Source organism: Homarus americanus, unplaced genomic scaffold (genome assembly GCF_018991925.1).
Source record: "Homarus americanus isolate GMGI-L3 unplaced genomic scaffold, GMGI_Hamer_2.0 scaffold19318, whole genome shotgun sequence".
Taxonomy (NCBI): Eukaryota; Metazoa; Arthropoda; class Malacostraca; order Decapoda; family Nephropidae; genus Homarus; species Homarus americanus.
The window spans coordinates 4,609,501-4,681,589 of NW_024732238.1; the positions used below are offsets into that span (position 1 = coordinate 4,609,501).

At 36.7% G+C, this 72,089-nt stretch overlaps 5 protein-coding genes across 9 annotated transcripts in view; 3 read left to right on the plus strand and 2 right to left on the minus strand.

Moving 5' to 3' along the window:
- Nucleotides 1-4,698: 4,698 nt before the first annotated feature.
- Nucleotides 4,699-12,844, minus strand: LOC121868195. Of its 2 annotated transcripts, XM_042368504.1 has the most exons (15): nt 12,800-12,844; nt 12,378-12,531; nt 9,969-10,066; nt 9,395-9,570; nt 9,037-9,136; nt 8,874-8,950; nt 8,301-8,539; nt 7,911-8,038; nt 7,437-7,555; nt 6,863-7,089; nt 6,555-6,700; nt 6,065-6,154; nt 5,614-5,780; nt 5,290-5,428; nt 4,699-5,147 (listed from the first exon to the last, which is right to left on the minus strand). In XM_042368504.1, exons 10-15 carry the CDS (start codon nt 6,963-6,965, stop codon nt 5,028-5,030), a joined length of 765 nt encoding a protein of 254 aa, XP_042224438.1. In that variant the 5' UTR covers nt 6,966-7,089; nt 7,437-7,555; nt 7,911-8,038; nt 8,301-8,539; nt 8,874-8,950; nt 9,037-9,136; nt 9,395-9,570; nt 9,969-10,066; nt 12,378-12,531; nt 12,800-12,844; the 3' UTR covers nt 4,699-5,027. The 2 variants fall into 2 exon arrangements, with proteins under 2 accessions (XP_042224438.1, XP_042224437.1); XM_042368503.1 differs by lacking the exon at nt 12,800-12,844 and having other exon boundaries at nt 12,378-12,696.
- A 7,604-nt stretch (nt 12,845-20,448) lies between these two features.
- Nucleotides 20,449-29,141, minus strand: LOC121868345 (calcipressin-1-like). The gene is given in 5 exon segments (XM_042368852.1): nt 20,449-26,040; nt 26,042-26,093; nt 26,612-26,786; nt 27,149-27,322; nt 28,811-29,141. Coding segments are annotated over 5 exon segments (690 nt in total). The 5' UTR covers nt 29,018-29,141; the 3' UTR covers nt 20,449-25,958.
- A 3,020-nt stretch (nt 29,142-32,161) lies between these two features.
- LOC121868219 (hexosaminidase D-like) lies at nt 32,162-53,153 on the plus strand. Its single transcript, XM_042368530.1, has 12 exons — nt 32,162-32,325; nt 34,916-34,981; nt 35,634-35,688; nt 36,184-36,381; nt 36,840-36,989; nt 37,740-37,923; nt 38,173-38,244; nt 38,501-38,696; nt 40,871-41,035; nt 42,208-42,318; nt 42,621-42,707; nt 44,035-53,153. The coding sequence occupies exons 2-12, from the start codon at nt 34,953-34,955 to the stop codon at nt 44,231-44,233; spliced, it is 1,446 nt and encodes a 481-aa protein (XP_042224464.1). The 5' UTR covers nt 32,162-32,325; nt 34,916-34,952; the 3' UTR covers nt 44,234-53,153.
- Nucleotides 53,154-56,874: 3,721 nt separating this feature from the next.
- LOC121868347 (probable RNA-binding protein CG14230) lies at nt 56,875-65,059 on the plus strand. The gene is made up of 8 exons (XM_042368855.1): nt 56,875-56,916; nt 59,815-60,017; nt 60,250-60,911; nt 61,108-61,268; nt 61,608-61,716; nt 62,796-62,925; nt 63,533-63,661; nt 64,685-65,059. Coding segments are annotated over exons 1-8 (1,623 nt in total). The 5' UTR covers nt 56,875-56,914; the 3' UTR covers nt 64,912-65,059.
- Nucleotides 65,060-65,182: 123 nt separating this feature from the next.
- Nucleotides 65,183-72,089, plus strand: part of LOC121868348 — a 10,585-nt gene continuing 3,678 nt past the window's right edge. The window contains exons 1-7 of one of the 4 annotated variants that reach the window (XM_042368856.1): nt 65,183-66,105; nt 67,342-67,436; nt 68,648-68,749; nt 69,272-69,348; nt 70,308-70,429; nt 70,980-71,175; nt 72,069-72,089. The exon at nt 72,069-72,089 is cut by the window's right edge and continues 105 nt beyond it. In XM_042368856.1, the coding sequence (XP_042224790.1) occupies nt 67,361-67,436; nt 68,648-68,749; nt 69,272-69,348; nt 70,308-70,429; nt 70,980-71,175; nt 72,069-72,089 (594 nt within the window). In that variant the 5' untranslated portion in view covers nt 65,183-66,105; nt 67,342-67,360. Of the gene's footprint in view, nt 66,106-67,341; nt 67,437-68,647; nt 68,750-69,271; nt 69,349-70,307; nt 70,430-70,820 lie in introns of those variants that run through there. The other 3 variants (XM_042368857.1, XM_042368858.1, XM_042368860.1) reach the window with 3 other exon arrangements.

A 72,089-nucleotide genomic window follows, 5' to 3' on the forward strand; every position in this document is an offset into this window, starting at 1 on the left:
ATACTGTAATATCATATCTATATAATTGGAAGAACAAAAATTGGAAGTTGTAATACCTCAATGAAAATTTTTTTAAACCCATGTAAAGAAAATTAACGATACTATTACTTTTGATGTTGAAAAAGTATTGGAAAAGTATGAGTGACTAATGTTAAACTCATAGTACTAGTATTTCTTTAATTGGAAAAGTATTAAGAGTGAATAATATATACTTTATAGAACCAGTTTATCTGTGACCGAAGAAGTAGTTTAAATGTATATAATGAATGATGTTAATTTTTAGTTCTATGTTTATCTTTAATCAGAAAAATATTAGAGGGAAATCACTTTATTATTATCCTTCATTTAACTGGAAAAGTTTGCCAATATTTGAAAAGTCACCAGTCGTTTGTGTGTGTGTGTGTGTGTGGGTGTGGGTGTGTGACTCAGGTGTTGATAAAAAACCTGTTTGGCTCAGGTCTAGACCCCTTTAACTGGGGAGAGGGAGGGTAGTAGTTGGTTGTTGGGGGATGAGAGGTGGGGGGTGGGAGGGTGAATGTTGTGGTGTGGAAAGGAAGGAAGAGGTCCTGAACGTGATATGCGAGGGTTTTTTTTTACTTTTTGGCTGGTAGAAACTAGAGGTTGCAGGAGGCCTGGAGGTGGAGGGAGAGTGGGGAAAGAGTGTGAGAGAGGAGTGTATAAGAGTAACTGTGAGTGAGAGCAGGGAGTGGGTGAGAGGGAGTGGGTGTGGGAGCAGGAGTGCAGGTGGGTGTGAGTGAGGGAGGGGTGTGAGAGAGAGGAGGAGGTGGGTGAGAGCAGGGGAGTGGGTGTGGAGGTGGGTGAGGTGGGTGTGGAGAGCAGGGAGTGGGTGTGGAGAGCAGGGAGTGGGTGTGGGAGGGAGAGAGGTGGGTGTGGAGAGGGGTGAGAGAGCAGGAGTGGGTGTGAGGTAGGGGTGGGTGTGGAGGGGGAGGGAGAGGAGAGAGGGAGGGTGTGAGAAGGGGTGGGTGTGAGAGGTGTGAGGGGGGTGGGTGTGGGGGGGGTGGTGTGAGTGTGGGGAGCAGGGTGGGTGTGGAGTGAGGGGGGTGGGGAGAGGAGGGAGGGAGGTGGGTGTGTGAGAGTGGGTGGGTGTGAGGGTGTGAGGGAGGGGTGAGGGGGTGAGAGGGGTGGGTGTGAGAGGGGAGGGTGGGTGAGGGCAGGGGAGTGGGGGTGTGTGGGTGTGAGAGGACAGGGTGTGAGGGAGCAGGGGTGGGTGTGGAGAGGGAGGGTGTGAGAGTGGAGTGTAGAGGAGTGGGGAGGGGTGGAGAGCAGGGAGTGGGTGAGCCAGGGAGGGGTGGAGGGAGTGAGAGGAGTAGAAGAGGATGGTGGGTCCTCTGGGTGTGAGAGCCTCTCAAGGAGTCTCTCAGTGATGAACAATCTTTAAGTACCTGAGGTGCCTAAGTGCTCCATATAAACTACCTGCCTAGTGCCACCACCTTGCACACTCAAACAACCTACAAGGACATCTTGAAGGGCCAGTGTCTTTTCTGATGATATGCCATTATAAAAAAAATGCCCGTGAGCTTTCTTTCGTCACATAACCTTCATCAGTTCAAAACAGCTCCTTCAAATAACTTCAATCACTGGCTAAGGGAACATCTCGGTGAATATATACGACGACACGCGTCTGATTTCTCCCTACACTTTAATTGATTTTTAAGGAATGAAGAAACCGCAAGTATGTGAATGAAAAAGTTACCCCTCAAAATATTATATTTTCTATAAATGTTTTTACAGTAGAAAATATTAAATGATTAACTCAAGCATTAGTCTATTAGAGAGTAATACCATACAGTAGGTGCTCATTCTTTATGAAGTAAGGTATTTGTCTATTAATAACGATTAACCTTAATATTTTAAAGCTAAATTGACACCTTTTTTACCAAAAATTTACCTTAATTAACCAATTGAGAAGCATAACGTTAACCTGTGTGCATGGTTTTATTGGTGACCAGGCGTGTTTACTTTTGTATGTGATTGACAAGATCAGGTTATAACGTTGATAGATTTTAAGTTCACCAAAGACACTTTCGTGGGATATAATATATTCAGTTTTCATTCACGTGAGTTTCACATGATCAAGACTGACCAATCGGAGGACAGTATATTTTTTCTCTTGAGAGAATTGCGCGTGCCAAACATTTCACTTTTTTTTTATTGGGCACTCCCCTACATCCTGTATAAGGTGAAGCGCAGAAGCGTTTACAGCGCCCAACAGAGAAGCATGCTAAGTTCATGCTTGCCTTTATGTCTCATGAGTTAAGGGCGTAGAAGCTTGAAGAGTCAAGGGCATAGAAGCCTGAAGAGTCAATGGTTTATGTCATCAAGTTATTGGAAGCTCCAATAACTTTCCCTAAATACGAATTCGCAACTTTCGATTTACAACAGGTACCTACATTACTGCTAGGTGAATAGGGACCAATAAGGGCTAGGAAGTATGTCCAAACAACCTTTCCACCGGCCCGGGAATCTAACCCGTGACATCTCGCTTGCGAGGCAAGCGTGGTACCGTTCTACCCAAACATTTCATCTTGAAGTATCATTCGTGTTATGGCTTCCTCGTCACGAAAACACCGAAAACACCCAAAACCAAGACAAGAATCATTGACGGAATCATGTTAATATAAGAGAATCACTTAATACTTCTCCATCGCTTAAATGTGGCAATTTTTTTTTGTAGTATTAGGGCTTTTTTTTAAGTTAGGAAGGGTTAGTGTTTTAACCCACATCAAGGGTGGATCCAGGAGGGGTCCTGGGGTCCGGACCCCCCTTTTCATCAGAAAATTACAATACTTTTTTCTTTAATGCAGTATTTTATTCAGGCATTTTTGTATAATAAAAAAGTATTTACTATTGACTTCAGAATATCTCCTAATATCAAGTGCCCGTGGCTAAATGCCCATATTGGTTAGATTTAAAAAAATTCTTTGGGGGGGCCAGCGTGTCCCCCCAGATGGGTGGGGTCGCTATGCTCGCCATGATCCCCCACCCGCAACTTCTTGGACCCCACCTTTCGATATTCCTGGATCCGCCCCTGCACATTTTCCCACATCACTTAAGCCCGACCCACTTTCTGCAAATCATTGTCATATCTCCATAAATATACAAGTGACGAAAACAAGAGTCATATTTTTTAAAGTCATCAAAAAAAATAAGAAAAATCTATTTAGGTTTTCAATTTCCTATTATGGTTACCAACGAATATCTACAGTAACCTAACTTTGGTAATGTATGAGAACAGCTCTACCACCAGATGATGTTCGATTTCGTACATTTTTTACCACATGTTCTGATTATAATAACTTTTTTTTAATTATAAATGTCTTTTTTTAGTTTTTCGTTTTCGTATATAAACGATCATAAATCACCTATAGTGGGCAGGGCAGGAAAGATGGGGGAAATTGCGGGGTAAAACATGGTGAAAAACTGGTCGTATGACACTAAAGTGATGTCTCTAGCTGCTTTGTACGTTAAGAAATTAATTATTTACCATAAATACTGTACTCCCCCGAAAAATCTGCAGTGAAGCTGCAGTCACCAGTCACCGAGTATTGTCTTTTTACTACCAACCCACTCGGTCCCAGCGTCTCTCACGTCCACAAAAAAATTAAAATTACGCCATGACACTTCAACAAAGTTGCTTTCATTGGTACCAGATATTAAAATAAGAATTTATTATTAGTATGGTGGGGGGGGGGGGGCAGAGTACCCTGGTTAGGAAGTTAGGTAGGTTTCTTTGGTTCGTTAAGTTCTATTAGGTTCTAGAAAATGTCGCCTCTTAAAATACTTACTATAATGATAAGAACTGTGGAAAGAATGAACGAAATTGAACAACAACTTTTGGTAGTAGTGCTGTTCTGAGACATTACCCTTACTTAACCTAACCTAACCTTACCTTACCTGGTTTAGTTTTGTGGATGAAATCAATTGCACCAAGGGTGCAGCACCGTCAGGCACTGGTATCACGATTTTCCATTTGAATACAGTTTCTATGCCCACACTCCTGTCACATCACGGTCACAATTGTATTTAGATTTTCCAAACTTAATTTCGTTCACTTCCACTGGCCGGATACCAAAAGTAAGACTCTCTTGTAACACTGTACCTTCGGAGCGCTTGCGGTGGAATACACCCCGGAAATAGTTTTATATTTCCTTATTGCATAAACAATAAATTCCCTTTATCTATGATAATATTCATTAAATCTGTTTAATCAGATAATACTGCAGAAAATATGTTTCACATATTATTTAAATGCAAAATTAAATAAAATATAAAACCTACTCATTGTAAAACAGCAACTGCTTGTTTATCCTTTATCAGGGGAGATGGAGTTAATTGCTGTATAATTATTTAAGCGATCCAGTTGGCGACGTGAAATGAAGTACAGAGACCTTTGACCTTCACATAAGTGATGAACAACTGTTGAGCTACTACATATTTCTTCGCTGTACTGACTCACCCTACATTTGTACTTTTCGTATCATTTTATTTTACTTTAGCCTCTACACCACTGATCGGTTCCATTTTGGGAAACTGCGCTACCAATGTTTTGAATCGTTAAGTAGCAAATAATAAAGCTTTATATTATAAATTGTACATTTTCAGCTTATATGAGGAAGGATAAGGAAATTCCTGATTTCAGTTTTTAACTTATTCATTAAAATCAATTTGAATGCCACAAGTGATCCTGTGTTGTAATTCTTATCATTAACCAGAAAACTCCTTAATATGCACACAAATAAGCTATATAATTATTAATTGTACGTATTAGCACGTGTAGCTGTAAAATAAGTTATGGTGAAACAATCAATATGTAAATAATGAGTTCCTGAACCTGTGTATTTATGAGCTGTGGGGGAGCATAGTAGCAGGTCGGAAAAAGATGAGTCAGTAAACTAGTCAGTGAGTGTCTTCAGCAGCAGAGATTCGGCAAACTAGCGAAGGGGATGTATCAGTTGAATGAATCAAATATTGAGTAACATCAACAGGAAGCAGCTGAGATTGGGTTATCACTGAGCAGCAGGAAAGAAGTCTGGAAGCTCGGCAGACTGGCGTAAGGCGAGGAGGACCTCTACCAGGAATGCTGCAGAGGAGGTTGCACCACCCAACGCCAGCAGAAAGAACGCCGCCTGTAGAGGGCCAGAAAAAAATGGTGTTAAATTCAGCAGGATGTCTACCTCACCACGGTCACCAACTGTTTTTGGCTCCAACTGGTAGAGGGACAAGTAATTCTTCGCTCTGACAAACACATACTTCTCAAGCTGACTGTACCTGTAGATGCTGCACGGTGAGGGAGCTTGGCCCGCCATCCTCTGTCTCGTCGCCGTCAGTGTCGACCTTACCAGACAGCTTCTGGATCTCCCCCTCCGCCCAGTGGTTGATCAGCCCAGCCTCAATGATCCCCGACAACCTGCAGGGAGTCAGAGATTGGTCCTGTGATACCTTAAGACCAGGACTATAAAGTGAGCAGTTGTAAACGCATCAACAGCGCTTTGTGTTCCCGTCCACCCCACAATAACACGTTTATGGAAACTATGAAAATGCATCATATTTCCTGGGATCAAGACTAAAATATATTTGACAGAGCCTACTTACATCCTCTCGAAATTGGGCCTGAAGGGGGCGCCGGTAGTACAAGCGATGGAGTAGCCGTGAGGGTAGAAGGTCTCCCGGCTAAAGTGGTATTTGTCGCGGCTCTTCACTGTCGCCCTGATCTCCGCGTTTAGCTGTGAGTTGATCAGGACGAACTTCTCCCCCAGCACCTGATGGAGATAGAATGACGGAGCTGAGACGTGTGCGTATAGTGTGTGTGTGTGTGTGTGTGTGTGTGTGTGTGTTTCCGCTATTCATAACATAAAGAACAGAAACAGAATTAAAAACAGTAGACTAGTATAAATAACAGCAAAATCATTATCATCACAATCATCAATACCACCATCCTCAACCTCTATCATCTCACTGCTAGATGAAGATTTTTCTCCCCGCATTTTCGTCCACTTAGCCCTCTCTCCCTAACATCCAGGTGTCATCGAGAAGAGAGACTCACCTTATCGAAGCCCAACTCTGGGTCGGGCAGGAGGCTGTCGACGGGATGGAAGAGCTGCCACACCTGATAGTAGATGCCCGACTCTGCTTGCTGACTCGTGGAAGACAACAGCAATGAAAACAATACAATCAGCGACTTGATATTAAGTAGAAGAGGCATTCATAAAGTATAATTTACATTAATAGAGACGAATTTGCTTTTATCATCATCGTTATCATCATCATCATCGTCATTATCATCATCATCAAGTCACTGTTAACTGTCCTAGCCGTCAGTTAATTGTTTTTTTTTAAGGTTAACGGCTAGAGAAACAATGGTTATATAAAAGAACTGTAACGTCGATGAGAGTTGGTGCGTGTTGTGTACAAGAGCGTGTGTGTAAATGCGTGTATGGAGTGGTGGATATTATATATGTCAGTGTGAGTGCGTGGACCTAAGTTTAAACACGAGTATGAGCGAGGGTGTAACCGTGCACATAAATTTCACTAACCCTAAAGAGCGTCTCGGTGCTGGAATCCTTGAGGGTACCAATAGCGAAGCCCTCCCCAGCAGCTAGTGGTAAGTCCGCCAGGCTATCCACAGGCTTCTCAAACACTGGGACAGTTAGAACGGCTGTCAGAATCCCCGCGTAGAAGGCTGTCAACAGGTCATAAGTGTCTCATAACTTTTATTGGTAGATAATAGACGTCTACCCTTGTATGAATTTTTTTTAATTACCATGGTTAAAATAATTCTGAAGAATTTTTTTTAACTTTCACAGCAGTACATAATATAGAGGGGAAGTAATGGTTCCCTCACCATAGATGTTGTAGCAGAATAAGTACCAGGTGATGAAAACAAGGCGGGTGGGCCAGTTGTTTACAGGGAGTGGATTACCCTGCAGCACCAGACTTCTGAACATGTTGAATGAAAGCTGATGTAGTTTGTGTCGCCTCTGTCCGCTCCACCAGCCACCCTCTGAACCAGTACAACACACTCATCACCGGTCCCATCACCAGCGTGGCTACAGCGATGTACACCCACACCTGTACAATACACCTCAAGATATATCTACACATGTAAAGTACAGTTACAAGGTGGACCTGCCAGGTACATTTGTGATAAATGCGTCGTTCTGGGTCTTACACCAGCTCCAGGAGGGAAACTATCTTGGGGATCTTGAGACAATATTGGCTTCCCGGGACTGAGACGAAAATATACTTCGCTAAATACAGGTGGAGGTCTACTGAACAGAAATGTATGTGACTGTGGTGATTTTGAAGTGCTATCTTAACTTGAATGTCCATTTCTTAGAAGGTCCTTGCCATGGGGAGTAAAATTTATGGAGCTGTTTCCTCCCTCTCCCTCTCACTCAACAACACACTCCACTCACCATGGTGGTGAAGGGCCAGAAGATGGCCATGGAGCTGTCCCTCTCCTTGGGTGCGCGGATTAAGGTAAGGGACTCGAGCCAGTAGGGCGCCGTGAAGTCCACCACCGTCTCCCTCAAGTCTGTCATAGAGATAAGCATCACAAAGATTATCTGACCTGCTTTCTGCTATTGACGTTGAACCTATATACGTTATTAGATTACGGAGTTTATCGCTATACGTCTTCTGCTGTTGGTGACGTTACCTCTGTGTTTGTTGTTACTGTCGTCGCTTCATCGAGGTATTGTGTCATCTAATATGTTTACAAGTTTATAAATATTCTGTTCATATGTTGACTACCAAGATGTGTCTATTGTTGCGTTGCAGACTGCACGTTAAGTCCTGTTGCAGTGATTACTGCCCTCTGACCTCAGCTGACTCAACATGCCCCTAACCTGTCATACTTCTAAGCTAGACCTGTGGGTGAGGTGCAGTACCTGTGATGGTGATCTCACAGATGGCCAGGTTGGCCCTTTGCCTGGCCACCATACCGATGAGTCCAGTCACTGTACCGTCCTTCTGAGGGCCGCCCCACGCCCGGTCCTCCGGTACCACCAGCTCATACCTGCACCAGAATGATTGCCTTATGGTGTACCTTCAGCGCTGCGAGTCTAGTAAACAGTGTTTTGACTTTATACTATACAGTATATCCTCGGTACTATAAACTAACTCCACGGTATACCTCCAGTATTAAGAGTTTACTTTACGATATACCTTCAGTATTTTGAGCTAACTCTACAGTACACCTTCAGTAGTGTAAGTTTACTTTAATCTTTACCGTCAGTCTTCAGAACTTAAAATCTAGGGTAACTTTAGTGATTCCTTACGTGAAATTCAACTTGCTGCCCAGAGTGTCCAAGATATTTATGTCGATTCCTGAGTCAGGGACGACGCTGCCATCCTCCTGGTGAATTATACCGAGGAAGGGCCAGTTATTGTTCACGGAGACCACCAGCTGACGCCCATGAAATTGAGTACAGCTGGAGTAGGTCGGGTACCAGCTGCAGCGAGGGAGGTGGTGGGTGTGCCATCTGCCCCTATCTTCCACCACCCCGCTGCCTCAAGCCTGTAGTTTAGGAGAGCGTGTTGAGGAATGGTTGATGGTGAGATAGAGAGAGATAGATACAGAATGAGATAACGACAGAAGGAGGGAGTTAAAGTGATACAGAGAGAAGGAGGGAGTGATACAGAGAGGAGAGATATAGATAGATACAGGGAGTGGAAGAATGATAATATTAGTGTATGTTAAAAATGGTTAGTAGGAAGGGAATACGGCGAAAAGAGAGAAAGATAGATAGATAGAGAGAGATACAAAGAGAAAGAGAGAGAAGGAAAATAGACACATGCATATACTACTGAAAGATAAATAAGGCTTGAATAAATCATACCGTGACACTGACCTGACATGACCTTGAGTGTTGACCCTGGCGACTAGAAGCTTGTATTTGGTCACTGTGTCCCTTATGAAGATCGACACCTGAAGTGAGTGAAGATGTTTTTATTGTTATTATTTTGTTTAACGTACTACCTGTGCGCTCTCTCTCTCTCTCTCTCTCGACCTACCTGGGCTCCCTCTGAGTGAGTGTTGGAGGATGAAGGTGAGGTCTTCCATCACCACCACGAACCACTGAACGGTCGTCGACTCCAACACCTTCTCCCGTACCTACAGACAGAGAGCACCTTGGTGAATTCTACTACTGTGTGTGCTGATAGGAGTGTATATCTCGCTTAGTATCCCTCCTACAGGCAGCAGAGAATCACCATACTATGAGCTCAAATCTTAAATTGATAATTAAGACGAAATGATAAATAGTAGATGGAAAAGCACAGGGAAGTCATTTGGTTTGCCCACGATGAGTTTTAACTAGGATATGTTGTGGTGTAGAGGTGTATGGTAGTTGCCTGTTTGGTTCAGCTTTACCTGTTGAAAGAGATACAGTGTGTGTTGGGTGGAGCAGAGGACGATCACGTTCCTCGCGCTAACTACGTGATTAGGTGACTTGAGGGACGACTCCAGCTCCGTCAGCTTTGGGTCGTACTTCAAGAGGGTCGTGTCGGCCCATTCCTGATAGCATGACTTCATCACGACCGTCATATCTAAAGAAATAAGTACGCGTTTGTATATAGAACCTATCTGACCTCTCAGATGGGTATCCACGATCACTACTAACAATGCCTCACTAATCCCCTAACCAAAAGCCACACCAGATCCAAACCTAAAAACACCTAATCTAACCTAACCAAACCTAACCTATAACTCGGTTCTGTTCCCAGCCTAGAAATTAATTTAGAATTTTGGATCACCTGAAGAGTTTACCTGATGATTAAACACACTAACGCTACCTAGTCTGGGTGAGATTACGTTAAAATAGGTTAGGTTAGGTTACGTTAGGTTAGCGTTCGGGTGGTTAATCTTAAGGCGAAATAAACTGGGGTGTCTAATTTTCAGGTGAGCCATTAGTTATGCCTCAATAAACGAGCATTTTACCTCATACCTGGCCACGAATCGTCGGAAATAACATATATCTGACGTCCACTTGACAGACCTAAGATAAACGTCATCAGCTGAGACAGGACGGAGCTGTCAGTCAATCTGTAATGAGACAACACCGTCAGCTTAGACAATAGACAGGTAGACACAGACAGATAGATCATTTATTCAGTAAAATCATCATATAATTGCACATTAATTCAGTACGTATATAGAGAGCACAGGTATAAAATGTACATAGACAGTGAGAAAATATAAATAATGATAAACAATAAGATAATCTGACTAAGGACAGCCCATTAAAACTCATAGGTTACAAAAATCATTTCAAAACAGTACGAAAGAAAATGGATCTTTTACATAAATTTGAGTGAGTTATGTGAGATTGGGACGTTCAAGAAGAGGATGATAGCGTATATAAACAAGATAAGGCATGATAGGAGGACATAAGCATCGTGTGTCCCATGTATTGGCTATTAAATCCATGTTACGTGGGAGTGAAAGTGAGAATAGATTCCAGGTTACGTAGAAGTGAAAATAAAGACAATTTATTCACCTGACAATAACAGGGACAGGAGATAAAGATGTCTGGATAAAAGCTATAAAAAATAAATGTTGCGAAAAATGAAAACTTAATAAGATACAAAATAAAAAATAAATAAAAAAACTCAAAATTTAAATATAAAAATTTTATATCCTCGTCGCCTTCAAGTTTTTGATCACCTGAAGATTAGCCCCCAGCTTACGTCACCTTATAATTAAACACCTTCACACTAACCTAACCTTATCTAACCTAACCAAATCTAACGAACCGAGATAGTTAAAGCGTTTAATCAAGTGATATAAGCTAGGATGCCTAATCTTCAGGTGATCCAAAGTTTGTACCGTACCGTAATATGACCTACACAATCTTACACCCCCATGTTTATATTCTATTTGGCGGCTCGTAAATGAAAAGTCGTTAGCTATAATAATAAAACATGCAAGGAGAGCAAACAATACCAGCGATCGACCACCACCACGACCGGAACTAAGAACGCAGACTAAAATCAATACTCATTTCTACGACCCCCTTGACACGGACAGCGGATTACTATTTATTTTTATTTTTACATGCGATGATCTTAACATTATAGATACGCAATTTATGAAAGTTCCCTCGACCAGTTGCCATGGCTCCTTGAGCTGTGACCCTAATCATATGAACTAGTGAGGATTAAGGGACTCATAACGATCTATCCAATAATGTAAGACTGATTATGTCAACTGCTAATCTTTCGTGTATCTTTTTAGCTCATAGAGTCCAGCTCTGAGCAGTTTAGAGCATCTGTTATAATCAGTCACCGTGTTCATAACCACAGATGAAGGATCCCGTTGCCTATGAATATTTAATTTACTTTTACTTAAACTCAAGTTCTATGATTTTATTTTCTCAATATTTTGAAGCTTCAATTACTTTGATTATTTTCAGTTTCCAATCCTACTTTAACTCTGTTATAATAGTTTTCACAACTTTGGTCATTTGTGTCAGGTAAAGCGGAAATTTATGACACGAAAGAAAAATAGCAAACTGAAAAGTGTCGATAACTGGTAGTGTTCCCGGGGCCAACATATTGACATTCACTTAAAGACGAAACATTAGGAGTAAAATTTGTCACAGTATGTAGCCATCTGACAATAAATAATGCTGCACCACGAGGCTGTCAATAAGGCTTCACCATTATGACGCCAACGCCCTTAAACAAATACGGAGAATGTTTCTTGGTGGGACCTTTACCATGTGAGAATTGAGTCGCCCATTTAGAAATTTTTCATGAAAGGCCCCGACCTCTTTAATATTGACACGATCATATATACCTAGCACGGAGAGCGGGATAATAAGTGTTATTGTTGAGAATGTTCTTTTTAATATATCTGGTTCAAAAGAGCCTCAGGAGCCCCTCCGATTTCCCCTTTTCTTAGGTGTGGTGCCAGGCGAGTCGATGTTTTAAGTGTTTGTACGCGCCATAGTACTAAGGATATTATTCAAGATCGTCGGTAATGGATTTAGCCCTCGCTTCACCGTGGCCTAAACGAGGTGAGTGAAGGTCATAAAGTAGAAAGGGCGGTGAGGGATGATGACCATATTCGTACGACAGAATTAGACATATTTCCTTTGCCGAGGGATTTCAAGCATTACAGCCACCGGACAAACAAATTCAACTACTGGAGTAAACGCCACTACTTTTTAAATACCCGAACTATTTTTATATGTTAGGCAATAAAAGTTTGCTACCTATTTTCCCCTTCCCTCAAAAAAAAATCCTTGATCTGCCATGGTCATAAAGAAAGGTGTAGCTTACTGTTTGTACATTAACTATAACTAATTCATTTAGCTTAGGAATACAATCAGCTGGTAAACAAATTCGCTAACCTGGTGGATTCAGTTGTACTGGTGAAATAAGAAGAGTTAATGGAGCCAAGAACACGGTCAGAGAACTTCCCGAGGCGTGGAGTTGACGGCACCAGATGAGAGTGTAGTGTTGACGTGGCGATGGTCATTTTGAAGGACTTTTGTAACACCATGACTGTGTGTTCAGAATATCTGCTGAACAGGGTTCTACGTCATGTAGGTCATTGAGGTGTTTCAGAGATCATGCAACTAAACATTAGGGCTGTGAATTTTTTTTAGTTAATTTCGTTGACAGTGTTTTAGTGTCTTTCAGGGCTTTATTGGTTAAAGTGCGGATACAACACACTGTAGACTTAGCTTTTGTAGATGACAAAATATAGCCGTTCTAAACTGATAATACAGTACTTGCCTTATAGCATAAAGAGTGGGTAAAGATTACTGACCAAACACAACATGTCGCATCAGTCGCATGAAGCGTTTCGCCGGGGAGAACCCTGTACGTTATTGTCCATCGCTCTGCCGGGGTACATATGTCGCGGTGTCTGGTGATGCGTGCTCCTGCGCTATTCCTGCATTTGGATAGATAGTTAGATATGTATGTAGATAAATAGTTAGAAATGTATATATATATATATATATATATATATATATATATATATATATATATATATATATATATATATATATATATATATATATATATATATATATATATATATATATATATATATATAATTATATAGATAGTTAGATGTAGTTGTTTACTTCTCAAGTTTGTTTTTTATTCGCCGGGGCCAGTGACCACGCCGCTCTGAGCTTCACGCCCTACCCAATTGATTACCTGTCAACACTGCCCCTGCCTTAGTACATTATTACCACCAATGATAAGTTGTGTACATTGTTACCATCAACAACATAATATGGTTGTAAATTATATAATAGCGGCTCTACAAACTTTAATTAATGAGCGGTGTCACTAATTCCCACAGAGTTCATTTTTTTAATTATGGTGGAATAGCGTATTGTTAATTCCTGTTACGCGCTTAAAGACCTTCGTTGTTAAAGCGCAGTAATAATAATTTTAATGTAAACAGAAGTGTGACTGTGTGACTACTATCACTCCTACTTGTACTCGCTACCCCGGTAACACTAGACACAGGGATAGTCTTTGCAATGCCTATTCTATTTGGGTGAGAATTGGTATACCTTCATATTCTTGTATATATCATCATCCTGAATAACGGTAAAAAAATATAAACTACCAAGTTCTGTGAGCTTGTTGTTCCAGCTACATCTGAACGCCTGATACGGCATATAAATATTTCAGTCCACCTACCTTCAGTATTCCCCCACACACTCATTGTCACTTTAAGTAACTTGCTGACAAAAACCCATGACACTTCAGGCTTTTACGCGCTTAATGCATGAGTCATAAAGGCATGCATGAACTCCCCTTGCTTCCCAGATGGGCGCTGTAAACAGGGCCGGATTCAGGAGTGGGCAAAAGGGGCAGCTGCCCAGGGGCCTCCACATATTACAATATTTTATTTATTTGTTTATTAATTTGGATTATTTTTATTTTCATTCTTTAAAATTCATGTTTATCTATTCCATCACGTAAAACTATGTTCAGCAAGAAGCGTGATAGAAATTAGGCTAGCTATTCCTTGAAATTCATGAATACCTGGTTTTCCTATGAACCGTATATTTTTAATGAATGCTATTGTTTGTGTTGCTAATGATATATTTAGAATTCCACAAATTTCTGACATGTGCGGTAGTAGCTATATCAGGGCTGGTCGACTTGAAACCACGTGAATGACTCCAGTTATGTCTCACTTTTGTGTGTGTGTGTGTGTTGGGAATTTGTACACTATCAATAAATATACAGTTAATTAAAAATTTCTCAATGTTCTAATTTCCTCAATATGACTGCATATGGCTTCAAAATTCTCCAAAGAAGTGTTCAAATTTCTAAATTTTCCCGGGGGGCTTACACGCCCCCGGATCTCCCAGATGTTTAGGCTCGCTTTACTCGCCACCCCATCCTCTTGGGTAGTTATAATGAGGGGGGCCCCCACAAAGAGGCTGCCCATGGGCCTCCACAGGTCTAAATCCGACACTGACTGTAAACGCTTCTGCGCTTCACTTTGCACAGGAGGGTAAGGGGGTGCCCAACAAACTAGCCCACCTCCGGCACAATCTAAAAAAATCTAATCTACCTCCGGCACAATCTAAAAAAATCTAATCTACCTTCAGTATTTTCTAATGTCGTTCCTTGTTTGCTACGATAAGTGATTCATAGTACAGTAATCTAAATCAAAAATTCCTCTTATTAGCAATAAAGCCATCACTAACACGGAATGTTTAACGATAATCTGAAACGCTCTTCGTGGTGTGAAGTTACTGCATTAACCTGTACAGTACAATGTTTTCAGGTTTTTGTATCTTGACACGCGTGTATTCCGCCCTTCCGTTCGTATTATCATTCAAGGATTCCCACGACACCTAGGTAATATCATAGCCATAACTTAACTGAATCTCATACCACGAAACGCACACTGCTAGTGGTATTCGTGTTTTTTGGTGTTCGCTCTGCTTGTGCCAATGAAAGTATTATGCTCGTATTTAATAGAGGAACCAAAACAAAACAACAAAATGTGTGGCAGAAGTTGTGGTAAAATTATCGTTTCGGTCTAACCTAACCGGTAAAATTCGGTTACAGCACTGCTTCTTAAATGCAACCTAACCTACAAAAATTCGCTTTATGACCGAAACGATAATAATACCGAAGTTGTTACTCGAAGTTTCAGCAACTTGGTGAAGAGATGCGCTATGCAGTAGAGGAGACTGGGAGGGTTTGTTTAGATATGCAAAAACAGGAATCAAATGACAGTTTATTAATCTTCAAATAAATAATAATTAAACCGATAATATTCGCAAAAGTCCTAATTGCTTACCAATTATACCAGGTTACAGACAAAAGTTATCAAGTATTTTATCTAAAATCAAAATTAGTAAAGTTTCATACGTCCAGCGAATGCACCATGGCGCAATTTGGAGGCAATCATAATTCTTGTTCAATTCGCACTGGCTTGTATTTCCATCATTTGTGTGATATTTTGGCGCGTCATTCCTGTAGCCCTCTTCTCGTGGTAATGAATGAATGAATAAATACTAGTGACAGGGGGGAAGGAGGTTCAGTGGAAGTTTAAAGGGGATGATGGAATGGAATTTTAGTGAGAGAAAAAAGGTGCCGTGGCGCCTTAACACAACTTGCGTGTGAGCGATGAGGCAGTGCCGTGATTGGTGACTTAGTAATCCATCTCCAAGTAGCTACATGGCAAGTGTCCATCGAGCGACATCATGAAGACGTAAAGTGTTTATAAAGTGTTTGGTTAATATTTTACGGTATTTCTTATTGAAACTTGTAACAGCATGTGTTAATTTACAATATTGCTCCTCTGTGCATATGATAAACGTCACATCCATCTGTAAAAGTGATGCAAAGTGTTGTCAAGTGTTTTTAGTGTTTATTTCACGATGTTTCACTTATTCAAATGTGTAGAGACTGCTTCGTCATATACCTTCCCGATTGCAACTCCGTCAATCATCTACCATTACACAGAAAGGTAAGTTTGTCTTATAATATCGTTTTATTATATCGGTATGATACTCCGATGATGTATTATGATATTTTATGTTACATTTCAGTATGCTGTATAATACTTGGTGGAGATGGATTTTTTCTAAAATCGCGTATAGCCAAACCGTATATGGTAAAAAATTTGAAACCAATAAAACATACCTAGACATTTATACTAACAAATAGAATAACATAAAAAGAAAAAGAAATACAAATAATGGCGAAAAGTAGAGAGCGAAATTTTTGGAAAAACTCGATATTCTGTTTTTGTTTTTATTATCAGCCATATTATTACGCATATCGATTTTGTTATATCACCAATGTAAGGAGTAAAAAGGTCATTTTTTTTATCGAACACCTATTGTGCTTACTTGGTTGTGTGGTGACTAAAATACAAATTGATTGTATTAACTAATGCATGACCACATAAAAAAATAAATAAAAATCCTGGTTTTATGTGAAAGGGTAACCGATTGTACGTAGAATATAGTTGGTTTCATACAAACAAAACCGGTTACCGAAAAATATATAAAATAATACAGAAAGTCACTACTAACACCATGGGAGGAGGGTGGTGTACTGGTGTTAAAGTGTACAGTGCGAAGAAAATTCCCTGAACACTTGGCAATATCTAACATCTACTTGTGGGTCATATATATCATAAGTCTTTATCTAATAAAGCCGCTTTTCATAACCTATTATGTCGGAGCCACAAAATGAAGAAAGAAAAAAATCCTTATACAAAGAAAAATCTGACAAATACGTTAAAATTCCAATTCTCCTCACCTAATGATCCCCAAGTAGTAAGAAGTCCAAACACTGTAAAGTGAAAGGGGAATTTTGGATATGCTCTGATGTACTGAGACTGAGAATTTTCTGAAATATTGGAAATCACGTAATTTTATTATTTTTAGACACAAAGACTGGTGCGAACAGCGATGAGTTTTACCTTACCTGAGAGCTAACTGAGAATTACTACTGTGCATGTCAGGTTGACTCCCTCTTATATGCCGTTACCTGACGGCCTGTCCTAGCCAATCGCATAGTCGTTCTCTTGTGACGTCACAGTTCACTAGTGCTAATACGCTGCCGGTCCCGTATCGGGCTCTTTAGTCACCTCAAAACTCATTAACCTAAGTGACATCCCTAATAACCCATATCATTTTACCATAGCTAGATGATCGTCATACTCGATTCCGAGTGACAGCAAAGTAGTAAGTAGTACGTGTTTTCTGTGACTTGTGGTAATATAATAAGAATCAATAGGGGGAGGAGACTAACTGATATGTCTTCACGCAACCATTTGTTTTTGTTTTGTTCCTGTCTGTAATTAGATATGAAGACGTAATACAGTATGATTTTTTGAAAGCTTTGTGACTAAATTAGAGGACATTTTGATGAATATTTTTCCTGAATGACTACAGAAATATCCGCCTATAACTGGATGACCTAAAATAAGGATTGCCAACACGGTTTTTGCCGGGGCGCTCCTGCTTAACACAATTGCTCAAGGTATTGATATTTGGACCCATATTCTGGAACGGGGTGGTAATATCGACAATATTTACCTAGATTTTGCCAAGGCTTTCGACAGTGTACCCCACGAAAGGCTGAAAAATCAAACTGGAAGAGTGCGGAATTCGGAGAAATGTCCAAGCGTGGATAGAAGACTTTCTACATTACCGCAAGCAGTGTGTGGTGATTAATGGCACAAAATCATCGTCCGTACCTGTCACAAGCGTGGTACCACAGGGTAGTGTATTGGGCCCGCTGTTGTTTGTTTGTTTCATAAATGACATGCCTGACGTTGTACACTCCTCCATACAAATGTTTGCCGTTGACGCCAAGTTATTTCGGGAAATCAAGAACCATGCGGACTGTGAAGAGCTGCAGAAGGATCTCTGTGAACTCCAAGAATGGTCGAAGAAATGGCTGCTAAGATTCAATGTCACGAAGTGTAAGAGGATGCACCTGGGGCGTACCAACGGTAAGGAGGCGTATTATATGTCCCAACGGGATGAGGAAACTGCACTACAGTATTTGAGACTGAATGTGAGAAGGACCTACTTGTGTATGTTGACAATGAGCTGAAGTTCTCGGGCCATTGCGAGAAGAAGGTAAATCAGGCAAATAAATTATTGGGTCTTATAAGAAGGTCGTTCAGATATCTAGACGGTCCCTCGTAACGATCTTCAAGAGTGAAGTGCTTCCCCATCTGGAGTACTGTCACCCCGTCTGGTACCCGAGATATGCTAGGAACTGTCAGTTGGTTGAAAATGCTCAGAGGAGGGCCACCAGACTGGTGCCTGCATTTCGGCACCTCAGCTACCCTGAGAGATTGAAGCGCCTGAACTTGCCTAGCTTATACTACAGATGGGCAAGGGCAAACCTAATTGAGGTGTATAAGCATCTCAGGGGCACTACTCAGTCGAGTGTCCTTACTTGGAGCTGGCGGACGCTCGCCCCACACGGGGTCACAGCTCAAGATTGAAGAAGCCGCAGGTCCAGAAAACTGTGAGGGCAAACTTTTCGGGTGAGAATTGTGAACTCTTAAAACAATCTACCAGAAAGTTTTGTGTCCGCACCGGGTGTGAGCTCTTTCAAGACCAGATTTGCCCAACACTGGAGCAGGTTCAGGTACATTCAGGAGCCAGTACATGCCCAGTATTTGCCAACAGTGCGTAACAGAGACGTGACCGATCGCCCAAGCGGCTAACGAGCCAATCAATGGTGAAGAAGATAAAAGATAACACCAACACCATAATAATTATACCTCTCTCTCAGCCATCGTCCACAAGGGGTTAAAGAATTGCACCTATAAAAAATTAAACTACAGTATACAACATTTCAGACGTCCACAAATTGTCCTTCTCCCTTAATGAAACTTTTTTATGGAACAGTTACAGTATATCTGATGAATTGTATATACAAGTATGTCTCTAACCCAGGTCAAAAACATGTCGAATTGCTTAGGTAAAACTAGATGTTCATATACTATCATGGTTAAATTTATGAACACTTTAGATCTTCAAAATTTCTTCATAAATAACCATTAAACAAACTGCTTTTTCGTTCTTCACTCCGGTCCTCTTTTTTTTTCAACCCGATTCATTTCCTTCCTCGGATCAAGCATTTTTTTACTTTATCTTTATGCAATGAAGTTTATTTCCTTCTCGTCATCTGTGAACATGTATTTTCAGTGGCAAGGCACCAAAATACGATAGTGGGTTTAAATGGCACTTAACTAATTAAAAAAATAATAAGTTTCCATCCCAAAATAGCCCCAGTATGACAAACTCGACTTTAACCAAACTTATTGGAAAAGATACTGACTGGACCTGTACCTTAATTTGGTCTATAGTGACACAGAGTAAATGCATCTAGTTAAGCTTTAGTTTCAAGGTAATTTTTTGTTTTGTATTATCTCTCTACATAAGTCAACCAGACTCAGGTGCATTTTCAGTTACAAGGAATATTTAACAATGATCCTTTGAGAATGATGACCCCGGATGTACCATGTCAGCCATGCATGATGTGAACCTTCCCACAGTGAGAGAAAGGACATGGGTAAAGTATGACCTTCACCACCTCAGTGTGTTATGAGCACAACTTCGTGCATCTGTAAACACTGTTACACTGGTTCATGTGTCAGGCAGTTTTATTTTTTTTAATGAAAATAAGTTTTGTATATTTCAAACCCAACTATGGAGATTAGCTGCTCTCTGGCCACTAATTTTGATTGAGCTGCAAAACAGTCAGAACAAAGAGAAGTCAGGATTTTTTAAAAAAACAATGTTCCCTGCCCCCATCCTTACCTCTCCAGACAATGGAATAGGAACAAATGTGTTCCAATCCTCTCTCTCTCTCTGTCTACACTCTTCATTTCTCCCTTGTGTCAAAGAATCTGATGTAACATTGTAATTCTACTAGAAATCTTCTGTAACTAAATTCACTCTTTTTATCCCTAGTTATAAGCTGGAAACAAAATTGACATATAAATATTTGATATTTGTAGTACAGGATCCAGATTCACAATGATTCTGTTCTTTAGTTATGTCACTAGTTGGTGGACAATGCATTTACACCATGTAGAGTTTCAGTGTAAAAATTTTGATCTTGTTATGGAGTTCCTATTGTGCATTACCATATCTTACATCTACAGTTCTTTGAAATACAATATTCAACACACGAACCTTTAAGAATCCAGGTACTGACTTCAATGTTGCCTAGCCCATAGTGGAATCATGCAAAGCAAATTATTAAATTTTTTTTTTATTAGATGTTCACTCAGAAAGTATACCCGGTACTCATACTAGTCACAGAAAATTATGTTTAGCGAGATGAAAAGAACAAGTGTGTGTGTGTGTGTGTATGTGTGTGATGGGCTACACATTATTGAAATTTTGACATAGGCATTAGAAGGAAATTAATTTAAATACAGTTATGTACCAAAACATGCATTTTATTTGTTGCTTACTGTTCCCTCATGTAAAACTTGCAGTATCCCCGCTTAGAACATAGTAACCCTTTAAAACATAGTAAAATACAAAATAGCATTACATTAATGTAACTTTTGCAAAATCAAAGCCAAATATCATAAAACTCCTTGAAAACAAACATTCACAAACGTTAGTTAACATGATAAATAAGTAAGGCAGTTAGTTTTTTCACTGCAGTAAGTATATTTTACCATAATGTAAGCGGTGCACAATGTGGTCCATTTGAAGATGGAACTCTAATCCATCTGAAGAAGGGCACACACTAAAATTTGGAATTAATGTCTGCTTTAAATTACTAAATCGCTAAACTTAATCAAATCTTAAATCTTGTGTTATTTATCTTAGAGGAGACTAAATTAAATCAGGTTGGACAGGTTCTGACCTCACTGAGATGGGTCTAACAACAGTTTCATGATCGCTAAGATCTGTTTGGGTTGGCTTAAATTGGATTAAGTTTAGTAACACAGCTCATTTTAAAAGCATCTGAATGATTAAAAGTCATATCCCATATATTCTCTGGACCAAAGTTAACCAAATTTTAACTAAATTAGCCTCAAGTAGGGTATGTTAAGTTGGAGTAATTTGGTTATACTGTACAGTATTTATAAAAGTAATTTTCAAATAACATGCCACTCCCTATATACATACAGATGAACCCATGTTACCTTTATATTCAATTTTACATCTCTACAGGAAAGTTAATGAACAACAGTCTCACATGTAAAGACAGGCAATATGTTATTTACATACTGTCTGTAGCTATATCTATTGTCTCATAGAGGCTTGTTCTCAAAGGTTGTCAAGTCATTTATGGCAGACACACTTCATCAAAGCTAACACACACACACACACTATCATGTTGTCTTTTTGAACAAGAACTTGAAGGTATACACAGTTTACTTATACTACCGTAGTGAAGAATTGGAGAGAATTTTTATTGATTTATCACAATTCACATGAACATGAGTAATATACTTGTGTTAGAGCTATTGATGTTGAAATGTCTATAGAAATTAAACTTGTGATTTTTCATTGTCAACAACCCTGGTTCAGTACACAATGGTCTGCTTATATCAATCAGTTGAGATCTTATGAGACTTTACATATAGAATCTAAAGATACATTTCTGACTCTTCTTGTTTAAAGTTTAACCCTCTCAGTGCTGGAAGTTTTCTCTAAGCTGACTACTGTCTAACCATGTGACAGTAGCCAGAATAAAACCTTTGTGTAAAGAGCACTGAATGGGTTAATTTTGAAAAGAGTTACATCATCTTACTAAACTCTTTACATACCATTACCCCTTCATTAAACTCAAACTACTGTAGTTGGTTTTTAATTCATGAATTTTGTTGTTGCAAACACTCTTCTGTTACACTAACAGAACTATGCAGATTTGAAAGCAATAGAGAAATGCTGTTTATAAAGTACATGCACATAACTTCATATTGTTCCAGTTCTGTAAAATTTACAAATTCAAATTAAATCTATGGTTATATAACTCTAATTCTTCATGTAATATGTCTACTGTATCTATAAACTGGGAACCTTTGCCTTCAATTTTGTTTTGTGACAAAAAAACCTTGTTTGGGTTATGTAAGACTCTTGAAAGCTTTGTAAATACTGTGCTGGCATCCCTGAGTTATGGAAAGGTTATGTTCCCATAAAGTTATCCATAACTCAAAATTCTGTGACTCAAAATAATGTAACTAAAAATTCTGTCTATAAATTCCTTAATTCAAAAATCCATTACTCAAAGGATACAAGTACAGTATATACTGTAGAAGTAACTACTGTACTGTATGTACAACAGCTCAACCAGTTACCAGTTTTGGCAGATTCATTCATTTACAAAGTGAACTATGGTAACCTTCCTTGCTCTGACAGTGTACTGTATCTTCATTTTATGTGATATATAATTTTGGTAATGATTTTGCATCCAGTTTTATACATGTCCTAAAAAATTTCACTTAATACAGTACAGTATAAAGGTTTGCTGCATTCAAGGACAAACGCAAGGTCATTTGTTATACAATAGTAATAAAAGCAATATACTGTGCATTATAGTACAGTAAATATGTCATATTTTAGACAAATTATCAAGATGCTGTATGTATCACAACACACAACTACTGGTAATAAAGTGTGTGTGTGTGTGTGTGTGTGTGTTAGGTCATATAAGTGTATATATGAGCATGCATGTTGATGTGCACATGTAATGATGTACAGTGTGAGCAAAATACAAGTGATTTAATGAGTAATAGAATAAAAAGTCTTGGGAAAGATTAAAAATACTCTTTATGACAAATTAAACAAATAATAATAATAATAATGGCACATTTTAAAATAATGCATAAGCTAATAGTAACCATAAGCAAGCTAAAAACAAAAAGGTTTTCAACTGAGTGTGCTATTGCAAGTCTCTGTCATATGATAATGATTGCAGAATATACATCACTCAATGGTCAGTACTGTAAACTGTGCATTCAAGTCTCTTATAGCACAAGTAAACATACAGTATCAGCTTCTCACACTATAAACAGTACAGTTGATGTAAAATATGCCCACAAATATTTCCCTTCTAATACAAATATGAAACAGCACACCCATTTCAAATAACTGTACTTACAGAAGCTCACCACACTTATAATAAACCCCATATTGAAAGGCATATACGTAAATCCTTTGGGAAAAAACTAATGTTCTGTACTATCCATGGAATCTGCTCACCCAATTCTCCATAAGCCTGTTTACATTAATATTTCTTGAAGGTAAAATACATACAAGAACAACCATCTGAATAACAAACAAATGTATTAAGCAACACCCCCCTGCAAATTCCGCTACAAGACACTTATACTGGCTACAAGTAGAGCAGAGCATAATGTGAAAGTCAAAAACTAAGGCTCATGATTCCTGAAACACAAACAGTTCACTATATGAATGTACAGTAGCTCAAAACATATGGTGTAATATTAACAACTTGAAGTTTATCTCTCTCTCCTTCTGTACTCAACATTTTACAACAACCTTATATGTACAGTACTGTAATAAATACGGCAACTGCCTCTACCTTTAAATTATGCAACTTAATGCTCTCAAGCCAATTACCTGTATAGTGTAATTTCAATCCACAACAAATTTTTATCAACAAAAAATTAAATTTCCACATACAGTATAAGCCACTACAATGAAACATTATTTACTGAGTGACAAATATAGTGTAAATGACAAATTCTGATTAACATTAAGATAGCAAATAATATATATCTCCTCTGAAACACTTACTGAAGACACTTAGAATTTGTAAACTGTGCATTGATATAATTACAAATGTTATCTGTCAGTATCATTTTTATTGAAGTTAATTTTAAATTTAATCAATTCATCTCATATTTCCTACAGTAAAGATTATCTCTTGCCACTTTTCTACAAGATATGTTTTACCAATACTGTATATAAATTAGGAAACAAAGAGAATTAAGGAGTGGGTTCATTTTGATCAATGGCTGAAGTGTAGTAAATAAATTACAAACTAAAGATTATGTCTGTCTATGATTATTACCTGTAAAATTATGAAAGATTGATCCTGATATCCCATTTTACGACTGAGGCTAGAAAACGAGTGAAACAGTAAATCTTTTCACCTAGACTCAGGAAACTATACATTACGTCCCCTACAGGAACCATCACCCTGAAATAGAGAGCAAAATCAAAGGTTTTCCCTCACACAAACACAGAAGTGGTTCCCCAACTAGGGGGTAGGAGGTTGGTGTAGGAGGGGAGTGAGGCCAAGTGAAGAAAAAATCTAATTCAACATTGCCCAGCTACCTCAATCCTTCCATCTTCTCCATCCCATCTCGCCAGTCACCACATGACTGGCCCCTTTTTACCTTTGAAAACATATTTTCTTTTCTGCTTCCTTTTGTTCACATTGTGATAAGAATAACATGAATAGATAGGGTGTAAAATTGATTAAAGGTTTATTAAATTATATTTAGAAAATGGGGGGGGGGGATCGTGTGTAAAAGTATGGGAACCACTGCACTAGATGGAGGGTATGGAACAACACATCAGCTAGTACACACCTGACATCACTGTCAGGTCTCGTGGGTCTAGACCAGAGACTCAGTGCTGCTCTTATACTCAAGCTGCCCAGTGAAAGATGGCTGGCAAGAAATGGAGTCAGCTAGTTTAATAAAATTACCCACATACAGTATAACAACTTTCATGAATGTGGCATCTTGCAGGTGACAATACTGTTACTGTATATTATTTTTATTTGTTTTCTATGATTCTGTGCATTAGCTACCATATGAAATGCCTAAATACCTTTAAAAAGACCATTAACTTTTATAAGGTTTACTTTAACTATTTAAACTCTACAGTATAAGGTAACCAGAAACAGACATATTTCTTTCCTTGGACTAAACTTAATTTGAGTAATATACTAAAAAGTTTAGAAATAATAATCACCAATTACGAGAACCATAATAACCTGAGACACATTGAAACAGAGGTACTGTATGATGCCGGGACTCTTGTGTATTACATTCAGAGAATACAATAAACCTCCGTGTCATGTTCTAAATATTGTATATAGCTATACGATAAACTTCAGGACTCATAAATATATTATTTATATTTACAACTTTATCTTAAGGACTAGCACATAATACATTTGTTTACAATCATGCTTACACTTCACATAAAAAGGAACTGAATAGACCTCTAGATAAATATATTGCACTATTTGAATAATTTTAATTTGACTTATAATTAACTAATTCAAACATAATTTTTAAGTATTCATAATAATACATATCTGTATTATGATTAATTAATTATCATTGAACTTGAACCATTTTATATGTGTGAAGGATTAGAGAAATAGCTTATTCTTGAAGACTTCAACCGAAGTCTACACAGGCACTGATATTGTCAGACTCATTTGATTAAAATATTCATCTATACAGTGCAGCAATATAGGTAATCAACATTCATAAAATCCTGAATGTTGATACTTCTACTTGGAGTTAACTAATACCTACTCAAGCTACAGAATATTTATTCAATTTTTTTAGTGGGAAAATACTTGGAAAAAGCTTGACAGTTCATATATGCTGCGAGAAGCTTTGAGGAATTCATAACACTGACAGCCCCAACAGCCACAGAAATAAGTATAAAATGAAACACTACACAACCAACAAATAATGGAACAGTCAAGAGCTCAATGTGATTAAAGTAAGTGAATACTTAACAAAATAACAGCCACTCAACAGCCACAAGATGACACTCAACCCTTTACAGCCCTAACGGAATTTGGGATTCTACAACAATGCCACCCAAACATCCAGAAAGTTACCCACTGGATGTAATTGTTCTTATGGATCCAAATAGGCTGAAATGGGATCCAGGTGCACCTACATTTCAAAGGAATCACTATTCTCATGAGGCACATTAAGTAGGTCGACGAGTCTGCATAATACGGGGTTTTGCTCCTCCGTGATCCTCATTAGGAGCTTCCTTTTCCTCACACACGCACAATAATTCCAGGCTTGTCTTCCGTTGGTGGATGCAGTTCGTGGGCCTCCCCTGAAAACCAAACAATTATTTTCACATCACCCTCGCATATGCTGGCCTCACATGAACTGGGTTTGCACATGCACAGTTTATATTCTTTTTATACCCTAACTTTGTCTATGCTAGGCTAAGATAAACACATTCAGTAATTTGTTCACAGCATTTACATTACATTCTAGACCACAGATAAAGAGTAAACAGAAAATAAAAGTCAAAGGGAGACTCTGGCTGTTGCTGGGAATGTAATCCCCCTTTTATGATGGAAACCTGCATTCTTTAATAAATTTTTGCTTTTAATAGCCTTTTCTAGGAGTAAAATCCCAGCTTAATCAAGAGCACATCTCACATATATACTGTATAGAAATAAGTATAATAAATAAGTAGTGACAGTATACAGTACTGGTATACTGTATATAAAATGTGTAGAAACTGATATTATATCGGAATAAAGAAATTCTTCTCTGATATAAAATGTTTATACCGTATTCAAATTCAAATCATTCATTAAAAAATTTATTAAAAAAAATTACCTGGGGCGAGGTTAGCTACAGCTGCAATGAGATCATAGTTGACAAGAGGTTCAGCCTCCTCAATGGGTTCCCAACCCACTGGCGGAGATGCAGGAGGGGATATCAGGAACTGCTTCTCACGTTTTGGTGGCTGTAAGTGGGGCCCTCCTTCTCGATTACTCCCAAGAATAATTGGCTGGTGAAAGGAGAGAATATTTTGTATTTCATTCTGACATACTCTACTGTAATGTATGAATTTGGAAAAATAGAAATGAAGTACAGTATGTGCAGCAAATACTCACTCTCTCCAAAAAATAAATACCTATGGTAACAAATAAACCACTACAGTAAAATAAGCATTCCCCATTTTCTAATTTGATACATTAAATTTTATATAATTACACCCTGTACTACATGGTGACTGTACACTCTACTATCATTACTGTTAAGTCCTATTGATATACAGTACAACAAAGCATGGTGTTGAAATATAGTGTCTTTTCCAATAATTCAATCAATTTTAACTTTCTTTGAATACCATTGATGTGTTTGTCTTACCTGAGTGAAGTAGCATTTGATGATCTCACCCCTAAACTCTGTCAGGTGGAGTTTATTACGAGCTGCGGCTGCTTGGGCTGCTGAAGCAAAGTTTACTCGTACTCTCTTGAAGCTCTTGAAATACTGGAATGTTGCTGTTTCATCTACATCATGAAACAATGACTGAAATATTGCCTGTGGAAAGTAAAACAATGCAGTAGTGAATGTTATCTACCAAGAAAGTGAGCATATTTTATAACTAGTGAGCTTAGCCATATATTTTCTCTCTTTATCGAGGTCCTGCTCATCTAGGTACAGTATTTGGGTAATCATATATAGTAATGAGAAATATATACAGTGCAATAATATTTCACCAAGTTAGAATTAGTAAGGAGTTACAAAACCGGGCATGTATTTAACTCACTATTCAGCTCAAAATGGTTAAAGGCCCCTTGATATATAACTCATTGTACAATCAAGTTACAGTCATTAGGTCAGGATTTTAAACAGTTAAAACTCAAAAGTAGGTAAGAGGGTGAAGTAGACAATATATATCAGGGAAACTATATGGTAAACTCAAAATCTTTAAAAAATTAATAACTTAAATCAACTGTTGCCAATAATGTGAAAAATAATAGTAATTACAGATTGTTTCTGAACTCTCATTTTCTAATAGAGCTCATAACTCAGTAGCTCTCATTAACCTGTCTGTCTTTTATAGTCATTTGACCTACTATGCCCTATCAATGGTGGTGAGGTCAATCTACAGGTACTACCGGGTAGTCCATGTAAAGTTTAATATCAATAGGTAAAATATTTGGTAATATATACTGTATAGTATTTTAGGATCAACCAATTTAATAATCATTTAATTGATTTAACCCCATTAAAAGGTTAACTGTTGCATCATCTTTTACCGTCATATTCCATGTTGATTTTAGAAGCAATAAACTACTTAAGCGTATCCTTACTACAGTATTATCAAACATAGTTTAGTGATTATTAGTGTCAAGTTTTTTTTTAATATCTGAAGTAAACTGGTTAATGTCTTGTTTCAGGGGCATCTTTTCCTCGCTCCAGGACCAGAATTGCAGTCTATGTAAAAACAGTTCCAGTGAATAAAGCCAAGGCATCCCTGAACTCTATCCTTCCACCATGCCTCTGCTTATGCATCGTTGTCACACCAGCGAATAAAAAATAAAAATGTTGAAATATTTCTGATCTAAACAGGGATATAACAATTAGGACTTTAGTGGTCAATTGATTTCAATCACTGCCAGCATTTGAGAACAAGCCACCCATTGTGCCCATCACATAAACACCTACGGGTCAAATGGAATTTATTTTCTTGAATCTTTTTTTTTCCCAGATTCAAAGGTCAGAAACACTTTTTTCCTACAATTTCTAAGAAAATGTTTAGTTTCCTGCACGGGCCAGTTTCCTCAGACACTCAAACCACTATCAAGGTGACAACCTTTAAATGCTATATTACCAAATATTAGGTCTGCATTGACAAAGTAAAACATTACCTTATCTTGTTTCATGCTATATTAAGAGTGTCCTGATAAACTGCAACATTAACCTTTTTTCCTACCTAAGTAGTTAGTGCCTTGTCAACATCTCCTACACCACAGTATGTAGAAGAGAACAACTAGTGCCATCAGGATATTGTTTAAAACTCACTCGTTCCTCTGGCTCGTCAAATGTCTGAGCAAGGAGGTTGGTGACGATGATGGAGGTGGGTGGTTCTTGGTTCACTGCAGCCTCCCCGTCAACTTCCTCTCCTGTACTCGTCTGCATATCTGGATCTTGGCTGTAACCAGCAGCCTCTACTTCCTCCTCACCATTGGTCGTTCCCATGCCTATGTCCTCGATAAGCATGTCGTCCATACACCAGTACAACTTGACTTATGAAAGGGGTCTTCCACTTCAAAGTCGTCTAACAACAACAATTGCCTCAGAAGAGTCGTCTTGTTGACAACACCAAGACCACCACTGAATAACACCTCAGTAACGCCTCATAGAAAACTAATGTAGGGGGACCTATCTTAATTGTCTCTATTGTCTATACTTTATACTTTATTGTGAGAAAGATACAGTAAATATCTTATAATCTGTGAGTCAAGACGATAATCGTATCACACATACTGCCCTATATAGGAATACGCCTTTGTATGTTTTTTTTTCTATGAGGTGTGTTACGTTTATTCAAACGTTCCTGGTAACCATCAAAAATTAAATCATTGAAATATGACGTAGGCGCTCGACCATCCCCTTCAGCCTGGCGCCCGATATAGATAAGGATACCAGATAACTTGATAAACTAGATGAATTTACGTCTTGCAAGCCATCCCAGAGATATCATGGTGAGGGGATGTGAGTCGTGTTGATATCCCTACACGTTGTTGCAGATACCTTTACATTCAGTGTGGATAGGCAAAATCACAGGAATGAATGATGAGAATCAGCGATAAAAAATACTCGTAATAATTATAAGGAAACCTGCCACACACCCCAATAATATAAGGGCATTTCCCTAATTGAAATTTTAATACGAAAAATATCTCGGTGTTTTTTAAGACGACGAAATGGAGTTCTCAGATCTTTGTGAGAAGTTTTCCAATGACTGAATTTCTGTCACAAAATTACCTTATGTGGATGAGAAGGTAATTTAGTGACAGAACCTCAGTCACTGGTCATTGATACGCATTATCCGCCCCAGTTACCACGGCCTTCACTAGCGGGTGTAGGAAGTAGCTCAATATACATGGCTTCCCTCTTGTATTCATCTGACAACTAAGATTATGTTAGTGGCTCGGGCTATTGAGTTTTGACAAAGGCGACGTAGCTGAATTTCTTGACAAAATTGGAGTTAACACATGAAGGAATATGAAATGAGTTGGTTTTAGATAACTCCCTATTGTTTTGAAATGTATAGTACAAACTGCACTTCTGAAATCGCATTTTCCGGTTTTACAGGGATATGTAATGAAACAAACTGTTCATGCTGTTTGTAAATATTTGTAATGTTAGCTCTTTATGTAACCATGGGCCGGACCCAGACCCTTAAATTTGACCGATACACTCTAATTTGTTGTAGATTTCCGAAAAGTCTATGGAATGTATACACCCTATTCCGCAACTTTTATCTTCTTACCACTGATTGGCCTGTTCGCCGCTTGGGCGGTCGGTCACGTTTCTGTTACGCACTCTTGGCAATTACTGGGGATGTACTGGCTCCAGAATATATCTATACCTGCGCCATTGTTGGTCAAGTCTGGTATTGAAAAAGCTCGCACTCGGTGCTGTCACAAGTCACAACACTTTCAGGCAGATTATTCCAAAAGTTTACTCTCAATCCCCAAAAATTGCCCTCACAATTTTCTGGACTTGTGGCTTCAACCTTGAGCTGTGACCTCTAGTGGGTCGGGCGTCCGCCAACTCCAGATATGGACATTCGACTCAGGGGCGGATCTAGGAATATAAAAAAGGGGTGTCCAATAAGATGTGGGTGGGGAAAATGGCGAGCACAGTGAGTCCACCCAGCTGTGTTTTTGGGGAGGACTGTAAGCCCCGATTATTTTTAATTTGACCAATATCATGGACATTTCGAGGTCATTTTGCAGCCATGTGCACTTGATATTTGGAGATATTCTGAGGTCAATTGTAATTATTTTTTACTATACAAAACGTCCTAGTCCAACTTGCCTACCTTATATTACAGACGGGCAAGGGGTGACCTAGTTGAGGTGTATAAGCATCTCAGGGGGCACTACTCAGTCGAGTGTCCTTACTTGGAGCTGGCGGACGCTCGCCCCCAGGGGTCACAGCTCAAGATTGAAGAAGCCGCAGGTCCAGAAAACTGTGAGGGCAAACTTTTTCGAGTGAGGGTTGTAAACTCTGGAACAATCTACCAGAGAGTGTGACGGCACCGAGTGTGAGCTCTTTCAAGCCAAGACTTGACCAACACTGGAGGAGGTTCAGGTACATTCAGGAGCCGGTGCATGCCCTGTATTTGCCAACAGTGCGTGACAGAGACGTGACCGATCGCCCGGGCGGCTAGCGAGCCGATCTTTTGGTGAAGAGGATAAATGAAAAGGAAAAGTATTCAGAGACGTGACCGATCGCCCAAGCGGCTAACGAGCCGATCAGTGGCGAAGAGGATAAAAGTAAAAGTAAGTAACGGCAGCCTGAATTCACTTACCCTAACCTAAAATCTAATTCTTAACTAAATTCAAGGTAAAATAAAACTAAATTCAATATTTACCAACTAATCCTTGCTATACAACCTAAATTCCATCTAATGAAAGTTATGATACGAGTATATTACACTTTAGGTGCATTTTACCCATAACCGAGATATTGGGAGTTGAAAATCAGAAAACCTGCCACTCAGGTACAGAAAGTGACAGTTACGGCCAGAAGCTGGTGGTGGGCTATGCAGGTCAACACGGTATCGATAGGTCAATTATTTGACATATGTATAATGATACCTTTGCATCGGTCAGAATATTTTGACCGATGCAAGTAAATCTGTTGCATCGGCATGGATCCGACGGCACTAATGTTATAATATATAATACAGTATTCGTGCTTTATTGAACGTGCACCATTAGTGATGTAATAAATACTTTTGTATTTGTTTTGCAATAAACATGTAATAACTGTCGTGATTTGTTAATATTTGTAGTGCACGCATGCATGGACACATACCGTCCATGATTATGTTGTACAGAATTGTCTCTGTTGAACTGTTCACGTTTATTTAGTAGATGTCATGTCCATTTCGAAATATAATTTTAAATTTCCTTAATAACGTGTAATACCCTTTGCAAATTCCTAATTTCTTTTTCGTATGACAATATATTGAAAAATAGCACTGTACTTAAAATTCCCTTTCCTTTACCACCATCATCGGTAAAAGATGTTTCACCAAAAAATGGGATTTTATTTATTTTAGTATTTTTTAAGAAGTAAGATATAAGACAATTAAATGGCAAACGCAATAATTATGATAGCCAGGCACGATAATTATGTTTGGAAGGACCACAGGCCACAGCCAGTCTGTGTTCGGGGATCGCGATAATAAAACATTGGTTGGTGTTCGGAAAGTTACGCAAATGTGAATTAAATCTACGTCCACACAGCGTTATTTCTGTTCTGACCTTTCATAGCGGGGTGTCTGTGGTATACTTAAGGTTAGTAAAATTTTGATAATCTATTAGATTGAAGTTTGGTATTTGACAAAAGCTTTAAATAGAGCATTGGCATAATACAGACTCTTTCATGGTGAAGGCAGAGGTCCATAGAGCCATCACCCCTCGGCCTTTATCTTGCATACAGTACAGCATTATCTATATTGTTGATATTGAATTATAAAGAAGTGAGAAATTTTGGGTGCAAGCAATGTAATATTGAGGTCAGGTTTATTGTAATGTAATCTTTTTAAGTATTGTCTCATGCTGAGAAAGGTTAACTTGTTTATTTACAAATACTGTATAAATGTGCTAGTGAGAGAAACGTAAACAATTAGACTTCTTGAGATTCATTTATTCAATGGCTCATACTTTTGTTTGGTGATGCTGGGGTACAGTAAATGTGTAGTTTTGGTAAAGCTGTCAATTGGGGATGCAGCCTTAATCAAGGTCTGATTTCCTTAGCATTTTCACTTCACCTTTGTTGTAATGTATAGAATGCAAGTCCATTGGGTGATCAAGGAAAACCTGGTGGGAAATTTACCTAAGAAGTGAGAGGGAGGCTGTGGCCACCATTAAAAAAAAAATATCTGTGACTTATGTCTGATTTTATCTGGAAAGAACTGTTCAATCCCGACAAATTTATGTATATACGTACTGTTCAGTGGTTCATTTCTGTAAATATCGGACCTAGCTTAGTGACTGTTTTTGTCAATTCACTTGACACATTAAGAGTGTGAAGGTTTGGTTTGGTTAGGCTAGGCTAGGCTAGGCTGCAAACAAAGGACATTACAAAGGTACTCATACTATCCAACCAGGAGCGATCTCGTAACAATGGTTTTAAATTAGACAAATTTAGATTTAGGCGCAAAATAGGTAAACACTGGTTTGGAAATAGAGTAGTGGATGAGTGGAACAAGTTACCATATATCATCATTAACTCGAATACGCTGGATAGCTTCAAACATAGGTTGGATGCTTATGTGAGCAATAGGGGTTGGGTAATGGGATTGCCCAGTATGGGCCAATAGGCCCGCTGCAGTTTCCTCCATTCTTCTGTTCTTATGTTCTTTTTTAAAGCTCTTACATTGGCTCAGCTTATCTCAGTTAACCTTAGGTAAGGTAAGGTCAGCATTAGATTGTTTAATCATCTGATGAAATAACATGGGTGCCTAATCTTAAGGGGATCAGTTTAATGGTGTCTCTGTTCTGTACTATTATATGGTCATTATGTTGGGATCCTTTTTTATCTGAAACTTTTGTACTTTACTTGTGCTGGCACCAGTTGGCACAATGAATATAAATTCAACCTAAGAATTTGCTATTTTGATGTAAGTTATGTTTTTAGATCAAGATTATAGGGTAATGGCGGAGGAGATGGTTATCACCAGAATGATCTTATGGAATTGCACCAGATTGTCAGGAGCTGTTTGGATGATACTAAGTAAGAAAATCGAAATCACAATGAACAGAAACTGACCTAACGTTACTTAACTTCATCTAACTTCCTAACCTGTGCATTGTCATTTCGATTTTCTCACTATCATCCAAACAACATCTCAAGAAAAAATTAATAAATTCGGTGCAATATAAATCATGCTAAACATGCCCGATGAGATTGTCGTATATTTCTTAGCATGTAAAGAAAGACTGCGGACACTCCTATATAGCAGATGATGCGAACCAAAACATGGTCACCACAGGAGATCCAACGGTGCCATAATTACAGTACTGTAGTTAATTTATTTCTTTGCCGACAAAACACGTTGAAATGTGAAATTACTACCATGTGATCAGTGTTCTCGGTGTTTTTACCCCGTTTCTTCCCTATTTTTTTATGCCCTGCCCACTAGCAAGCAATTTAAGTTGAAGGCTAAAAAGGAAAAAGCAAATGAATAAATACTACAATGTTGTCATTTTGACTTTGTTACTCATTACCATCCAAACAACATCTGAAAATTTGGTTCAGTTCCATAAAGTCCTTTTGGTGTTATCCGTCTCCTACACCATTACCGATTTAAGGTTTTCGTGTTAGGATTTATGTTATTGTAGGTTACATATTAGGGTTTGGGTCTTTGGTCAAGATTTAAGTTAGGGCAAGAGAGGTTAGGTTGGTATGGTTAGGTTTTCTTATTATAAAAATTTAGGTGGGAACAGGGCTGTAGCTACAATTAGGATATGTTCTAAGGGTAAATTGGCATTTAGTCTCTCAGTTTTGAGAAGTAAAGGGAAAATAATTGTCAGAGGAGAGGGAGTGATCTTTGTATTACCTCCAGTCATATTTGTGTCATCTCACAGGGACAATTCCTATCTGAACTCCTGTATCATCTTTAATGCAATTTTTAATCGTCAAATGTCTATTTGTGAAATACATTAAGGGGTACGGTATGTAATTGTCACACCTGCTTTGGGTATCCCGGGAAAGCCCTGTAGCTAAATAAGCTTCAGCTCGCTTGTTCCATATTCGGGTTCATTCCACACTGTTTCTATAATAAAATAGATTTTCCGGCTCTAACACTTAATGCTTTTTGTGTACTGTATTGATTTGAGCCAAATTTATATATATATATATATATATATATTTTTTTTCCAGATACTGTACTGTACCAGTACCTGTCTATCTTTGAAAAATGGACGACACTGTTGAAGGAGCTCATAGGTGAGACATCATATCCAGCTGAGACTGAGATCAGATTTTTATTTCTCTTTTTGTATTCAGTTTTAGACAAATGTGTCCTTTGTTAATATGCAAATTAGACTGCTTCAAATGAGGTTTGGATGACTTGTGAAATGGTCTTAAAAGTCAATAAACCAGGTTATAGGTACAGTACTGTTTTCTGGGATGTTCTTTGGTTTAAAAACACTCAGTCCACTACAGTAGCATTAATTGTGACTTGATAATGTAAAATTTTTTGTTTTTGTATTTTTAGAAATACTCAATGTTAATTTGTCAAACCAGTTTAATTGTTGGAAAATAATCTTGTTATAGTTAGCATCCTTATTAAGTTGTGATACTTAAGGATAAGGGGAGTGTGGTGGCCCCTCCTCAGTAGAGACACAAGGAGCACAAACTTAAGAGTTGAAAATTTTTGTATACCGGTACTTTTAGAATATAGTCACAAGCACAGAAAAAAAAAGAATATTTGTTTCCAAGTACAGTAGCTGGTAAAATATATGGCTCAGCTAAAAATGATAAGTGGTTCCTCAGTTCTTGGCACTTCAAAGAGAATGAGGGTAACTTAGATGATTAGATAGTGCATGGTGAATAGAAATTACTTACAAAACACTGAATATAATGTTTTGTTTTGCAGATTGGTTCACCTTGATCTGAAGGGAGCACCACCAAGAATTAGCTACTATGAACAGGTAAGACTAAGGAAACTTTTTTCTCACCTGGTGTTTCTTTTCTGAAGTGATTGGGAGTTCATTTTCCTTTTAAGTACATGAGAGTTTGTGTGATATTGAGGTGAAATGTGTTGAGATGTGACAAGAATGTGATTTAGTGCGAGTGTGTGATCCCACTTAACATCACAGGTTTTCTACTCTGGTTTCCTCTTCTACTGCACTATCACTGGACAATGAAGATCATTCCAAAGAACAGACTGACTGCCCAAATGGCTATTATGCTGACGCGCGGGTGGAAATAAAAACATAAGCAGAAGTTGATTAGCATATTCACATATTTTTTCAACCTTGGTATATGGACGTGAACGTTCTGTATATGTTGTTGGGTGCATGTATTTGTATCTTAGGTACATTGTATATACTGAATATGGATTTACTTGTTACTGTAGTTTTTCTTATAAATTAAAAGGTCTTTATTATGTTACAAACTCTGAAGATGTTATCCTGTGCTTTCAGTTGTTTCCACTTGTATCATCATTTGGTGCTACAGGCTTACTGGTGGAGTATGAAGACATGTTCCCTTACCATGGTAAAGTAGCGCACTTAAGAGCACCACATGCATACTCACCTGAGGATATTGAAAAGTTACACATCCTTGCAGCAAAAAACAACCTCATCATCATCCCCTTGGTTCAGACATTTGGGCATTTTGAGGTGAGTGCTATGGTTAACCCCCTGATCCTGTAAACACGAATCAAGTATTGAAATGCGCATACTCGATCCCTTTTCTTCTTTTTTCTACTTTTCTTTCTTTTCTTTCTTTTCTTTCTCACTGGATGGCATTTTACTCCCCTCACCAGCACAATGAGGGGGGCTGAGGTATGCAGTACAGTATATCAGAGAGTTATGTCCCTTTTGTTGTCTCTATCACTTTAGTGTTTATGCAGTAACTGTATTAACTGTAATCATATTTTAGCCAGATATTCTACAAAGCAAAGTACAGTATCCTTAGGGCTGTGGTCAATTTCATCCTCGAACAAATTGTAATCATATTTACAGTCGCAACCCTTCGAACACTTCGAAGTTTTTATGATCATGATTTATACAGAGGTTCATTCATACATCTTCATACACTAACCATGTTTATATGTAGTATGATTGGTATTTTGCAGTTTATCTTAAAACATGATGAAAACCGAGCTGTGCGAGAAATAGAGCGCTACCCTAATGCTCTCTGCCCGACTCACCCCGATGCTTTCCCACTGGTGGCCAAGATTTTGTCACAAGTGATTGATCTACATCCTAATGACAAGTTCTTCCACATATAGAGCTGATGAGGTTTGTATCTTTTATATCTCAGGTTGTGGCAGCATCCCCATTAAGCTATAAAAACATTTTGTGTTTATATTTTTTACTGTATGTTATTGTCTTCAGTCATTAATCTTGGCTTAACAGACCTCCTTTTGTGCTGTAATTTTTCCTCCTTTGTTTATATTTAAGGTCTGGTCCCTCATGTAGTGAACACCTCTCAAGGCTTTTAAGTCAGTGAAATGTAGTGTTAACAGAATTACTGTGTATTGATTAGTTTTTGAAGTACGTATTATAGTATACTGTACAGTACAATACAGTACAGCACTAGTACATTAATGGTAGGGTAAGTGGACAAGTACTCAATCGCCTTAGTTATATATGTAATGTAAAAATTCCTGGTGGCTTATTGCTAATGAAAACCATTTTATTATGATTTTGTGTGTAAATTATTGTTGTTTATGCCACAATTTGTAATACTGTTTTACAGATCTAATAATTTCTTTGCACATAAGGGAGGTCTATAGAGTGGAATTTATTATATGGATTTCGAGGAAAAATAATTCCTCATAAGGCAACAGTTAAAGCAGGCCATTAAGGACAACAGTGTAATGCCTTTGAGACATAGACATTGTCATAACTTACACCTTTTTTGACTTTAGATGCACTGGTAAAATATTGTAGTTAAAAAAAGATTCAAAGGTCTCCTGTAATGTATGCTGTTTGTATGTAAACTGTGTGATAACTCCATTTTTGCTACACAGGTGTGGCATATTGGTAAATGTCCAAGGTGCCAGGATGAGATGGATGCCAAAAAAATGTCCACCAATGACTTATTCTTGGCCTGGGTGTTCAAGGTGGCTTGGTGGATCAAAAAAGAATACCCCCACCTCACTATAGTCATGTGGGATGACATGATGCGAAACATTTCTTTAGAGAGACTTAAAAGTTGGTATAAATATATATACATATTTTAAGTTTTGCTGTACAGTATTTAGAAATAATATGTGTTGACTTTCTTGTTGATCTTGTGTGTTTTTATGATACATATACAGTACTGTATTACAGTAATACCTGAAGATAGAACTTGAGCTTAATTCAGAAAATGAATATACAAATATATTTTTATTACAGTACAGTAGTAATTTTACAGTCAATATTAGTTGAATAATTTGTATCTACCCTGTACTTTGTTAGGTAGTGGAATTGGTGAGCTTGTTGAGCCCATGGTGTGGCAGTACCAAGCCAAAAAGTTTGATCTTCCCCCAGGTAGGTGTGTCGGTCACATTGGTTGTAAAAAGTTTCTCACAAGTACTGTACTGTACAGAGTCTTACTTCTCCAAGTAACATCTTAAGTCTTCTCCATATCTTTGTGTGGTATTTAAGCAAATATTACTCTTGTAACCTTTTCAGCTTTAATATTGTAACAGCTTAGGTTGCGGTTTAAGATTTTTTTTTCAACAATTTCAATATACTAGTACAGTAATTTGATAGACATATATTTTATTTATTTTTATTTTTTCAGATATATTCATTCGGTACTCAGCAGTCTTTAATGGTATATGGTTGGCCAGTGCTTTCAAGGGTGCTACTGGCAGCACTCAGTTTTTACCACCAATCCAGCACCACATCAATAATCATTTAACTTGGATCGCTGTTCTGGCTGAGTACAAACATCAGTTTAAGATATACCGAGGTATAGCTCTCACAGGCTGGCAGAGGTTAGTGTGATGTACATTACACCATAAAGAAAATATACACTATCTAATTGTGTTTATTTGATTTTTGAAGATTTTGAGGTGGATAAAAAGTAATAATAGCGGAGCTTAGCCGTGGGAAGCTTAAGGTTAGTTCCATTCAGTATTTATATATGAACTAATTTACTTTGACTCAAGTCAGTGTAGGAATTATAATATTGATAAACAGTTCTTTATCCAGAATTAACATGTGTTGACTGAATGATGGTTTTCCTTTTGGCTCACTTTCTGTCCCTTACCCATGTGTAGAGCTGGGAGGACCCTGAGTAGTCACGTGTAGCTGACTGTACTTTCTGAAACTCCTGTAGTTCAGAGTCTCCACTTAAAGATCTCTCATCAATCAATAAAACATGACTTAACTGAATGTAATATTTAATAATTATTTTTGTGTATAATACCTCATGTAGTTTAACTGTAAAAAATATATTTTTTATGAAAAACTAAACTCACGGTGTATATAGATTATGTTCACCCTCTGTTATATGGGAGGAACTGTAGCAGATCCTCCTTATACAGTACAGTAAAAGAACTTATCACATTTCTTTAATATTATTCCACTATGACACCTCATTGTCATGTGTACCTCCTTACCATAGCCTCCCAGTCTTCCATATGTCTGACCCTGTTCCTCAAGTTAAATTGTGTTTAGTGAATAAAATAGTATACATTACATCCAATTTACATCCATTTTTCTTTGCATGACTGCATCACCTTAATGGGTTCTTTAGTTTAGTTAATTGAGGAAAATAAAGCAGAGCCGTTTCTCAAATATTAAGGTCTGTTGCCCCTGTACAGTAAACCCTTACTGCTTTATATTGCAGCCATGCATATCTTGATTTGTTGCTGTAGAGCAAATTAATTAGGGATTGTATTTTTACAATGTAGCCTTGTGTATATGGCTTGTCCTCCCCCTGGTAAGGTGAGGTATAGTGAACTTAGAGGCACCTTGAAATACTGTGTCTTCTTCTTTTTCGAGGTCTGCTGCCTGCTGCTTCACCCCAGGTTTTTTGCTACCTTAAGTACTTTATACAGGTGGTATCAGGGCACAGACATCACTCCCTGCTCTCACATCCCACCTGCCCCTATGATGGTGGTACTTGAACCAATGCAGGTGATAGGGCCTTAGGTTAGCACTCCAGATTCTCAGTGCCCTCCCTCTTCCCAGGAGTAAACAGTAAACAGTAAACACATCTCCATCCATCAACCACTAGTCTACACAGTACCTAGACCATCTCTCCTCTTTTTTCATTCATTATGGCAGCCGAGCTTAAGGTGATTGTTAAAAGCTTATATATATATATATATATATATATATATATATATATATATATATATATATATATATATATATATATATATATATATATATATATATATATATATATATATATATATATATATATATATATATATATATATATATATATATATATATATATATATATATATATATATATATATATATATATATATATATATATATATATATATATATATATATATATATATATATATTTTTTTTTTTTTTTTTTAATTATCTTGCGTTTAGGCAAAGACCTGGCCATTGGTTGGTTAACTTGTAAATGGGATGGGCGGGGCAGCTCGTCGACCATGGTCAGCTACCTGAATTTCACTACAAGTACAAAGTTTAAGCGCCATCAGTGTGTAGATTCCATGTTCTTGGAACACAGCCCTGTTTTATTTTTGTATTTCATACAATTAAGGTACAGTACATGAGTACTGCTGTTGTCTATATCACAGCAACTACTGAGACACATTATCATACAATAATATAGCAGGGGTTTACTGAGACTATGTGTTTGGTCTTCTTTGTGAGTTTAGGTGCTACTTTCTGTTTACTTGATGATTAGTTACTATATAAATGTGTTGGAAGAGCAAATATTAGAGGAGCAGAAGTCAAAATTGTTTTAAAGTATTGGAAGCTCTTACTCTCATACCAACATTCTTTTTTCTTATTCTTGGTGATATTATATCTCTTGTAAGTTTAATCTCATTACTATCATTACAGTACTGATCATATCTGCAAGTGTAATTTTTGTGTATAATATTTATTAGTCAGTAGCCATACACATTGTGCAAATTAGTTCACAGTGTTAAGTGTTCTCATATACCAACAGATATGATCATTATGCTGTGTTATGTGAGTTATTACCTGTGGCCCTCCCCTGCCTTTGTTTATGCCTGAGAGTAATTACCCATGAGTCATTCACCGAGGCTGACCATGACTATGTCTCACAAAAGATGAGTTTCCCCCATCGCATCAATGTGGTTCCATTTCCAAGGTAAGTCCTGATGAGTGATATTGCTCACTTGTAACGATGTGTAATTCCTATAGAGGAGTGAGTGTTACTGAGGGAGAAACAGTGAGCAAAATTTGTATGATGATAAGATGAACTTGAAGGTATAGAGGATCTAGAGTATGATTCCAGAAGAGTTGAGAGAGTGAATTTGTGATAGAGTTTGTATGTGAATGAGAGTATAGGAACCTGAAGTGACTGAATAATCTCCAGTTAGTTTTGTTAGTGGTGACTGTGCATAAATGTAAGACATTTTTGTTACATTAAAGAAGGAGATATTTTTTGTTAGCCTTTAAAACTAAACTTAAAATTAATCGTAAATATTACCTCCATGGGATTTTTGCCAAAAACTACCAATTTCTTTATTTTTTATTTTTAGCTATCACTTTTTATAGCTGACTCAGTCTAAAGATAAGCATGACTCTCGCATTGCAACTGTAGCTTAGGATAGAGTGGGGGGATGAAAGTCACTATTCAAGCTAAGAGCTAAACCAGTCTTGGTCCTTTGTGAGGTGCAGGTGCTCATGAATGGTATTTTGATGCCACCTTCATAGTACTGCACTAGTTTTAGATGTAGAGTATTTCAAATTGGAACACGGAGACATGTAACCCTTCTTTCTCCCCTGAGTTTTATTGTGGAGTTCGTCTGGATTGAAGCTTGTTACTGGAAATTAATTGTAGCCAGTAATGGACAAGGGAAGGTCTGTGAGCACAAGCTGCTTTAGTACCAAGAATGTCTTAGCTACTGGTCTTTAATGGTGACTTTGGTCTTCTAGACCCTTCTCAGTGGGCTAATGTTGTGATAGGAGAGTTGTACTAATCATTTAATTAGTGCCAGCTATCAGTGTGGGTAAGCTTGGTTGCAATCCTTTAACAAACATCTGGTTACTGTACATGCTTTCATGAAAGCATCATGTACGTTAAGGGGACACTGATTGTATAGCCTCTTGGAATTTTATTTGCTTCAGTAATTGTCTTTCAGATAAGTATTTACCTCATTTGTTAGAATCATCAAGCAATACATATATTTGATAGCTTCTTTTGCTGGTCAAGAAAAAATAAATTATGTTGGAATGCTGCAACACGGAATTCAAATATCCCATCAACAAAATAATAAACTTCACTTGTTCTCTGAATGTTATTCTTGTTTCCTACAGGCCCCAAGTGATAGAACAGTGCATCTCCTACCCTGGCCACAAGATCTATGTTGGGGTACAGATGTGGTCAAACTTTGTATGCAAGTACCAAGCTATAAGTAACTCAGAAGGGTAAAAGCCTCCACATTTATTTATTGTGCCATGCACATCCAGTTCTCATTTTATGTAATGGATACCATAATTTTAACCTCTCCCACATTTCTTTAATATTCATGTTGCCAACTTCTGTAAATAGTCATAGCCTTTAAAACGAGAGAAGAAAAGGACACCAGTGGCATTTTGCCTTCTCATTATAAAATATGCATGATGCATTAATACAGTATTATGCATAGTTGCTGGTAACATGGCATAACTATTTCTTTAGAACATTCTAAAGTATAGCGGTGACAATATCAGGATACTCTTTATTTCAGAATGTTGGGCTGGTTCAGCGATTACCTAAGGTCAAGGAATTTCACAAACCCAGTCCAAGTGGAAAATATAATGAACCCAATCATTGAGTGAGTGTCTTGTCATCATGTTACTGTGTTGTACATTGGGTGATGGTGTTTGATGTAAATTAATAGATTGGGTAGAATCTTATGGCTTCCATCCAGTTTCTGAAGTGTATTATCAGGGCTTTTAGCCATATGGCTTGTGGGGGGGAGGGGGGGTTTCCTTAGACTCAGGTCTTCCTTCCACTCCTCCCCTTCCCTAGTAAAACTTATCATCCAAAGAAACTTTTTTGCAGCTTAGATCTTTAAGAAAAATGGTTGAGAATTTAAGGAAGAAATTTACAAAATAAAGACAAATATTGAACAAAATGTTTTCCTTAAATGTTTCAAATGTACACATATTATCAGTAACTGCTTGTGACATCTTGATCTGTGGTGTCATGACTGGTAAAAAGCCCTGAATGTACTGGTTTCTTTCTTACTTCGTTTAGGTTTAGGTCGACTCTGTACAGGTACTCCTCGACTTACGACCTAATCGACATTTATTACCACCCGGACCCTACTACCGCCGCAGTCGTATAAAATATTTTTCAAATTACATATTTTCGAGTCTCGACATTAGTGATCGCGCTGTGTACTGACAAAATTTTCGTTTGTAATTCCATTTAAAATGGCTGGCAAGCATAAAATTGAGAGTTCTCGTGGTGCTGAGAAGAAAAAGAGACACCCATTTTAGATTTTCTATGTATTATTTTCGCATTTTCGACTTACGACCAATTTGACTTACAACCTGGTCGTCGGTCACTAACCCCGTCGTAAGTCGAGGACTGATTGTATAGTCACCAATTCTTTAAATTGCAAACCAGTTGCTTAGACACCTAAACTGTGACAGGAACTAAAATATTGCTAAGTTTTGATAAATAGAAGATCTTGCACCTTCATATTGAATTCCAATAGAGTATCAATGAAGGATTACCACATTTACTTACTTTTTTAATTAATTTATTTATTTTTTTGGATTAATGGTGTAGTATGATTTTCATATTTGTATGCTGTCTTATAGATGGTGGGCTGACATTTTGCCACTGGGCAATTCGTCACCAGTTTATTGAATGCTGTGTTGTATTTATTAAGTTTAGATAATAATGTCTTTATTTTGGAGGCAATGAAGCCATGGGTAGATTAAGTTGGATTATGTTAGGCTAGGTTTAACTGAACCAGTGACAAAATGTACTAGGACCATTATAGAAACTGAAATTTATGTTGAAGTTAATCTTAAAATGCCAACTCTGCTTTATCCAATCTTGAGTTAAACAGTTTCTTCAGCCTCTTAGATTTATATACTTTACAAACACATCCTAATTAAAGGTAAACATTTCTTTTTTCCTTCTAGGGTTCTAGAAAATCTCACTGAGCTGAGAACTCACCTTATCCCATGGATGCTGGAAGTGTTTTACGAGGACACTGTGGAGGAGTGGGTCGGCTCATTCATAGATCCGCTTGTGGAGAAGCTCAAGAGTGTGATTGAAGAATGCAGAAAACAGATTCTCATTGGTGGCAGAGTCAGAGACTACAAGAAGATAGAATATTAAGTAAAGCAAGACTTAAGAGAAGCAATTTACTGGTTATTCTATTTGTTTTTTTCCTTTACAAGTTTTGCACAATTATATTACTACAGAAATAATCATTAAAAGTGACTTTTAAAATCGTATTGCCACTGTTACATCAGTCGGTTAAATGGAATATTATACTTTATATTAAGTTTCTGCATTTGCGAATAGACTATTAATGGTATACAGTAATACAAAAGTGATAATATTTTCACTCTGCACATCTATTAGTCCTACCAGTTAAGTCTTTTGGCAGGGAAAGGAAAGGAGCTCTACCTGCTGTTAATAAGAGCGATAAAGAGATGTTTTACAGTACAGTACAAGACTCAGTTTACTGAGTCTTAAGTCACATACATATCATAATACAGGTAGATGTTATGCTTGACTCTGCTTCTAATTTTCAGGATACAGTTATGTCTCCACTAACCAGAGTTATTTAATCATAATTCTTCAGTAATATGATTCAGGTGCCATTGGGGTTTTCCAGGATGTTCTATGTGTTGCATCGGGTACATAAGAATTTTCTGCTGTTAGAACAAGTCTTCACTTTCCTTTTTTTTTCCCTGCATTCCTCATTTCCTCCCTTGTTCATCCTTCAGTATATTTTTTCTAACTTTCCTAGTGTTACTGGCTTAATTTTTGATCAATGTGTAACTAGAAACTGAAAAAAAATGTACAAGTACTGTTCAGGAATATACTGTATCTGGTTTAGGGAACTTTAACGAGTAACTAGAACTATCTATTAACCAGACTGACTATACACCACTTGATCCAGTTTAGGAACAACACTGTATATACTTTCCATAAAATCTTGTCTACATTTTTCATAAATTATTTCTACTTTCTCAGATAGCACTTGACTTATTCATTATGCCTGCAGTTAGAAAGTAAACACTTATTTACATGCATGTACAGTAATGTTATGCAAGAGGTGTACAGTAGCTAAAACAACTATCTGTGCATACTTTGTGGGAAACAATATGAGAAGACGGACGATAAATTTTGGTATATGAGGGCTGTCACTAGTCACACTTAAAATTTCAGAGCATATCGACCCCTACCTGCACAGATAGTTGTTTTAACTACTGTATAGTCAAGGAAAAAAGTCTCGTCAGTCCTCTGACCTGAGAGACTCATGAACCAGTGGATCGGAGACATCACACATTGGTAGGGCCCATAGATGGTGCATTGGGTCGTATGATGTCTCGGATTCACATGTCATGAGTTTCAGGGTTCATAGATGGGACGGGGGACTAAAAGGACTTTCTTCTGTAACTGTACATACTGTGATAGACATACTGCAATGGGTTAAATGAATTTTGCCAAACTGTAAGGAAGCATTGCATTTCTGTCTCGACTGTGGCTGTAAGTGTTCAAGGAATATTTTTGAGAAATAACATGGGCCTCTCTTGTTACTCACCCCTGAGTGTGATCACCTCTGTTTGAAGGCAGTGGTTGAGGGAGTTAGGGCAATTGCCAGTAATTTTGCTATTTTAATGACCAGTGGCCTGGTCAGGGCAGTTGGATATCTGTGATATATATTTATGTTTTTTATTACTTTTGAATTATTTAACTACCAGGCAAAAAAATAAGTGAGATTCTTGTATGTTGCCTTTGTGCTACATATTTTTTCAAGGACATGACTGCACATAAGCAATGCTTTGATCTTCAGGAGGTTGGAGCGAGAAATGAGAGTTGTATTATTACCAGTACAGTAACTAAAAAAAATGGTGTAAACTCCAGAAATGACACTGCAGTACTATGTAAATATATTCATTGTATTGTATCTTTCAGTTGGCTTAGTGAATGTTTACTACTTCCTTGTTTTGATACACAGTATTAAAATAGTTCTTTCCACTTATTTTTAACCAAATTTTATTTCTTTTAGTGCAAGAGGTGTACAGATGTACAGGAACAATGTAATTGTGAGTGGCAGTGTCAAAATATTGATGTTGACCTGCCACTGGTCATTGTTGAACACCATAATTAAAAAATAAGTATAAGTTCTGTTTCAGTTGAAAATTTAAGACTTTCAGCCTTTTCAGGCTTGTAAATGTTGTACTCACCATCCCCCTCTAACTATTACTGTCAGAGAGAGAGTATCAGTTCCTTGTTTGTGTCCACCTTCATAGCTCTGTTCTGTACTGACCCATACTGTCATTTACCACATATTTCTAGGCTTCAGAGATTTATTCATGTATTATTTGTTGCCTCAGAGTGAAAGTGTTTTAACTCCATTTGGATTATTTTAGTGACTATATCATTTATGTTAAGTATATGTACAGACTTTTGTATCGATGCCTGTACTTATAAAACAGGATTTCAGTATCAGTTCACCATTTTAATGTTGTTTTGAACTAGATACCTTAGTCAAATCATCTACTGTGTGACGACAAGAAATATTCTGTAGTACGTTGTGTTTTATTTTAAATGTGAAGTCATAACATTTTGGCACTGAGGTACTATGATTATCTCCTTTCCTTCTCTCCATTTCCACTCTTGGTGACCTCTCATTGGTAGAATTCTCAGTCTTCTTACCTATTAAAATCTTCCATTTTACCTCATCTCTATTGATGCAGAGAGAAAACTATTTAACTACCTCCAGAATCAACACCTACTGAACACTCAAGGTCTACATCTTCATTAAGAGCTTGGGTGGTAGAGGCAAGACTTGTAACCTATATTGACTCTTATATGGTGCAGGCAAAAGGTAAATTTTTTGTTAGTATAACTGCTTGATGTACAGGTTCCAGCACAAGTCTACCCTGTAAATTGTGTATTACACCAAGCTCAGTAGCATAAGTAATAGTAAAGAGACAACACTATTTAGAAATATGGTAGACTGTTTTATGCAGGTTCCATTGGGACCCTTGTACAGTTCTGTATTTTGAATCCACATTGAGTTCATCAATATTTTTTTAACTTTGAGAAAAAATAATTTTTGTTTCTGGCTTGCCATTTAGAAGGCAATTTTCATTATTAAACCCTAATGTACAGTCAACAACAAAATTTTCTGCACCTTTACAGTGTTATACAATATGACACACCTGACCAAATGAACATGGCCTTAGTCAGCGATCGTTGCAAAGCCCATCAGGCCCAGGGGTGCAGATTTTTTTTGGGTGTTGTGTTTGACTGTTCACTTATTTATTACATTGTTAAATGCAGTAATAATAATACACTTATAACCTAAGCTTCTTAGATATGACTCATGAATATACTTCCTGTAGGCTTGGAAATAATGAACCCAGGGAAGTCATAACCAACAATAGTCAGATAATAATCTGAGGACTAGGCTCCTCCCATTCAACAATTGTGGTTCCAAAAAGGGAAGTAAAAGGTCAGTTAATTTGCAGGCTGTGAGCTGACAGGTCAGATGTCAGAGAGCTCATAAGTAACATCTTCATCTCAGGCTGTCATAAGTCAGGATGCACTGCCACCTTACTTTTCCAACCAACTGTCCAGCAGATGCAGCTAGTCTGCAGGTTCCATATTTTCTTTACATAAGATGGGATTAGGTTGAAATATGTAATTCTAGGTACAGTATTGCTTTTCAAGTAAGAGTGTTGTCAATCTCCCCTTGTACAAGTGTTTACATGATTATGATTACAACATCATGAGGCAGTAATGGGTGTATTGAATGGGAATCATTTGCTACCTGGGTACATGTACTGTGCAAAGTGTGCATAAACCATGCATAGCCGTGCTGTTTTTATAGTGTTAGTCAGGACAGCATGGCTGAATACTCATTATTCCAGGTGATTTCTGACTTTGAAATTGGTTAGGCTTACAGTATATGTAGAACCCACTTTTAGGGCTTCTTACATACTTTTCTGTTATGTTTCAGGAGGAACAATTGGGTACACAAGTTTGTCCCATTTTTCCCTAACGCTTAGGGGTCATGCTGTATGAGGAGCATCTCGGAGAGTTGGTTGTCCCATGTTGATCCCTCCAGTCGTGGGTAGTTTAGGATTTCCTTGGGTTCCTAAGCCTGGAGCCTACAGGGGCATATTTACAAGTTATCCCATCCAAGCTAATTTATAAACTAGGATTTCAGGATCAATCCATCATATATATTGTATACAGGAGAGACCATATTTCTTGCTAGAATATTAATGACTAATGAACAAGTGCAAATATGTGGTGGGACAGAGTGAATAAATATCTGGCAGGGTGTAAGGAGGGAGGATGTACATAATACCATAGAATATGCCATTCCATATGTCACCTATAACAATGTTTAAATCCTTCATGGTATAAAAAATGAATGCATTTTTACTAGCATCAGTGGAGTGAGTTCAGGAAGGATAGGCATAAGACTGATTCTTTCAATATGATATTAAATAGACAGAATTCTTGTAAAAGACAACAGTAAGACATTTACTATCATGTAGTGTTTTTAACTGATGCAAATTGGTATTGGATATCCATCATATTTAAAGTTAATTTTGGCAATAGGAAAGGCATCCAACCATAAAATTTGCCTAATGGCAACCAAGACACTATGCCATCAGGTAATCACGGCTGACCCACATAAACAGGGAAAAGAGCCATAGAATGGAGATAGGATAAGATGTCCGTACAAGCATGTCCAATCCTCCCAGCCATTGAATGGTAACCAGTTGGAAGCAGTCAGTCTGGTCAGTCAGTCACCATCACTAGCAGTAATCATTTTTAATTTTTGTGATGAAATTAAAACACTTTTACCAGGTAAATGAAAAAAAATGCCTCCAAAAAATGAAAGACCTGTCATGATAAATATTATAGATGCTTGACTAAGACTTAATGTACAAATGATGTCGTGTAAGATTCAAACAACTGATTTAAAAAAAATAGAGAGAGATTCACTGGCTGCAACTCTCCTTAAGGATATGCACCAGGTCTTTGGATGGTGAATACAGATTATACTGTATTAATTTATAGTGTTAACCTTCTAATACATATATGATTAATGTGGTGTCTTTGGGTCAGGCACTGTACCTTCTTCATATCATTCAGTGTTTTGTGTGTGTAATAATTTTAATTTGTGATCCTTGGGTCTGCACAAGTGTGATGCAGACCTGTGTATAGGTATGTCATATACAGTATGGTGTTGGTGATTTTGAGGTTGTGTACTGTACTTGGAAGAACATATAATGTGACTGAAGACTTGGATTCATTCACTTGCATAATCCTTGAGAATACTGTACTGTATTGTGAATGGGTTGCCCATTTTATATGATGGAACATGCATGCCAGATACAGTACCAGAATCAGGAAGGGTGTTGAGTAAATATTTAATAACGTGCTTCATCTGATTGCTTATCATTGATGTAATTTTTATTATTAATGGTTGTTCTCTGTCATTTAAGTAGACATTTGTACTTTTTTACATAAATGTGCATTTTACGGTGTTTCCTGTTTCAGCATTACTGTATATCTAAACCTGCACAATTTTATTGAAATATAATACCTGCAACAATCTGTCTATTTTATTAAGATTGACAGTGTTTTTCAAGCTACATACAATGAGGCTTCTCAATAGCAGACAAATTGGTGCAGTGATGTCAGTGATAGAGGATTGACATTAAATTGAGAATATACTTATTGGGGGCCTTGGAGGCTATAAGAAATAGGTAATTACACAGTATCAAAAGGTTTTACCATAACCCTTGCATTTGCATAATCAGTAACCATGACTTGCTTTAACAAGATAAACAAATGCAATTTAGGGGGCAAATACTGTATTAACATAATAGATGGTTGTATAGTATAATTCACGCAAAGACTACATCTTATATATTGCCATATTGTAGGTAAGTCATGTAAGCAGTGATTATTTTTCTTAGATTGGCAGTCTAGCCCTTGTAACCCTCTCAGCCATCCTTAACTTTTGATAAGGGAAAACAACTCGCACTTTATGGACTTTCCCCTGATGACAACAGTAATGAATTTAAATGTACAGACACATGCTGAAACATGTGAAAGGTTTGGTAAAGGAAAGATCTCTCACTAGCAGATTTTGCCATTGATGTTTTCCCATTAGCGGAAAACAATAGAAAATTTAAGCCCAACTGCTAAATAGGAGTTTTCACAAAATGGATAGTCTGTTAATGAGAGGTTTAATGTTATTTTATTAGTGAAATTATTTCTTGAATACAAAAAAAGGCTATGACTTAAAACTGTCAAATTAAAGATGATTTTCTAGAACATACGGTAATAATTTATACTAAACAACACTATATATTTGCTGCAGATCTGAGCTTTATATGAATAATAGTGATATAGACCTAAGCACTAGTATAAAAAATAACAAAATCATGTTGTCTCAATTCTAGAAGATCAGAATGCTTTGTCAGTTCTGAATTCTGTAGGTGACCTATATTATTGTATGTGTAATGATATTTTAAGAAAAGTTATCATGCGTATGATAATTCATCTAGATTTAATATGATAAATTTTAATATGTCTCAGACAAATAATGGAGTCTGTACTATTATTTGTCAGTACACAGCTAATACAGTTTGCCTGTACTTAACAGCCAGATAAGTTAGGAGAATATGTGAGTCAGTGGTAAGTGAAAAAGAGGTTTTACCTTTTTTTTACTGTGGGAAGAAAATATTTTGATGTGGGAAGAATGGGTAGACTTTTGGGAGGATGGCTGTGAAGAATAGGCAGTACTGTGCTGTAAAACTTGTATTTGTAACACTTATTAAACTCGGGCATTAATGTGTCCATTATTGCTATTGTATAATTACTGTAAGAGAATAGCTTCTATGAAGCTTTAAAATGTTTTGTGTTGAATATTAACCAGTGAAGCATATGTGTATGCAGTATTTTTTTTAATTTTTATATCTTAAATCAGACTTTTTTGGCTTCATGAAATATGGCTCTGTCTTTGTTACTAATATTTAACTGAATTACCAATCATACAAGGGTTAGAAAACGGTATCCAAACTCATCAGTATAACTGCCACCCGAGACACCTAAGAGAAAAACCATGGTGGATGGTTTATGCTGGTAGAGATGTCACATGAATACTGTACAGTACTGTAAATGGTAATGTTTGGCCATGATCTTGCCAGTATTTACTCATGGTTGTCTCTTAGGGTCATATGACCACCCACATCTTATCTGAATGGCTTTGGATGTACAGTATGTGAAACTTTTTTAAATGGCTGGGAATCCAGAATGCTAATATCTGACCTGTGGCACAGTTAGCACCTTGCAAGTGCATAAATTACTCATATACTGTACAATACTTCTTCCCACAATCAACATTACTTCTTATGCATTTGGCATTTGATATGATTGAATATTTACTTGCACAATATTGCACTGTTAATGCCACCAGTTTGAAATGTATCATAATATACAGTAGAACTGCCTTCATACATACAGCTTAAAAGTTTATCTGCATTTTGGGTATTTATTGAATCTTATAGATTTAGTCTGAATTTTGAAGGCTTGGTTTTGTCTATTTTCAATGTCTTGTAAGTATTACAACATTTTAATTAATTTTGTAAGGAATGGTAGTTATGGATGGGTTTTTTATTACATAATACTGTAGTTATACAGGTAAGATTTTTGTCATTTATATTTTTATAGGTGTTGTGTAGAAGGAGTTTATGCTGATCCACAAACAGGTTTAGATAACAGTGACATTCTACCTGGTGGGTGTGGCAATTTTATTCTTTTCAACTCATGTTAAGGGATGGGTGATTTTTATTATTATTTTTTTTTCAATTTGTTAAGTAATGGGTGTAGCTTTTTTTCAGCTTGGATTAAGTGTGGAGTCTACATTAGAAGGTTAACTAGTAGCACATATGGTTGAGACAAAGCTTCATATGGTGCAGGTTGAAGACTCCGTAAGGGGATCTAACTCAGGGTATGCTTTGATCAAGGAGTGACTGGCAGAGTAAGGTAAGGTGTGGCAAGTTAGTAAAAGTATATACAGTATTGGGGATGAAGTGGCGAGATGGAGTATATTGGGATGAACCATTATATAATTATTAATATTATGATTAATACTTTTCTCTTTGGAGTGAGTTCTTCATGATCTGGCCTCCTGAGAATGTAGTCATTAGATACTGAATTATAGATGGACAAGCTCTTCAGTATACATAATATACACCAGTAAGTCATGATTTCTCTCATTTGGGTAGTCCTTTATTTAAGTACAGTATTTGTGTGCCACACTATATAGGATATCTAGAGTGCTGAAAGGTTTTACATTAGTATTTTTTTTTTGTGTGTGTAGATGTTCAGTGTATTATATTTATAAGTGGTGGTGTCGGGTCAGAATTGTTGTCAGTGTATGTACCGTACAGAAAATTATTGATTTGCATACTGTGTGTTTGTCACCAGTATGAAGATTATATTATTTCACTTTGTAAGTGAGAAAGCTATATACTTTTCTTTTGTTTCATGCTGGAACATAAATGGTTTATGTGATTAAAGTATATGGGTTTCATTTTACCTTAATAACACATTAGAAGTTTCAGTGTTCAGATATACAATATTTTACTTTCATACCCATACATTGGGAGCAAACAACTCTGTACTGCCAGCAAAGTATAGGGGGATGAAACCTTAAGGCCCAGGGTTCTAGTTTTAATGACTGCGGTCTAAAAATTGCACTTAACTTTTCCTTTATACTTGATTTTACAGAGATCCATTAGTATGATGGTATCCTAAAATGGAGAAAAAAGGAGTTACTGGTGCTGAGCATTAACATGACTCCACTCAATTGTTTGACATCAAACCATTTCAGAACTAGTTGCATCCTCAACCCCGAGTGGTTCTACTCTGCACCTGTTTTGACATCACATACAGCTAAGTGTTTTTTTGTAGTGTTAGTGTCACTACATGCAACTGTAGTCTTAAATGTTAGTTTTATATATTAAAATGGGTTGATTTTGCATTGAAAGATTTAATTTGCCTTCCACTTCACATTACAGTACATCACCTTTCCCAAACTACTCAGTGCTATACTGTATTCGACTCTCAGTTGCTTCCTGACTGTTCATTTCCCTCACCATGAGCAGCAGCCTTCACCACATCTTTCTTTCTCAAATACATGAATAAACATCAGAATTTAAAGAAAGTGATAACCTCAATGCAAATAGAAATTTTTTATTCTTCCTTTGAAATTCCTTTAAAGAATACATAAATCATTAATTGAAAAACCATACCTTTGGTTACTACAAGTAGAATTCAATAACAAAAATTTTACCTGACTTTGCCTAACAATATTGTAAAAATACAATGTTACACTTTTACAGTACAGTACATGTACCTTTAAAACAAATGAAAACACTGATAATACAGGATAAGTTTGTGATTCATCCCCCTTGTGGGCACTGTACTGCACTGCACTTGAATAAATCACCATGACCCCCCAAAAATATGCCTAGATCCGGGTTTTTATTAACTGCAACAAGTCTTGGGTATGTCGCTATGCTGCAGGGCCAGGCTGATCATAATTAAGAGCAACACACACTATTACCCATTTAGCTTTCATATCAAACCAATATTTCTTGAGCAGTAGAACACAAGAATGACAAAAAAAAATATAGAATACCTTGTTCAATCCTCCATTTAACCTGTCAAGTTGATATTAATAACCAAATGTATTTAGATAAAATTTAAGTAGAATAACTGGTATATTCATTGTTGGGCAATTCTGAGATACCGTATGTAATACAAACTCAAATATTTATGTCGACTTTGTATTATGATAGTGTCTGTAGTTGTTTCCTTTCCTTGAACTCTCCTTCAGAAATAAGGATCTCAAAAGAGTAAATTGCTTTTTAATTAACATTAATAAATATACAAGGATCAAAATGAATCAATGGACTATATAGAAAAATATCAATGAAAAGTTCCCTCTACTGCCCTTCATTAAAAACATCCTCACATTCTTGTACATTTAATTATACTTGTTGCATGATTAAGGAGCAATAAAGGTTATTTAATGCTATAACAAAAAAAAAACAATACTAGTGGTGAGATGTGGTGTTAGCCTCTTCTCTTCTGCGTGGAGATATACAGGACATTGTTGCCTCTGATGAATGCGTCCCCGTACTTGTTCTTGAGCTGCCCATTCAAGTATTCTTCACTCTGTTCCAGGGCAATGTTCATGTAGCCATCTAAACATGCCAGTACACCTATAAGATCAGAATTTTTTGTTTTTTGTTTTTTTCTGGAAAATTACAGAAATGCAATATTTTGTTTATGGATCACACCTGATGTTTAAACACCCTAATATTATCTGGTTAGTCTAGCTCTAGGCTTTCGTATACATTAAATATTAAATGCATTCTACACAATATATAGCGGTTATAAAATGGCTTCTAATATTAGGAACCAATTTATTGAGTTGTTGATACAAACTGGAATCACAAAAATGTACATTATCTATAATAATAACATTGTCTGTTATTACATACTCCCTGTACATCTAGAAAGTATATAATATCCAAAAAATCTTAAATGAAGTTTGTCGTGTACTCACTGAATGTTGTTACTAATGTATAGTACTGTACAGTGTTTAGGTACCCGTTAAGTATAACATTGAAACTATACAGTATTAATAAATGCACCAGAGCATAAAGATGATGATATAGTACTGTATAGGTTGTTAAAAATTAATTCAAATATTAAGTACTGTAGCTAAATGAGTAGTATATATGAACACCAGTGGATGAGAATAAGTCAACATTCTTGAAGATAAATCAGTAAAAAGTATGGCAGACACCAAAACAAAATTCCAGTAAGATGTGACTAAATTACTGTACCTCGATAATCTACACCAGAGTTGAGTTTAACCACAACAGGTCGGCCGATGATCTGCTGAAGGAATTCATTTGGGGTCTGTCGACGACTCATTATTGCTTCTGGCACAATGACTTATAGGTTGAAGCAATACCTGGAAAAAAAGGTATAAATATTATATCATTGTGCATTTTTTTATTTTTTTGGTGTTGGGGGGATAATACTGTGGAACGCGTGTGCAGGTAAACAGCAACTTTAGAATATAGTCTTTCTATTCAAGACGACAACTTTCTTACCTCAACAAATTCCCATCAAATGATGAGGAGCTGCAATTTTCATTAATTTTTTTCCAATCTTTCATAAATAATGGACTTGTATCCACCCTGTATAACCACCATCATTTACAACTTTTAATCTGTTGACAAACACTTGCCCTACAAATGCCCGAATGCTATACGATTGATCGCTTCCCAACGACCTTTCCATACCTTACTTAACCTAACCTAAACTAACCAAAAACTATATACCAGTTCTTCCATCCTGGGATAGGTAGGTTCATCTTTTCTCCAATATATCAAATAACCAGAAACGGAATTGCTCGTGTGTATGGAAAGCTCACTGGGAAGTGGTCCTGTTTATGAAACTGTCATGTGAATACTGTAATGTAAATGGTGTAGCCAAAGGGATGCAAATTAACATAGATTAGGGTAATTTTTCGTTAACCACCCATCACTGTTTTGTTTTCTTGCTGTTTTATATGACTGACATTTATCTTTGGGGCAAATCACTTTTTTTTTAGTTATTCCCACCCCAACAATGTAAGGGTCCACATTGGAAATGCAGGGTTTTGGCTGGGGGGGGAGGGGGGGCTGAAAACGAGTGATTTTCACCTCCAAAAATTTTCAGAATCATCTATAACACCAAGAAAACTATCGAAAAAATTTATTTTTCATGGGAAAAAAATTAAAACAAAACTAGGTCTACGTACTAACCTTACCTAACCTAACAGGCCGTGTCCTACTTAGCCGGGGGGTTTCGCCCCACACAAATGAATAAACGAGAGTGATGTTGCTTGCCATCATAACATCAAATTGGGACTTAACAATTTTTTTTATTATTACAACAAATAAATCGTGAATATCACGTTTATTTTTTGGAATGCCCAACTAAATTCATGTAAATTCTTTTGTTTGTCGAAGAGATTTATTAAATGGCAAGAGAAAAAATCTTAAAAAAGTTGATGGGTGGTTAACGAAAAATTACCTAGATTAGTGCTCAGGACAACAACAATTGCCAAAATAATAATAACAAATCTTAATTCCTTGTCTTCTATTGGGATTTTCTTGGGGGTAAGAAAAAGGTTGTTTTCAATTGAAAAATATTCCAAAGTTGGTGGTTACCTACACAAGTGTTCCAGGAAATATACCTGTTCAGATCACTATTATCTCTGGAGAAATCATTTCAAAATATTTTTTTTTTAACTAAATGAAACATCGGGCTCAAGTTATCAAAGAAATACATTTTTCTTTATATCTAATTAAGAATACAAATTCTTCACTACCCGACCTCAAAATTCCTTTACCTAGTTCTGATGTAGAGAGACTATATCTCAAGCTATGAGGTCAAGACTTAATGAACTCAGACAGAAGCAGTGATGTCGTGTGTAGGTTCAAACTGTAAACACTGACTGTACAAATATCAAGCCTTGGAATATAATGCAATAAAACACTAGTATAAGGGATATTAAATAATTATAAGAAATATTTTATAATTATTTTCATATTTTAATTGTAAAATTAAATAATAGTTTGTAATTTATCGCAAAGTTGTATTATTAGCACGTATTAAAGTGTGCTTAAGGACTTGCCGCACCACCACAACAAGCGGACCTCACGTGTGACAACCTTCATGTGAGACACAACAAATTCACTATATTTTGACTTGTAAGTTCGTTTTAATCTTGAGTATGATGTTGGATAAAAGTATTTATAACTTAAACAGGGACAATTACTAAACTACTGTCTTTTAGTTTGAGAAAATACACATAGGTGAGGAAATAGTGTCTCCCCACTTGGATTATTCCCTTCTGGGTGATCGACTGTTTTATGTTATTTTTTAGCCATACCACTAAGACAGGTTAGCTTAGTGAAACACATAAAAAAACTGGGTAAATTTTTGCAAGTGGACAACGGTGGATTTTTTGTTGAGCAACACGTTGCTCAACAACCAAAAAGCACCTAAACTACGGTCCGACTAATTACCCAAATGTACCCAAATATAGCCGGAATGAAGTCAAATAATGGTCCTAGATGAATAAATCGGACTGCCAATCACTTCTCGACTAGTATTTGGTGTCAGAAAGTCACAAACAATTGGAAAACTTACTTTAATCTGAGTTAATAGATCGCGTGCATGTACCGACGGAGCGAGGAATTACCCAAATGTACCCAAATGTAGCCGCAATGAAGTCAAATGATGGTCGTACAAGCGTAATTCGGGCTGTGAATCACTTCACGATTATTATTTGGTGTCATAAAGTAAAAAAAAAATTGGTAAACTTAATTTAATCTGAGTTGTGTTGGGTTAGGTTAGGTTAGATTAGGTACATGCACTTGATCTATTAACTCAGATTAAATTAAGTTTACCAACTTTTTGTGACTTCGTGACACCAAATACTAGTCGAGGTTAGGTTAGGTTAGGTTAGGTACATGCACTCGATCTTTTAACTCAGATTAAATTAAGTTTACCAATTTTTTGTGACTTTGTGACACCAAATACTAGTCGAGAAGTGATTGGCAGTCCGATTTATTCATCTAGGACCATTATTTGACTTCATTGCGACTACATTTGGGTACATTTGGGTAATTCCTCGCTATGTCGGTACATGCACGCGATCTATTAACTCAGATTAAAGTAAGTTTTCCAATTTTTTGTGACTTTCTGACACCAAATACTAGTCGAGAAGTGATTGGCAGTCCGATTTATTCATCTAGGACCATTATTTGACTTCATTCCGGCTATATTTGGCTACATTTGGGTACATTTGGGTAATTAGTCGGACCCCCTAAACTAACCTAACATATCTAACATAACAACGAAACGTAACGTAACTTAACCTGTTGTGTTAGGTTCGTTGGTTGTCTGCTTGTAAAAAAAAAAAAAAAAAATGTAAAAAACAGTTGTCCAAGAGGAATCTAGTGTCTGGATCAATGGTAACTTTACCCTAGGGGTAATTTCCAAGGGTACTGTCTTTATTTTGAATATCTTATGCATAATTCTGTATGCCATCTAAATGTGCTTCGACTAGATACCGGTATCTACATGTACTCTCTGACTGTAAGAGTGGGGCTGTGTAACCAGTGGGGTTCCCCAGGAGTCAGTACTGGGCCCACTCTTGTTCGTAATCTACAAAAACGATCTAGATACTGGGATCAGCAGTGACATAAGCAAGTTTGCGGATGACACCAAAATTGGGCGGGAGAGTAATTCAGGGCAGGATGCAAATGCACTACAGGAGGATTTAAATAAACTACAGGAGTGGTCAGAAAAATGGCAAATGAAATTCAACACCAGCAAGTGCAGCATACTTAATATTGGAAGAACAAATACTGTCAATGTATACAGCCTTAACAACATCAACCTAGAGAAGTCGACTTGTGAAAGAGACTTAGGGGTACTTGTAAGTCTGGACCTACGGCCTAGAAAACAGTGCGTAAATGTTTCAAAAAAAGGCAAACAGAGTACAGTATTGGGTTTTATATCTAGAAGTGTAAGTAATAAGAGTGCAGAGGTCTTATTGCAACTATATCTTGCGCTAGTCAGGCCGCACCTCGATTATGCGGTTCAGTTCTGGTGCCCTTATTATAGAATGGATATCAGAGTCGGTGCAGCGATGAATGATGAAAATGATTCCGGGACTTAGAAACCTTCCATATCAAGATAGGTTAAAGAAACTAAACTTGCATTCCCTAGAAAGACAAAGAGTGCGGGGAGATATGATAGAAGTATTTATGTGGGAGAAAGGAATCATTAAAGGAGATACATGTATAGATAAAGTTCTTATAATATCCGAGCAGGATAGGACTCGGAGCAACGGATTTAAGTTGGATAAGTTTAGGTTTAGGAGGGAGATAGGAAGGAACTGGTTCACAAATAGGGTGGTGGACGAGTGGAACAAGCTTAGTAACTTTGTAGTAAGTACTGCAATGCTGGAAAGTTATAAAAGGAGGCTAGATAGATTCATGGATGATAGAGAGTGGTAATAACTCTCGACAGGAGCTGCCATGCTCAGGCCAACCTGCCTATTGCAGACCCCTTATGTTCTTATTCGTATGTCAGTAATTTTTTTTTAACATGTACTGTTAGCTGTTATGCTATCACCATCAGCTAGCCTGTGTGCCTTACATGGGGAGCAGGGTTGGTGTCAGATATTATGCTGTCATCACTGCAATTTATTACACTTAATGAACATACTGTACACACTGGAAAAAATATTCAGTCAATGGTTTGATATTTTTACTTCTAGATGGTAAACAAAGGGGGATATTGACATGTTTTCTTGATGGGGTCGTTCGTTGCCAAGTTACATTCCAGAACATTTCATTTCCCTCCCCCACCTCCAATATTTTCTCTGAATTTGAAAAAAATAAAAATAAAAATAAAAAAAATAAAAAAATCTAAAAAATAGCTAGAGTACTTTTCACATGAACCTTCCTTTACTGACACTGAGCTGTAACTGGGAGGGAGAGTGTGATTTGTTAATAACCCTTGTTAGAACTGGTCTTACTGATTATCTATTTGGCTTTCAGGTGGACGACTACAATGTCAAAAGCACGTCTGTTTGTTGGAGGACTGAATGAGAAGGTGGACAGAGATGCACTAGGGTCAAGATTGTCGCATTATGGGTCTGTGTCTGGCATTGAAATTAAGGAGAAAACTGATTTTGATGGAAATGTAGTGTTTAGATTTTCCTATGTTAACCTAGAGGCACCACAGTCCCAGATTGAGGAATGTAAGTAAACTTGTTTCTGTAGCATCTGTCCCTTGCTCATCAAATATTTTTCACTCAATCACATATTTTTCTTCGTCATTAATGTCTAGTTATATATTATGTTTCTACTTTTTACCTACATCAGCCAAATTTCCTTAAAAAAAAAAGAGTAAAACTTAGGTGTTTAGCAAATCAGTTTCTAAAAATTTACCCTGACTAGATTGATTTTAAATTTTTTTTTGTTTGCTTGCAGGTATAAACCATCTAAATGGAGCCTCATGGCAAGGTTCTCGCCTCAGAGTGGAGATTGCAAAAGAAAGTTTCCTGGATCGCCTCAACAGAGAGAGAGCGGCCTCACAACAACAACCACCTACACATTCAGAAAAGATAGACAAACTACCGGTAGTATCAACTGTCAAGTCTCCAAAAGCAGTGAAAGAAAATGATGGGGAAACAGATAGTAAGAGACCACAAAAAGATTCTGAGGCAGAGGACAACACACATCTGGATAAAAAGAAGAAAAAGAAAAAAGAAAAAAGTTTAAATAATGGAAGTATTGAAGATGAAACATCAGTGACTGAATACGTAGGGAAGATGAGTGAAAGCTCGAGAGAGAAAAAGAAGAAGAGAGAACGTGAAGAAGAAAGTTTTGAAACTGAACCACCAGCTATAGCAGAATATAAGTCAAAAAAGAAAAATAAATCTGAAGAGAAAATGATGTCAAGCTTTAAGAAGTTTAGCTCTGTATGGGCCGACTCAGACTCTGAGAACACTGATGACGGGGAAGCAGATGGTGTACATGTTGGTGATGTTATGGGTAATGGTGGTGATCAAGGCATCCACACTAACCAGAAACCTGCCAAGGTATCATCAGTAATGTCAGCCACAGTGCACAAGACACCAAAGAGCAAAAAAGTGAGCTGTTTTCAATCTTTTCTTTGCCTGAAGAATGCATTGACAGTAAATAGGAAACTGAAACATGATTAGAAAAAATACTTAAATATTGCTTCCCTTATATGGAAGATATGTAATTCTGGTAACTTTTTCTTTCTTTTTAATTATTGTTGTTAATAATGAAATTGTGAACATTTACAATAAGTTTTTGCTCCAGATTAATGGTGTAGGAGACGATAATGACAGTGATGCTACAATTGATGATGATGATGATGCAGATATTGTGCAAGATTTTAGTGACGTCAGAGATGAGCAACAAGCACAGTTAAAGATTCTGGCTAATTTAGAGGGCCCAGGCAGAGGTTCCACTAAATCAAAGTAAGTCTTCAACAATTTCTTCTCAATTCCATTTTCATGATCATGGAAACATTTACAGAATAAATATTATATTTTTATGTCTGACTTTGAAATTATAGCCAAGGGTCCTGGATTGTAAACCCTAGTTATCCTTTCAAATTCATAGATGGGACTACAGGTTGCTCCTGTGTATACAAGCAGGCAGGTTCATTAGTTGTGTTCGGAAATGCGTGTTATAAAATGGGATTTTAGAATCAGTCACGCATTGATAATTTTCTTGTGAGGGAAAATATTTTTGTAGTTATCAACTTTCTAGATTTTAAAAATAGTTATAAGAAATATATGTTCACTGTTTTGCAGGATTGAAGGATCTGCACCAGCAATTAAGCCTATCACAAGATATGACCCGACACTGACTAGCCACCAGCAGTTTAGAATATCTGTACAGCCATCATCACAGAAGCAGGAGGTGAGAATATTTTGTATAATATTAATATTAAATCCTCTTAGCACTATTCAATGGGATTTAATAATTTCTGTAACTTGTCTCAGAAATGAATAAAATTGTCTTATGGTATATCACATGCTCCATTATGTTCAGTTGTTGAATTTAGTAGAATTCTTTATGGGATTTGAAAGCCAACTGACTGGAACGTGTTTGTTCAGTGTGATTACAGTACCGTAATTAGGTAATTTTCATAGTGACTCGTCCTGTATTATGGAAGACTGATTTACCCATCCCTATCAAATTAGCCTTTTACTACTGGGGTTTAGTCGAAGGCCATTTACTCTAGGTAATACATTGTCCCAGAAAGGATTTTCAGGGCACACCCTTCTACTGTACAGTATTTATCATTGCTCTTGTCGACTTGCACAGAGTTGTTTGCCGACATACTGTACTCTTGCAGTGGGATCTTTCTTGTTTGATATTCAGTATACTGTACTGTATAATATACAGTATATATGCTGTAGTATTCTATGAATAAATGTGGAGTATTATGTGATGTATTGATATTTACTGAATTTGAGTGTAAGGTTGATTATTGTGAATTTCAGGAATTACTGTACTGTAGTCAGATGATTAGGATGTATTGAGCGTGAGTGAAAACAAGTTTGGAAACTGATGGTTTATGTTGCCACAAGTCCTGGTTGTGACAATACACAGATGCTGGGTTTAAGTTTATTTTGTCCTGAGCTGCTGGATGGCTTCTTTTACCTAAAGAATACAGTGTAATTATTTATAGCTTCCAAATATATATCATCCTTCCAGAAGAATTTAACTAACTTTGCACACATACCTTGCCACCAACCAAAAATGTAAGTACAGTATAAATTTTCAGCAGGATTTATCCAGTGGTATCCTACCTTCGTTTTGATACAGTAAAATTTACACATGTACAGTACTGTACTTCGAAATGGAAGCCATGGTCATTTAATTCCAATCTTTTGCTTCCCGTTCCCTCAATATATCCACACCACCTTAGCAAACCTATACTGTACCTTATATTGTAGAAATGTTGAATTGCTGTATCTGATTCAAACTGTCAGGTGAAAGGAAGTGAGAAGTCGGATCCAAGTGGGGAGAGCAAGTATGTGAAGGTAGCTAAAGATCTCACCTTTGGTCAAAGTTCTTCAGGATTCAGCTTACTGGCACAATTTTCTGAACAAAGGAAAGAAAGTAAGTTAATAGAATTACTGTATCTCACTTTTTTTTACTCATACCAGTTTAATTTTACAATTACACCAGTACATTTTTACATTTACACCGTTATATTTTTACACTTAAACCAATAGTTTTTTGCATTTACGCCTGTATATTTCACTTCCATCAGAATGTATTTTACAAGATTTTAACATAATAATCTTTAAATAAATTAATTCATTGGAATATATACAGCATGGGTAATCTATTGAAACTGTCTTTAAAAAGTAAGTGTTAAGTGTAGGAAGTTTCCATCTGCATTTACAAGGAATATATGTATAACTGACCAGAACTTGTGTAAGGTTCATAAACAGAAAATAACCTCTATAGAATTTGTAATGGTAGTTTTTTTTCTCTAGACATAGTTGATGCCATTAGTAGCTCATTAATCACTAGCTCTTCTGGGGGTTGGAATAGGGATGCCTGATTCCATTTATGTATCGCGAATCTTGGTTGATTTCAGATACTGTGTACTGTTAGTTATGTAGTTTGAGGACAGTCAGAATTATTAAAAGCAGTAAATATTTTTAGAATTCCAAACCAATATATGAAAATAATATTTGAATTGTGTCATTGATTTTAGCAAGAGAGGAGATCGAGAGTGAGGAAGAAGTGATTGCACCTATAGTTGCACCATCTAAACTCATCACTGCACAACAACACACAAAGAAAAAACCATTCTTCATACAACCCTATGATGAAAAGATTGAAGGTTTGTTGATGGAACTTATAAGATCTCATAATATAATATAACTATTACTTGTCATGTGCCTTTCACATGGTATTGCATACAACATGTATACTGTATTAATTTTGCAAAGTTGTTACTTTTAAAACTTAACAGTTTATGATGTTATGTAACCTGCTGAGAATAAGGTTGCTTGACTTGGAATTCATAATTCAAGTGGATTTATGGTTTTTGGTGTCTATAATACCAATAATTACACTAACTTCAACTTATTATAGTTATAGATATTTTTGGCAGCTTAATAGGCAGTTTGTATTCTCATTACAGAGTACTAATTTCAACATTCTTTACATTGTTGCGGTTTGCTTGAGGCAGTTGCAACATATGGTCAGTGACTGGCCCTTAGGGTAGTGGCATATGCATTCTAATTCATGGGGTGGCGTGTTAAGAAAAGTTATGTACGATAAATGGGATTTCAAGTACTGTACAGTGTTCAAAACTGTGTATAACATCATGCTAGATATATATTAAGTGTTTGATGAAAAGCAATGTGATTACTTGGTAATAATGACAAAACTTTTTAGATATAAGTTAAGGGTAGGATCAGAAGTATGGTGATTATTAAATATTTATGATATGCCTTACCAAAATAAGTTGTTACAAGACAGTTGCTTAGTTACTATGGTGAATCCTTAAAGACTGTACTGTGTATAGATTTCACTCAACAAAGATAATGGAACAAGCAATGATGATTATTAAACTTTAGTACATGTACGGTACTGTACCTTTCTATGCATTGAGAATATTGATTAAGTCTTTAAGTCTTGAATTACTGAAATACTTTAGTTTGAGGTATCTTACTGAATACTATACCTAAAAAAATGCAGATGTCACCAAATAGATATATGTGTGTGCTTGCATAGTCATATTATATTCCTCACATAGCTACTTGGTAACTGGTTATTTCATATATGTTTGTATATTTGATATTGACCTTCCAATTTTATAAACCTGTCATTCACATCCATATACACTTTTCATTTGCAGCTGCTATAAGCTGGATGGTTCAGTCACTCACCGAGGAAGTTCGTAGTGAGTTCGCGGAAGTTCAACCTCAGCTTAGGCATTTGTACAAGACTCGGGCAGTTAGGGCGAATAAAGAAAAAAGAAAATTAAGCTCTCGTAGTCATCAAATGTTGAAGAGGAAGAGAGGCACAGGAAGTAGAAATCCTTATCGTGATGAAAGATGGAGAGAGAGAGGTTTGAAGAAATAGCTTTTTTGTACAGTATCTGTACAGAGTTAATAAACTATTAGTAATGTAAATCACTGTTTATTGATACAAATTGATTTGTTTATTGCAGAATATCTGGGCTTCGTTTGTAAAGAAATGAAAATCGCAATAAATAATGTTTTTTACTGGATAAGTTAGTCTAATTTTTAGGGAAATCCTTTTTATCTATTTAGTGTAAGCAATTTTATGTAAAGGAAAATATGTCATATAGGAACATTTTGAAACAATTTTGGTCACCTCACATCTTCAGAAAGTTTGTACCACTGTGAGATCCTAATGAGATATTTGTTAGAATCGTAAGGAATGCAAGGAAGACCTTAGTACAGTACACTGTAGTTCATTAGCAGATTAATTTGAGAAGACACTAAAATGGGCACTGAACCAAAATCCTGGAGGAAAGCTAATGTAATACTGTCAAGTACAGTACTGAACTAATTCTGAAATTGGGAATGATTCACTAATCTCAAATTATTGTCAAGTTTAACAGGAAGTACAGGTATTGGAAAATTAATGGAAACAATTGTTGCATATTTAATGTGTGGGTGTGTTTCAGTTTTTTTATGTATGGATATGTTTATGTATACAGTATGCATTCATGTTATATGTATGTTATATATACAGTGTATATGTGTAAGTAAATTTTGTAAATGCTGTATGTGTATACAGTATTCATGTATACTGTACAAGCATTTTGTGCATGAGTGTGTGGTGTAAGTGTACGGTATATGGGTATAAACATTAGCATAGAGATAAATATAACAACACTGATTTAAAGATGATTGTAGAAATAGAAAATACTGTAACACAATATTATTGTCAGTAGCTCTGGGGCATAAAATCCTCTTCATCTTTTTATTCAAAATTATGAAGAAATATTTCCTGTGTTATCAATGAGGAAGGAAGTTGTGAGATGCTTGGGTATAAATTCAGGCATTACCTAATTCCTTCTCAGTCATCTGTCGTATACGAGGTGACTTACACTTTCAGAAACTAAGGAAGATACATCACACCCGACTGGCTTAAAAGCTGACGAGTGGAAAGATAAAGTATACAGCAGTTGTTGTCTATTGTATGACTTATTGCAGGTTATATGCTCTAAGATTTTCATTGTTTGAACACACAAATATGCTCAAAACAACCCTGCTTACAACAGCATCCCCACTGTGTATGTATAAGGTAAAATTACTTGAATATTTCTTGATTCTAAAACCAAATTCATGAAGTTCCTTTGTGTTCTTATGAAATGTGGGAATTATCAACTTATTCCTTGTTTATATATAATAGGATGAAATTGTGAAAACTGGGACTCATTTTACCAGTTTAACCCGTGACTTACAGGACGAGTAACCTACCTTGAGTGGTCATCATCAGGTAGGCTATAAAGAAATGCTGTACCTGCATGTCATGTCTGTACACCTGCTGTAAAGGCTTAGTGCATTAGTGTGATGCCTTGTAATTAAGTTTCATTGCCCAGTGAGCAGCGCCTGTAATTGTCGTCATGAACTATATAAAGTACCCCAACTTGTGACTTTTAAATTCTTACATTAGATAAATCATTCTTAATACATATAGTTAATGACACATTAAGCAATTGTATGAGTACCAATATTTTGACAGTCTGAAATAGAATTCTTTTTTATATATATACAGTACAGTATTTTCTTCGGATAGAGCAACTAGTATCATAAAGTGAGACCTCTATTTAATGGAATATATTGAGAGGAAAGTCCATTCAATTAAGGGTCAGTTAGATGTGAAACTTCTATCTAATGGATTACATGGTAAGAGAAATCTTTTTATTGAATTTTCACTGCACCTGTGTGTACTATTAATCCTCTTTGTTGAATCCAAAATAAAGGTACCTGTATCAAATAAATCCAAAACAGAACTTTAAGGTTGTATTATAAATTAGTAAATAATATATGCACTGTACAAGTTATAAATAAATGGAAATTAAAAGATACATCTGCTGCTAAGAGAACATTTTGAGGTGTCTTGTGTAAAATGGAGAAAGCTAAATGTGCATGAAATGAGGGAACTCGGCTCAAATTTTTGTTAGATGCTTAGAACTGTGTTATTGAAGTGCATTATGATTCCAGTGTGGAATATCTTGTACTAAATCTCCACCATACTATTGTTGATCCACTTCAGCTTTGTTATTTTTACCCTCTTGTAAATATTTGATAATATTCTTCTTTGAATCAAATAATCAGGTAGTTTGTTGAAATGCAAATAAATAAATTATAGAACATCTGAAGATTAGCCCCAACACATTTCACCTGATGAATGAACACTCTAGCATTACCCGAGAGGTGGGTTAGGTTAGTGTTTGGGTGAAATAAGCTTGAGTGTTTATTTTCAGGTGATCCAAAATTATGGAGTTGAATATGTGTTATGATTGTTTTTCCACAGGTGACGGTCGTGGAAGACAATGCAGATATCACGGTTGTTGTACTTGATATTGCTGTGCACCACTTGGCCCCTCCTGACCAAACAACATGATTTAAGTAAGTTGTTGCTTACTGGTGTCAGTAAATATAGATATTATTGTACTGTACAGTACTCTACTACTGTACTTTACTGTACTGTATTATTATTATTAGTAGTAGTAGTAGTAGTAGTATTAGTATTGTGATCATTATTACTGTACTGTATTATTATTATTATTATTATTATTATTATTATTATTGTTTAAACAAGTTTATCTTCTAGTTACATGCTGTTTATCATTTAAACATAGGACTAAAAGATAGCTTTTGGGAGAATGAGTACTTTAATATTTCCTTGTTTTCAGTTAATCCCTTATGTACCGAGGATTTTCTGTATCCCTATGCACCGAGGACTTAGTATACAGTGTACTATACCCACTTGAAAATAATGACAATATAGTTTGATAGCATCTCCTCATCACATATCTGAGTCACATCTTATAGTTGTCAGAAGGTATTTAGCTCCTGTCTCCAAGTTTTGAGGCATTAGTTCTATACTTTCTTTTTATATGGTGTTACTGAGGCAGAGTTTTATGAGGAGATGTTTATGGTGGGAGGATGCAAAGATGTGACAGGAAGGAAGAGTTCCGGGAAACTTCGAGATAAGAATTACCAGTAGTTTTCCCTGATAATTATCTTTCACTTTTGGTGTTATTATAATGTCTTACTGTACTGCACTTCAGTAACAAGGTTTTCATGACTGGTGTTGTCATAAAATGGAACAAGATTTTTAACTAATCTCATTTTAAACTGCTAAGAATTAATGTTTTACTTATTATAATGTGACATGTCTTAATCTCAGCATGCCAGAAGTTTGGGTAATCATGTACCCTTACTGTTCTGGCCAATTTTTTTTAAATTTGGGTATTGTTCAAAATGTCAAAATAGTGAAGGCACTCCTCATCACACTGAGTAAATATTTAAAGTCATAGATTTGAATTTTAGTAATTCTTGTTCAACTGACACTTGGAAAAAGTCCATTTGTTGTGGAACACTGAACTACTCATCTTCTGTACTTTTTATGCTGATTTTTGGTATTACTCTGATTATCTGGAAGTGCTAAAGTAGTTACAATATACTGTATATGTTACCTAGTAATGAGAAAAAAGATGTTTTTGGCTATAGCCACATGTACCCCCTCACTATGCTACTGGGTTAGAAACACTATAGTATGATCTTATGTCTTGTTACTGTGGTATAAGTCTCACCTGCTTATTCTTCACCATCAGAGAAGTCTTGTGTACAAGATATCAACATCACTGACGGCAATGCCACCCATCCATATTTCAAATACAAGCTACATGTCTTAAATGACTCTGAGTGTTCTCTAGGTAAGTTAAGCTGTTTGTGTGTGCGTGCATGCGTGCGTGTGTGTGTTACATTTTTCATTAAGATCTGCTTTATTTCTTCTTTAAGAATTCAGTTCCTTGAAACACCTTCAAGCAACGAGTGCACTGCCGGCCACACTGCCTCTTTATATACCCCCCAAAAAAATTGCTTTGTATTCAGTCACATTCAGTGTCCTGTGTCTGTTTCCACACAGCCCCTCATGGTTCGTCAGGGCTATGGGAACAACTTTTATCATTCATTCATACATCTGTGTGTAAACATATTGAGTCTGCACATAACTAGAGTTCTACAGTATTGATTCATTTTAAAGAAACATTGTACATGAATTCTTTATAATGTAATGTACACTACATAGTTAATGGCCCTCACTAATTTTGTTCTCCACTGATGAGTCTACTTAATTATTGCTCTTGTGGTTGCCTTATTTTATCTACCAATTCACTATGTAATAATGAATAGAGCATTTCATTTGCATTGTTATCATTTCTTGGTTCATGTTGCAGAGAAGAAGAAATGGATCGGGAAACTGGTGAAATGTACGGATGAAGATGAAGAGCTGGCAAGGATTGAAATAACAGAGGTAATAATTCATTAGCCTGGATTACAATTATTTAACCTAGCCTAACATAACCTCACCTAAACTAAACTAACATGACCTATCCTAAATTAAACTAACTGAAACTAACATAACCTACGGTAACTTAATCTAACTTAATAACCTAACCTAATTTAAATTGACTGAAGCTAACCTATGCTAACCTAATTTACTCTAAACTAGCATGACCTAACCTAGATTAAACAAACTGAAATTAACCTAACCTAAAGTAAGGTAACCTATCCTAATCTAAATTAAATGCAGCCATCCTAATTAACTTAAAACAATCATAACTAATCTAAACAAGACTAAACCAATCTAACACACCATAGCATAAATGATTCTAACCTAACCTGGTCTAAACTTTAAAACACTGTGATGGTAACTGAAGTGAAACAGTTTATTTAGCTAGAATAACACATATACAATATAAAGTGAACCACAGCAACAAGAACAATATTGACTTGGCTGAACTTTTCCAATGCTGCAGCTCACTTGAAAGACACTTGATCAATACTGTACATTTATCTAAAGAAAATTTGTAAAGAACATTAGATTATACTGTAATCTGGACTATGATAACTTACAATGTGTTAATAAATACATTTTGATCTACTACTACTTTTTATTGTCGTCTTATTAGGTAATTTGACAAACAACAATATTGCTTCTTTTTTCCTTTTCTCTCACTTAACACTCCTTGACACATGCCAGTCTTATGTAACAATTTTAGAAATACTGTATAATGTATTTTCACTCTTGTTTATATACAGTTTAATTTAATTTAATCTAGTCATTCCATGTACAGTGTTTTTGTTATCTTGAGGATTGCTTTCATGTTTATACAGTATATAATTGTATTTCATCACATCTTGTTTTCTCTATACTTGATCTGCTTGGTTGCTAGACTGCCTTAGTTATCACTTATCCATTGTGTTTTTCAGCTTGAGGGGTATGTGTGTCCTATTAAGACCTGCCAGAGGTTGAAAGTGGAACACGCACTGTCAAGGAATATTTCGGCCTTGGATGATGATATCAGTCCCATGGTTTATTTTGTGTTTTTCAAGTATGTTTCATATTGTATTTTGTCACTACTGGGGTCTTGTGTGTTATACTTTAATTATTTCCCTCTGCTGGTGATGTATTATGGGGTGTGGCAGCTGAGTGGATACAATGCTTGCGTCCTGTCTTTAGGGTCACTGGTTAGTTCGAGGGCAATATGGATTGATGTTGATGCCCCTGAAATCAACCAAAATGAAATGAGGGGGTCTATTTCTCAAACTATTTTTACCAAATTATTTTAGTCATTTTTAAGTATTAGTTAGGAAAAAAGATGTACAGTATTTGGATATCATTAAAAAAACACACACATATTGTTTAGCAGTTTATAAGAATACTGTATGTGATCAGTGGTTTTTTTTTTTTTTTTTATCACCTGAAGATTGTCCCCAGCTTATTTCACCTTGAGATTAACTACCCTAATGCTTACCTAATCTAACCAAATCCCCCAGGAAGCATTCGGGTGAAATAAGCTGGGAGCTAGTCTTTAGGTTGTCCCTGTATTTTAGTTTCTGCTTAACTACAGAAGTGAGGATAATTAAGGTCTGGCCTTTCAGTACCACAGGTATGCAACTTACCATTAGTCAAGATGAACGTATAAGGTCTTGGCAGTTGAGAATATGTGAGTGTGTCTTGGAGGATAACTGCAAAAAAGGCCTGTGTAATGTTAAGAAGAAAATGGATAGTATAGGGAACAATACCTTCCTGGAAGTGAAAGAAGATTTCCTCCCTGACAAGTGTTACTACTTCGAGGTGAGCACCAACATGTTTTATGTTATGTTTAATGAATTACTGAGACCTTACCTCAGCATGTGTACAATATTATTAATTCTTTTGGTCTCTTACTCTCTCTCTCACTTCAACTTTTTGCATCTCAACAATTCTTTTTAAAGTCTTCAATATCTCTCCTGTTGAGTGAGAACAGTGTATCAGGTAAGTTTCAGGAAGCTACAGTGTATAGTACTGTATAACAGAATGACCTACACGTTGGAAGAACTTTTATGCAATAAGAGATTTTGGAAGAAAGTTCTTAAATTACTTTATTGAAAGAAAATTAGTGATCCTGATGGTAGAGGGAGAGAAGCACCTTCCTTTAGACATACATCACCAATTTAGTCTTATAATTTGTCATTTTTTGTTCAGTATACACTGTATATTATAACCAGTGTGTCAAATCAGGCAACCTGTAAAATACCCAGGAAAATGATCCATTTCAAATTGTGTTTAGGTTAGATTGGGCTATTCAGCTAGGTATCTGAAAGGTTGCCTGATTTGACACGCTGGTTGTAACATATGTACCTACAAAGAGTACTGAAAATATGTGTATGAAGACCATTATAAGTCAAGGCACAGAAATATATACAAACAGCAACATTAACTTAAACAGGAGGGAATATTACTTGACTTGAGTATGGACTACCTTAGTGTACATGCTTGAAGAAATTAGAAAGATATAAAGCTTTACAATTTCTAAACTTCATAATCGATTAGAAGACACAGGTAAGTTAAGTAGATAATTTAGTGAGGCAAAATGAAGTGTTTTATCCCAGTTTGATTTAGTGTTGTATCTGGCACATTTTGTGTGGAGTAACTTATTTAACCCTTATCAGCTTAATCTGTTTGTAACTTCAAATATTTTCTCAAAGATACTTCCAAATAGTCACAGT

Excerpts from the sequence above, each read along its gene's own strand:
- LOC121868195 (XM_042368504.1), bottom strand. The coding sequence starts at position 6,965 with ATGTTCAGAAGTCTGGTGCTGCAGGGTAATCCACTCCCTGTAAACAAC. Across the intron at positions 5,781-6,064 it reads CAGAGTTGGGCTTCGATAAG|GTGCTGGGGGAGAAGTTCGT; the intron begins GTGAGTCTCTCT and ends TATCTCCATCAG. Across the intron at positions 5,148-5,289 it reads TCACCGTGCAGCATCTACAG|GCGGCGTTCTTTCTGCTGGC; the intron begins GTACAGTCAGCT and ends GGCCCTCTACAG.
- LOC121868219 (XM_042368530.1), top strand. The coding sequence starts at position 34,953 with ATGGACGACACTGTTGAAGGAGCTCATAG. Across the intron at positions 34,982-35,633 it reads ACTGTTGAAGGAGCTCATAG|ATTGGTTCACCTTGATCTGA; the intron begins GTGAGACATCAT and ends TTTGTTTTGCAG. Across the intron at positions 37,924-38,172 it reads TTCTTTAGAGAGACTTAAAA|GTAGTGGAATTGGTGAGCTT; the intron begins GTTGGTATAAAT and ends GTACTTTGTTAG.
- LOC121868347 (XM_042368855.1), top strand. Across the intron at positions 61,269-61,607 it reads AGAGGTTCCACTAAATCAAA|GATTGAAGGATCTGCACCAG; the intron begins GTAAGTCTTCAA and ends ACTGTTTTGCAG. Across the intron at positions 62,926-63,532 it reads TTCTGAACAAAGGAAAGAAA|CAAGAGAGGAGATCGAGAGT; the intron begins GTAAGTTAATAG and ends CATTGATTTTAG.